We start from the raw sequence: 72089 nt of genomic DNA on the forward strand, positions 1-72089 counted from the left end.
ATAAAATATCTGTACATAGTGGCAACTGTAATTCAACTGATGATCTGAAGGTTGGAAAAGATAGATACTGCGGAGGTTGCAGGGAAGCTCAAGGTTGCCTTCTACAACCAGTGTGTGAATGCTGTCCCACACATACACTCCCCTACACTCCATTCACAAACAGACCTACCTAAAGGAAGAAAAACACATATACCTTGTTTCTGTGTTTTTAAAGGAAACAAAAATATTCACAATACAAAAGGAAATTCCCCAAAAATAAAATTTCAAGTCACTAAGAAAAGTTGCTGCTCTAACACTCCCTATATTACAAGTAAATGTATGTCTTCATTAAAAAATAAAAGTAACTCGCCCTTTTAAAAATAAAGCCAAATCTCTGGGAGTCCCGGGGCAGGAAGCAGGTGACGAGCTGCAGGTGCTCACCTTTCCCTCCTTTCCTCCAAAGCCAATCCCACAGTCTCACTCCAACTGTGTATCAGACCCAAACACACAAATATACCCTCCATCTCTTGTAGATAACACAGATTAGCGTCCCCTCTAGTCCTGCCCCCAATCTCTCTATCCCAGCCCCCAAATCCAAGAGGCCACAGACCACACCCACCAGATAATTTAACTGCAGACCTCACCTATGCCTCTTCTCTAAATTCAATTCCCAAGTCTCATCCCCGGCTCTATACCAGACTCCCAGTTTTGGCCTTTTTTCACCCTCTGTGGTCTTCCCGAAAGACTAAGCAGAGTACATAGTAACGGTTTGCTTTCCTCCCTCTATTGGGCCCTTCTCCTGCTATACCCCCGTCCATTCACATTCTTAAAGTTTCACATTTTTAATAACTGGATTTCATAATTAGCTCATAAAAGGTTCACTTATTAAACTTATATTACTTGCTAAGAATGCCGATTCCATAATTAAAACTAGAAATTCCATGAACTAGAAAACAATAAAATTAAATTAGATATGTTTTAAAATAAGACAGCTGCTTCCACTGCTACCATAGTTAAATTTCAAACCTGACTAAAAAAAAAAATCAATCTTTGGGAAGCCTATACCATGTTTGGAGTTTCTTAGGTTAATTATGTTACCAGAAACATGCTATAATCATTAACTAGGCCAACATTACTTTCATATTTTTGAAGGTTTTAAATATCTGTGATTTCAGAAGTCTCATGAGAATGTTAAAAGAAAAAACCTTTCCTAGATCACAATGTTTTGTTTTTTTTTTTTTCTGTTTTCCAGTCCCCTTCAAAACCAACCCTCCAATCTGAAGCCATTCATTTATACATCATAAATGTGATATGGAAGGAGGTTTGTTTCATTTCTGACACATGAATAACATAAAATTCATATATTCATATTAGTTGTGTAAAATATTTGAATAGTGATCAATCGCTTTCATTTTCTCATTTTAATGGTCCATTTCAAATTGTATACATATATGTGTCCTTTGATTATACTCAAATCTTTTATAAAACCCAACAGGACCCTGGTGATTCCTAGGAACTATTGGATGTACAGCCTTGCACTAGAGCATGATGAACCTACCAAGGGCCACACCCTTTAAAAAAAAAAAAGCTGCCCTTCCCTCTTCTAGCACCTGACAGTTGTCAATTGCTCCTTAGCTAAGGGTGGGACTTCATTGGGCAAGTTCCTACTCCATGCTGAGATTTTTCTTGATTTTGTCTGTAAAGGTATGTGGTTTTCTGCATGCTGTCTAAATGGCTAAGAATTCATACATGCAACTGTCCTGCTTTACCTTTAAGACACTTGTTCTTTGTGCTCATCCATAGCCTCTACTTCTTATACTCCTTCCCTAACTTTCTGCAAATATACTTGAGCCTTAGGAGAAGGAGGTGCAATATAGATGTGTCTTTTAGGCTAAGAGATCTGCAGTCTCTTAGTCTCCCCGTGTCTTGACCACTTCTGGATCATTTTGTTATCAAAATATGCTTCACAATAAAAATTCTGTGTTAAGGGAAAAAATTCATTAGGAGTTGGCTTAATAATATGTCCATTTTGCAAAATAATGACATAGTTTCTCCCCTATGGTTCATGGCCTGTCTAGTCACAGGTTCTTGATCCCAGTATCGATCACTCCAAGGTATGAATTTCAACTACGCAGGCCTTAAATCTTTACAGAAAGCAGTTAATTACTGCCATGGTATTCATTCCATTATTGTACCAGTGAGTATGTTTTGCCAAGCTAGTTGTTCTTATTGCACACAGGAATTGCAGGTAAGGCAGTCTGATGGCTACCTTTCTCCTCTAGTATGGTTCATCTTCAGGCTCTTTGAAAGCTACCAGGAAAAGATGAAGCCTCGCAGTGAGCACCAGCACGATTTCTGTGTTGTATGACTCAAGTGTGTGTTGTCTTCAACAACACATGGGAATTACCATCAAAAATTGATTGCTTTAAAATTAACCCCCCCCCATTTCCAAATATATATACATTTTAATGTATATAACATAGGCCCTTCCCTTCTATCTCCCAAGTGTGATTATAACCTTATGATCACACTACAGGATTGCTTGTCTGTATTTAATTCACTAAATATTTGTGATCCTAGTCTTATTGTTTTTCCTGTTATGGTGTCGTGTCAATGACTACATTCTCTTGGTACCCGAGCTTGTATATTAATACTTCACTGCATGTTCTCAGGTGAAGTGTGCAGCTCTGCAATTTTTGAAGGGATTTATCTACCAATTAGAATTCTCTGTAGAAAGAAAATGAAGTTCACTATATACAGCATATTGCTCTTTTCCCCTAGAGTGTATTTCTGACAGCAATACAACTGGTTCCCATTATATTATGCCATTGCTAGACTTAAACATTACATGACTTTTCTTTTCTTTTCTGAACTAATCTGTTCCCAAAAGTCCCTTAAATTTCTAAATATTTACATCTCAAGCTTTATTCTGATATTGTGAATATCTTCTGTCTTCCTTGTGTATATTGTTCTATGGTTGTCTTTCATAAACCTAAGTTTATTTGGGTAAATTAATGTGATCTATTTTCCATGGGATGGGAGGCAGGATTGAAATCAGGTCATCTGAGAGGAATGAAGCCTTGACTTCATTTTAAAAGTGTAAGTGGCATTTGTTGGAGAAAGCAACAAATTACATATTATGACTTGGAATCTCCCCTTATTGATACATCGTCAGAGCAGATGAACCCCAATATGTAAACATTTTGCTAATAGCTTGAAGGGAAGTGAGTATCAATCAGTCTAGACTGAATTATCTTTTTATAGGAGTTAACAGTAAAGAGTGGGTGACTGTAGATAATCCTGACATGGGATCAGGGCTCTGGTTGTAATAGGAAGGGGTAGAAACATGAAAGAAAAGTTGCTTGATTTTAAGTCCATAATACAAGATGTTTCAGACTTTTTCTGAAATTTCATACATTTTTTTCCTTATGGAGATGATTTTCTTTATTTTAAGTTTTTCTAAACTATAATAGCTCTAAAATAAATATTTTATTGCCACATGCTTCCTTCAAAGGGAGATGTTTTCTTCAATGTTTTAATACCAAACAATGTAATCTTTCTGTTACATTTTCTATTTTTTACTTGTTTACTGACATACAAGTGATGTCAGGCTATGACAACAGGCCTACAGATGGCTGGAGCAGTAGGGGAATGGAAGGTGGAGGTGGAGTGTGTGTCTCACTCAGCGCCATGGCCCAGCGGAATCTACACTGAGACGAAGGCCAATGCCCTCAACCCCTACTCCTACTCTCTGACACCTGACTCCAGGCCAGAGCAGAGAGTTCTACCAGCAACATTTTCTCTAGGAAATAAAAGAGCAAAATACATAGAGTAGTTGCTTTCCTCTTGTGATAAACTCAGGGGGTTTCTAATCCTGCATCCTCTTTCAACCCCTAGCTTTGGTAGTGCCACACAGAGGACCACTGAGCTCTTCTGTTTCAACGGCATCAATTTTCCCTGCTGTCCCAGCCCACCATCCCCACACTATGGGAGAGAGTGACTATAACAAGTGTTGCTGGTCTAAAGGATAGGCTGGGGCTCCAGGGATCCAGGACTGCACAGGTGCTTCAAGCGTGGTGTTAGAGAAGCCAGAGGCAGGTGCCAGCTAATCAGGCCTGGCCAGTATTCATGGCCAAATTCACTAGAGGTCTAAGTCCTCAAGCCAGTCTTCCTGAACTGCATTCTTTTACAGACAGAAAAGATACCATGGTACAGGTTGCCCTGACCCGTTGTCTGAGGGATTATGTGTCACAGCAATGAGAACATGTGAGCAGTATCTGGTCACCTGATGAACACTCCTGCCAGTCATTATGAGCAGGATAATGACTCCAATGCAACACTTGAAGGTGGTTTTCATAGCACCTGGAGTAGAGGCACCTCTGGGGTCTTTGGTAATGGGCACCACATGGTAGAGTTCCTCCAATAATTGCAAGTGGTAGATAGAAGCTTCTGCCTTGCTGGAAATTGGGTGTTCCCTGCAAAGAGTCGCTAGAGGATAGTCAGCTTTAATCTTGCCAGCAAAGTTGCATTTTCTAGCATCGTCTTCTGAGCAAAGAAGACATTTCTGCAGACTTCTCAATGATTACGTCACCACTGACAACCATGATCCCACTGCTTGTCTCAAAAATCTCGTCAAACCTGTGGGCCTCATGGTTCTCAATTGTGCTGATGATCTTGTGGCTCGTGCCCTTTTCTCCCAGGACCTGCCTAACTTCATGCACATTGGTCACCTTGAAGAGGAAAGGCTTTCAAACCCTGTGTCTATATACTCTTCTACTCTGAACTTCATATACAGATGTCTTTATTGGACACAGCAGAGGGGTTCAAGAAGCCCCAAAAGATTCTCATTCTCTTCTCTACCCTATGAGCCAACATTCTTCACCTAGGTCACCAGGAAATCAGCACCTTTCTCCTTCACCTGCAATGAAAAGAGCCCACTGCCATCCACATAGATCTCGATGCCTCTACCACCTAGCAGACAGCAGTTTGTGTAGTCCAGCCTCTGAATGTTCATATCAAACTTTTTCACAAAGATGATATTCACAGTGACCCCCAAAGTATATCTCTTCCTCACACTCTGCTTCCCCAGTGCTGCTGTACTTAATGAATCCAATTTGGATCTCATATCTCTTTGTGTCCAGAGCTACCTTAACTGGCAAGAAGAGAATGGAGTCAGATGTGAACCTTCCTTGTGGATGTGTATATATCCTCAATGGTCTCTTAGTGGTACCCTTGAGTTCATGAAAGAAATTCAGGTAACCTGCATTCATTCCAGACTTAAACATATCATACTGCATATCCACAGATGATATGCAGGACTAATAGCACCAAATGATGTGGGTATTGCAGGTCTCATTTGGTGTGCAGGGTCATATGTTAGAAGAAGGTATGGCTATTTGGAACTTCTGGATCTGAATGAAGGAACTCTTAGCTTCACTGTGTGGTTTTAGTATAGTTCCTGAGGTCCTTGAGTGACACTGGTTCCTGTCACAATGCCCAATTTAGGCTCCTAGAAGGTCAGGACTGTTACGGCTCTGCATTTTTTAAATTATTATTTTTTTTAATTTTTAAAATTTTATTTAATCTTTTTTTTTAACAGTCCAGATTTTATTCCCATCTAGGTCTACCCTCTGACTGTTCCTCATTCCATAACTCACCTACCCCAGGTCTCCATGAGGATATCTTCACCACCACCACCACCCACCCATCCTACCAAACCTCCCCACTCACTGGGGCCTCCAGTTTCTTAAGGGTTATGTACATCTTCTCTAACTGAGTCCAGACCCAGCAGTCATGCTGTATGTGTGTTGGGGCCTAATGTTAGCTGGTGTATGCTACCTCGTTGGTGTCCCAGTGTCTGAGAGATCTTAGGGGTCCAGGTTAGTTGAGACTGCTGGTCCTCCTACAGGGCTGCCCTCCTCCTCAACTTCTTTAAGGCTTTCCTAATTCAATCACAGGGGTCAGCAGCTTCTGTCCATTGGTTGGGTGTAAATATCTGCATCTGACTCTTTCAGTTGCTTATTGGGTCTTTTGGAGGGCAGTCATGATAGGTCCCTTTTTGTAAGTGCTCTATTGCCTCTGTAATAGTGTCAGGCTTTGGGACCTCCCCTTGAATTGAATCCCAATTTGGGCCTATTGCTGGACCTCTTTTTCCTCAGGCCCTTCTCCATTTTTTGTCCCTGCAGTTCTTTCAGTCAGGAACAATTATGGATCAGAGTTTTTTGACTATGTGATGGTAACCCCATCCCTCACCTGATGCCCTGTCTTTATACTGGAGGTGGGCTCTACAATTCCCTCTCTCCACTGTAGTGCATTTCATCTTAGGTCCCTTTCTTTGAGTCCCTCACCTCCCAGGACTCTGGAACACTACTCCATTGCTGGTGGGATTACAATTGGTAAAACAACTCTTGAAATCAATCTGGAGATTCCTCAGAAAGTTGGAAATAGATCTACCTGAAGATCCAGCTATACCACTCTTGGGCATATATCCAAAAGTTACCTCATCATGCCACAGAGGCATGTGTTCCACTATGCTTATAGTAGCTTTGTTTGTGGTAGTCAGAAGCTGGAAACAACTCAAATGTTCCACAACAGAAAAATGGATACAGAAAATGAGGTTCATTTACACAAGGAAATACTACTCAGTTATGAAGAATGATGACATTCTAAGTTTTGCAGGCAAATGAATGGAAGTAGAAAGTACCATCCTGTGTGAGGTAACTTAGACCCAAAAGGACATGCATGGAATGTACTTACTAATACTAATAAATGGATATTAGCCAAAAAAGTACAGAATATCCAGGATACAATCTACATAACTCAAAAGGGTTAACGAGCCAAAGGGCCCAAGTGAGGATGGCTCAGTCCCACTTGGGAGGGAGGAGAAAGCAATCACAGGATTGAGGAAGGAGGGACCTGGGTGGGAAAGGGGACAGGGAGAGAAAGAGGGGAACATAATTGGGTATTGGGTGGGAAGAATGGAACTGAAGCCCCGAGGGCCAGCAGAAAGAATGGAAACAGGCAACCTCTGAGGTAGGAGGTGGGGCTCCAGAATGTTTTAAATTATTATTTCAAGAAAAATCAGTTTTGAAATGTATTAGACTCTTTTTTGTCTTACAAATTTTATATAATGAATTCTTGCACTTAGTGTGTTGTAGGACTGCTACCATGGGTCTCAAGTATTGCATCTGGTCATCATACTATGTCAGCTGCAGATATCACTAATATAAGCTTCAACAAGGATAGATGACTGTTCATCATTACTTCATTAGAGTATAGAATAGACACTTATAATCGTTCAGTCTCTGTAACTCAGTGTTGCACATTAAGAAATTAATATTTTCTACTCCATATTTCTGATTCATAAAATTAAAATCAATGCAGCCACATCATAACATGGCATGCATGTAGAGAAGAGATGTAGAGAAACTGCATTTACCATGTATAAGAACTCATAAAAGCTATGGTATCATTTACACTCCCACACTGCCACACAAGTGTAGATGTGTGCACGTGTGAGTATGTGTTCTAATTGCTTTACTTTTAGGTTCTAGGTTGGGTTCTGACCCACTACAGTAGCTGAGTTGGGTATTAGTATAAAGGCATATTATCATGCAATATTACCGAGGCTGCATTTAATCAGATCCCCCTACCACCACCGTCACCATTTTTAGCTCTTCTAGCTCCATACCACTTATTCAGGCAGTTCCATCACCAAATATATTAATACCCATTTTATGACATAATAAATCCCAGGCTTTCACAGTCTGATCTAACACAGATAGTGGTTCTAAAGTATAAAGTGTTAAAATCATTAGCTTTTCCTTTTGCCATTACAATGCTATTATCAAGATGCCCTTTTGGAATGAGAAGTTATTAAAAGCTGAGGGATTAGAAGGTATGCAATTCTATCTTAAGCTAGGACAGACCACCTGTATAATAATAAAGACACAAGATCCCTCAGAAGCCAGTGTTTATAATCATATTAGCAAACTCAATGGATCTCAGAAGCAGATTGATAAAAGGAGAGAGTAAGGAGATTTAAAGGAAGAAAATTTAGAAGTCACAGAACAGATATTTGTCGACCATGCATTACAATGGCATATCTGCAGTTGTACTGCATGTGTTTGTAGAAACACCACATAAAAGTAGACAGTGATAGCAGCTGAGAAGACGAATAGAGGACTTGAAAATAAGTGCATAAGTGTTGTCCTTTACCTTATGCAGCTAGCTGTGTATAGATATCAATGTCCATGCTCAACAAGAGGAATTACTTTTATAAAATGTCTCAAAAGAAAACTATAGGCTGTCCAAGAAAAGACTCTTGTAAAAACATATACAGTTGTTATCTCTTGTTAAAGGTGAAACAACAAAACTATGGCCCATTTACAATGTCAGCTTTCCAGACAGCTACTGTCCTAACAATATTACAATATTAAATATGATTCTCATCTCAACCCAAGTAAAGCTTTGCTTTCTGAACTGAAAGAAAACACTCAAATATGAGGAAATTCTATTTATTATAACAATATGGTCAGCCTTCCCATCCTTCTTTTTCCCTAGCAGACAGGATAATTCAATTATGCAGGGCTATATTGGCAATGCTTATCATCAGCATGTAAATATTACAGGTGATGAATGTTTCATCTACACTGCACACATAACCAAAATCAATAGTTTCATGCTTTTTCTTTCTAATATACAAGAAACAAAACCCGAAATTATACTCTCCTGTCATTTAAGAACTTAAGAAAAATCATAAAGGCACTGAATATACATACAAGATTTTGGACTGAAAAGATTTTTTTTGTAATCATTTCTGAACCTCCAGTGTTTGTTTAATTAAAAACAGCAACATATCCTGAGAGATACTAATGTAGTTGATTTCTCTAAGTTCTCTTTAAGGTATTTGGGGATACACATCATGTAAAACAATTGTGTAGCAGATGTCCTTTAGACTGGTCATTATGCTTAGGGCCGTACACCGTACTTCAGAACATAGGAAGTCAAGTGTAAACTTTTCCTTTAGCTTATGCTTTAAAAAAATCAATAGTCATTGAAGTGAACATGAAGATTAATGACTTTAGGGAATTTTGGAAATAGAAAAATATAGATCTATTCTAGCTAAATCATGCTTTTAAAAACAACAGAAGTATTGGTCTTATAATATGAAAGCACAACTTTGTAAAGAGCAGATCCTTCTACTTCATTGACACTAGGAGTTCTGATCTTACATGAAAGTCAGGACAACCAACCCCTGACCTTCCCTGCAGTTAAGAATGCCATGTCTTCCTACAGTGCTTTAAGGCCACCTAGGAGATTTTTCTACTTTGTAACAAAGGAGGTCTTCAAGGCCATGGGAGTTTAAAGAACCCATGTGTAAATTTAGTCTATAGTTTCTGAAAAAGGTCCTAGGATAATTCTTGTCCAATATTCTAGCCAAAATCCCTCTCACTCAATCTATGGAAGGAGGTATTCTCTATGCCTCTGGGGTAACAAGGGGGAGGGAATACTAGAAAACCAGGCATTGGTATCCATAGTGACAACTTAATAATTCACTGATTTTTCAGTCCTTTTCCTCCTACAGTTTGTTCTGTTTCATTTGCTAGCTCCTGTTTTTTAAGAATGCCATGGCCCTGCCTCAGAATTCTTTCAAGAAAACCTAGGATTTTAAAAGTACTTTACTTGAAATAAAATTATATCACTTGCTTCCTGCCTTTCCTCACCAGCATCTCCCAGTTACTGAGTCTCAAACCCCTCCCATGCCCACTAAAGTTGATAGGCACTTTCCTGCAGTGCAGAATTCATGATTCTGGAAAAATCCTACTTAAGACACCAAGAGAGAAGAGCAGTTTTAAATGAACCTATTCAGCTGCAACAACTATGAACCAGGGCAATTACCAGAATGTTAAGATACAAATAGAGGAGAGGAGAGGTGTCCGGCCAGCCCGGGAGGCCTTTGCCAGAGCATCTGCCTGAGACATCTTGGTTCCAGGATCCTGCCAAAACTAGTCTGCACAGGCTCCAAACATCCTGGCACCTTCCCTGCAAGAGGAGAGGTGTCCACCCCGCCCAGGAGGGTTTTGCTAGAGCATCCACAGGAGCCACCTTCCTTCCCGGACCCACCAAGACTAGTCTGCACAGGTGAGAGTGTGGACTACAGAAGCTAACAGCTTCTGAGACAGGCCCTTTTTTGGGCCTTCATCTTCTGCCAGGAGGCAAATCCGATCAACAGCTATCTATGAACCTTCAATGCAAGAGGAGAGCTTGCCTGCAGAGATTGGTCTAACCACTGAAACTCAGGAGAGAGCTAGTCTCCCAGATCTGCTGGTAGAGGCTAACAGAATCACCAGAGGAACAAGCTCTAACCAGAGACAACTATAACAACTGACTCCAGAGATTACCAGATGGCAAAAGGCAAAAGTAAGAATCTTAGTAACAGAAACCAAGACCACTCACCATCATCAGAACCCAGCACTCCCACCTCAGACAGTCCTGGGTACCCCAACACACCCAAAAAGTTAGACGCAGATTTAAAGGCATATCTCATGATGATGGTAGAGGACATCAAGAAGGACTTTAATAACTCACTTAAAGAAATACAGGAGAACACTGCTAAAGAGTTACAAGTCCTTAAAGAAAAAGAGGAAAACACATCCAAACAGGTGATGGAAATGAACAAAACCATACTAGACCTAAAAAGGGAAGTAGACACAATGAAGAAAACACGAGGTGAGGCCAGGCTGGAGATAGAAACCCTAGGAAAGAAATCTGGAACCATAGATGCGAGCATCAGCAACAGAATACAAGAGATGGAAGAGAGAATCTCAGGTGCAGAAGATTCCATAGAGAACACGGCACAACAATCAAACAAAATGAAAAATGCAAAAAGATTCTAACTCAAAATATCCAGGAAATCCAGGACACAATGAGAAGACCAAGCCTATGGATAATAGGAGTAGATGAGAATGAAGATTTTCAATTTAAAGGACCAGCAAATATCTTCAACAAAATTATAGAAGAAAACTTCACAAACCTAAAAAAGAGATGCCCATGAACATACAAGAAACCTACAGAACTCCAAATAGACTGGACCAGAAAAGAAATTCCATCCTACACATAATAATCAAAACAGCAAATGCACTAATTAAAAATAGAATATTAAAAGCAGTAAGGGGAAAAGGTCAAGTAACATATAAAGGCAGGCCTATAGGAATTACACAAGATTTTTCACCAGAGACTATGAAAGCCTGAAGATCCTGGACAGATGTTATACAGACACTAAGAGAACACAAATGCCTGCCCAGGCTACTATAGGCAGCCAAACTTTCAATTACCATAGACGGAGAAACCAAAGTATTCCACGACAAAACCAAATTCACACATTATCTTTCCACAAATCCAGCCCATCAAAGGATAATAACAGGAAAAAACCAATACAAAGACAGAAACCATGTCCTAGAAAAAGCAAGAAAGTAATCCCTCAACAAACATTAAAAAAAGGCAGCCACAGGAATAGAATGCCAACTCTAACAACAAAAATCATAGGAAGCAACAATTACTTTTCCTTGATATCTCTTAATATCAATGGACTCAATGCCCCAATAAAAAGACATTGACTAACAGACTGGCTACACAAACAGGACTCAACATTCTGCTGCTTGTAAGGAAACCCATCTCAGGGAAACAGACAGAGACTACCACAGAATGAAAGGCTGAAAAACAATTTTCCAAGCAAATGGTCTGAAGAAACAAGCTGGAGTAGCCATTCTAATATCTAATGAAATTGACCATCAACCCAAAGTATAAAAAAAAAGGAGGGGAACTTCATACTCATCAAAGGTAAAATCTTCCAAGAGGAACTCTCAATTCTGAATATCTATGCTCCAAATACAAGGTCAGCCATATTCATTAAAGAAAACTTAGTAAAGCTCAAAGCACACATTGCACCTCACACAATAATAGTGGGGGACTTCAACACACCACTTTCATCAATGGACAGATCATGGAAACTGAAACTAAACAGGGACACAGTGAAACTAACAGAAGTTATGAAACAAATGGATCTAACAGATATATACAGAACATTTTATCCTAAAACAAAAGGATATACCTTCTTCTCAGCACCTCATGATACCTTCTCCAAAATTGGCCATATAATTGGTCACAAAACAGGCCTCAACAGATACAAAATTATTGAAATTGTCCCATGCATCCTATCAGATCACCATGGACTAAGGCTGATCTTCAAAAACAACATAAATAATAGAAAGCCTACATTCAAGTGGAAACAGAACAACACTCTTCTCAATGATAATTCGGTCTAGGAAGGAATAAAGAAAGAAATTAAGGACTTTTTAGAGTTTAATGAAAATGAAGCCACAACATACCCAATCTTATGGGACACAATGAAAGCATTTCTAAGAGGAAAACTCATAGCTCTGAGTGCCTCCAAAAAGAAACTAGAGAGAACACAGATTAGCAACTTGACAACACACCTAAAAGCTCTAGAACAAAAGAAAGCAAATTCACCCAAGAGGAGTAGATGGCAGGAAATAATCAAACTCAGGAGCGAAATCAACCAAGTGGAAATAAGAAGAACCAGTAAAAGAATTAGTCAAAGAATCAACCAGACTAGGAGCTGGTTCTTTGAGAAAATCTACAAGATAGATAAACCCTTAGCCAGACTCACTAGAGGGCACAGAGACAGCATCCTAATTAACAAAATTAAAAATGAAAAGGGAGACATAACAACAGATCCTGAAGAAATCCAAAACACCATCGGATCCTTCTACAAATGCTATACTAAACAAAACTGGAGAACCTGGATGAAATGGACAAGTTTCTAGACAGATACCAGGTACCAAAGTTAAATCAGGATCAGATTAATGATCTAAACAGTTCTATATCCCCTAATGAAATAGAAGCAGTCATTAATAATCTCCCAACCAAAGAAAAAAGCCCAGGACCAGATGGGTTTTGTGCAGAGTTCTATCACACCTTCAAAGAAGATCTAATTCCAGTTCTTCACCAACTATTCCACAAAATAGTAGCAGAAAGTACCCTACCCAATTCATTCTATGAAGCCACAATTACTGTGATGTCTAAACCACAGAAAGACCCAACAAAGATAGAGAAACTTCAGAACAATTTCCCTTATATAGGTTCAAAAATACTCAATAAAATTCTTGCTAACCAAATCTAAGAACACATCAAAACAATCATCCTTCCTGACCAAGTAGGTTTCATTCCTGGTATGCAGGGATTATTTAATACATGGAAATCCATCAATTTATTCCACTACATAAACAAACTCAAAGACAAAAACCACATGATCATCTTGTTAGATGCGGAGAAAGCATTTGACAAAATTCAACACCCATTCATGATAAAAGACTTGGAAAGGTCAGGAATTCAAGGACCATACCTAAACATGATAAAACCAATCTACAGCAAACCAGTAGCCAACAACAAAGTTAATGGTAAGAAGCTGGAAGCAATCCCACTAAAATCAGGGAGTAGAGGAGGCTGCCCACTTTCTCCCAACCTATTCAACATAGTACTTGAATTCTGAGCCAGAGCAATTCGACAACAAAAGGAGATCAAGGGGAAACAAATTGGAAAGGAAGAAGTCAAAATATCATTTTTTGCAGATGATATGATAGTATATATAAGTGACACTAAAAATACCACCAGAGAACTCCTAAACCTGATAAACAGGTTCAGTGAAATAACTGGATAAAAGTTAACTCAAACAAGTCAATGGCCTTTCTCTACACAAAGGATAAACAGGCTGAGAAAGAAATTAGGGAAACAACACCCTTCTCAATAGTCACAAATAATATAATACACCTTGCCCTGACTCTAACTAAGGAAGTGAAAGATCTGTATGATAAGAACTTCAGGTCTCTAAAGAAAGAAATTAAAGAAGATCTCAGAAGATGAAAAGATCTCCCATGCTCAATGATTGGCAGGATCAATATAGTAAAAATGGCTATCTTGCCAAAAGCAATCTACAGATTCAATGCAATCCCGATCAAAATTCCATTTCAATTCTTCAACGTTTGGAAAGGGCAATCTCCAAATTCATCTGGAATAATAAAAAACCTAGGATAGCAAAAACTCTTCTCAAGGATAAAAGAACCTCTGATGGAATCACCATGCCTGACCTAAAGCTGTACTACAGAGCAATTGTGATAACTGCATGGTACTGGTATAGCAACAGATAAGTAGACCAGTGGAATAGAATTGAAGACCCAGAAATGAACCCACACACCTATGGTCACTTGATCTTTGACAAGGGAGGTAAAACCATCCAGTGGAAAAAAGACAGCATATTCAACAAATGGTGCTGGCACACCTGGCAGTTATCATGTAGAAGAATGTGAATTGATCCATTCCTATCTCCTTGTACTAAGGTCAAATCTAAGTGGATGAAGGAATTCCACATAAAATCAGAGACTCTGAAACTTATAGAGGAGAAAGTGGGGGAAAGCCTCGAAGATATGAGCACAGGGGAAAATTTCCTGAATAGAACAGCAATGGCTTGTGCTGTAAGATCAAGAATCAACAAATGAGACCTCATAAAATTGCAAAGCTTCTGTAAGGCAAAAGACACTGTCAATAAGACAAAAAGGCCACCAACAGATTGGGAAAGTATCTTTACCTATCCTAAATCAGATAGGGGAATAATATCCAATATATATAAAGAACTCAAGAAGGTGGACTCCAGAAAATCAAATAACCCCATTAAAAATGGGGCTCAGAGCTAAACAAAGAATTCTCATGTGAGGAATACCGAATGGCTAAGAAACACCTGAAAATAATGTTCAGCATCCTTAATCATCAGGGAAATGCAAATCAAAACAACCCTGAGATTCCACTCACACCAGGCAGAATGGCTATGATCAAATATTCAGGTGACAGCAGATGCTGGCAAGAATGTGGAGAAAGAGGAACACTCCTCCATTGTTGTGGGATTGCAAGCTTGTACAACCACTCTGGAAATCAGTCTGGCGTTTTCTCAATAAAATTGGACATAGTACTACCGGAGGATCCCACAATACCTCTCCTGGGCATATATCCAGAAGATGTTCCAACAGGTAAGAAGGCCACATGCTCCACTATGTTCATAGCAGCCTTATTTATAATAGCCAGAAGCTGGAAAGAACCCAGATGTCCCTCAACAGAGGAATGGATACAGAAAATGTGGTACATTTACACAATGGAGTACTACTCAGCTATTAAAAAGAATGAATTTATGAAATTTCTAGGCAAATGGATGGACCTGGAGGGCATCATCCTGAGTGAGGTAACTCAATCACAAAAGAACTCATATGATATGTAGTCACTGATAAGTGGATATTAGCCCAGAAACTTAGAATACCCAAGATATAAGATATAATTTGCGAAACACCTGAAGCTCAGGAAGAACGAAGACCAAGGTGTGGATATTTTGCCCCTTCTTGGAATTGGGAGCAAGGCACCCATGGAAGGAGCTACAGAGACAGAGTTTGGAGCTGAGATGAAAGAATGGACCATCTAGAGGCTGCCATACCCGGGGGTCCATCCCATAACCAGCCTCCAAATACTGACACCATTGCATACACTAGCAAGATTTTGCTGAAAGGACCCTGATATAGCTGTCTCTTGTGAGACTATGCCGGGGCCTAGCAAACACAGAAGTGGATGCTCACAGTCAGCTATTGGATGGATCACAGGACCCCCCAATGGAGGAGCTGGAGGAAGTACCCAGGGAGCTAAAGGGCTCTGCAACCGTATAGGTGGAACAACAATATGAACTACCAGTGCCCCCCCCCCCATTCCCCAGAGCTGGTGTCTTTAGCTGCATATGTATCAGAAGACGGCCTAGTCAACCAGCAGTGGAAAGAGAGGCCCATTGGTCGTGCGAACTTTATATGCCTCAGTACAGGGGAACACCAGGGCCAAGAGGTGGGAGTGGGTGGGTGGGGGAGTGGGTGTGGGAGCGTGTGGGAGACTTTTGGGATAATATTGGAAATGTAACTGAAATAAATACCAAATTAAAAAAAAAAGATACAAATAGAGGTGAGAGATATGTCACTCCTCACATGGTAGGAACCAAAAACTCCTCCTTTGAACATAAAGCCCACTATAAAGGAGGGAAATCATGCCTGGTAGTGGAAGCCTCAGAATCCTTGTCCTAGTATTTCATGGACCTGAGAAAATCATCTACTGTCACCACTTTGCTAGACCAACATAATCCCTAACTAAGCTCAAAATACCTTATATCTACAGATAAGTGTAGCTATCACCTCCCATCAAAGAAGCTACTCATTATAGCAAAAGGAGACCATCACAGAAAACCACAACTAGAAACAACAGAGAGATCAATGGATTGTGGAGAACATGTCCGCAATGGTTAAATCTGTATCACAGCTTTTCCATCTGTGGCTTATGGGAACATTACAGAAGATAAGGCAGAATTTTCACTTCTTTGTTTCTTTTTGAAAGAGGGTTACTTTGTGTAACAGCCTTGGCTGTCTCAGAACTCACTCGATAGACAAGGCTGGCTCCAAACCCACAGAGATCTACCTGCCTCTGCCTCTAGTGTGAACCTTTGCACTGCCTTTTGCTTCCTGCTAGCAGAGTATGAAAAGAACATAATCTAGGTGTTCTTGCTACTATACTTCTTAGGTCCAAAAACTGTTTGTAATATTATTGAAATAATTTCCTTGTTGACAAATGTTTTTAATGAAATGTCAGTAGCCATTCCAAAAGAGTAAGATAGCATATATCACTTCTTAGATTTCTCTAGGAACCACGCATCTTTGTGATTTTTCTAATGTCTGTCAGCTAACTTCTCTGACCTTATCAGGAAATAGTGTGCTGATATATCTTAGCATATCTGAAAGCAGACATAGCTTCCAAAGGATAGCATTAATCTTAATGAAAGCCAGACAAGGCTTTAGGTGGACATGCCACAGAATGGCACAGACACTTTCAGTGTGATCTTTGGTACTTGACTCGGATAGCTTTGTCTGTACAAGGTCCTGAGCAAAACAGAAAAGTCAGATTACACAGATCTCTAAGCAACCAGTCTAAAAATACCAATAGAGTTGGTTAAATTCATACCTGGATGCTACCTAGATATACTAACTTCTTTAGATGTCACATGATTCTAGAACCATTTGTGCCACTGAATGTGATTCTAATTATTACTTTAGAATATAGTAATCTAGGATCTGGGGCAGTTATACATATTTTAATACTGCAACGGTAGATTAATATTAAATTAACCTTCATTTACAAAGTAAAACTAAACTTCATTCTCATGTCTGATGAGATTCAAGCAACCACATACATGCCTGTTCATGATAATCTTTATGAACCAGCAATCATATATATATATATATATATATATATATATATATATATATGTGTGTGTGTGTGTGTTTTGTGTGTGTATGCATATGTATATGTATATGTGTATGTGTATGTGTATGTGTATGTGTATGTGTATGTGTATGTGTATGTGTATATATGCATATATATAAATATGTGCATATATATATATATACATATATATATATATATATTTGGTTTGTTTCAGTTTGGGGGAATTTATTTTTGGCTTGTAGGCAGTATATATAGTACTGGATCTCTTAATGACAATGTCTTTCTAATATATCATGTAATTGAGACATATTTAAGCTTGACAGCTTTCCCTTTCTCCTCCATATCCCATTCTCTCCTAATATTTCCCCTTCCTTCACCAAATCGTTGTGGTCTTATGCCGCTACATGTTTCATGTCTCAAATGCAATCTAGGATACATGAATCTAATAAAGTATGCTATATTTGTCTTCTCTGAATCTGGTTTTGTTCAATTAATGTGATGATCTCCAGCTTGCACCATTTTCAGGCAAATAACATCTCATTAATCTTCATAGATGACTAGAAGTACAGTGTGAACAAACAACTCTTACATCTTATTTATCCATTCACCTGTTAATGAACACACGCCTGTGATTTGTGACAGTTCAATGAAGGCTCTGGTACTGTGGCTCTCTAGTAAAACTCAAAATTATTTATTATAGTGCTTTCTGCCTCCTGATTTTGTTCATAATTCTTTTGTACCTCCATATAAATTATAGGCTTATTGTTCTATTTCTGTGAAGAATGTGATTGAATGTTATAAGTTTTCCATTGATTCTCTAGACAATGTATTTTAGCAGTACATCCTTTTGTATCCAACTTTTATTCAGTTGGCAGGATTCATGAAATTCTGGCAATCCATGGAAATCTTGCTACCTCTCATAATCTTTGATTTTTCTTCAGTTTCTTAAAATTTTCCATTAAAGATATCCTTTACTTCCTCAATTTGTTTTATTTCTAGTTATTTTTAACAGTTGTTATGGTGGATGTGGACTGTGTTTCTGATTCCTTTTCCAGCATATTCATTATCAGCATAAAGAAAAGTACTGATTTTTCTGTGTTAACTTTACATATTGCTACATTTCTGAAATTGTTTACTGAATATTTCTAAAGGTTTTCTTGTGGACCCTTGTTGTCTCATTCGTATAGCATTATTACATCCTAAGGATGTTTGACCTTTCCCTTTCCCGTGGATATCTTTGGATATCCCTTCTCCTGGGTCACATTTGTCATGCATCACGTCAGGTGCACACTGAGTAAAATTAAAGAAACTGGAAACCCCTCTCTTATACCTGATTTTATTAAAATATTTTTCAGTTTTGCCCCATTTTGTATTATTTCAGCTATGTTTTTGTGACATGTGGTCTTTATTATGTTAAAATATGCCCCTTCTCCTTTTTTGTTCCTTTGGCATTTTTAATCATGAAGTGATGTTGGACTTTGTTAGAGGACCTTTCTTTATCTATTGAGAAGATTGTGTAATTTCTGTTACAACTGCCAGTGGTAGAATATGCCAAATGAAAACTTTTGAAAAGATCAGTCACCAACAACTCAAAGTTTAATAAGAAATGTATTCAGAATTCTAATGATACTTTTAAGAGTCTCTGGGAAAAAAAAACCTGCATGTAAGTGCTTTTAATTTGATTTATCCAAAGCAAGATGCAGTTTTATTTCATACATGAGTATTACAAGGAGGAAAAGTAGTGCTTTGTAAGAGCATCATTAATCAGTCCTTGTGCTGTGATCTTAGGAAAAGCATCAGAGAACTTGCTGAAAATACAAGTTCACAGCCCTACCCAAGTTGACTTGCCTGTGTCTCTTAGAATAGAGGTCTAATAGTCTACATCTGAAACCTGGTGATTCAAATTGCATGTCAAATGTGAGACCCTTATTTACAGATCACTCCCAAATAATTCTGTACAAATCTTGGAGTAAAAAGCAACCCCAAATAATACTTGGAAGTGGAATAAGAAATTAGCAGTGTAAGCTTCAAAAAGTTTATAGAGCATGAAAAGAGATAATCTTGATCCCGAGGATTCCATCATCCTTGAAGTCTGAAGAGCTCTTTAATGTTATATGATATCAAGCTATAGTCATAAAAGAGAGCAACAGATACCTTGCAATCAGCTGGTGCAAGTTGAAGTATGGTCTCTTGCTCTAATCCTGACCATGTGAGTGCCTTTACTCTCATGTTGTGTATGTGTAACAGGAAGTACCCTGAATTATGCCATTGGTATCAGTCTGAAGTAGTTCTAGCCTCTTGGGAATTCAGGGTAAAGAAGCATAAAGGAAGCAAGAGTTAATGATTGTCTAGGGCCTTACCTGTCACTGGAAAATAGAGAAAATGGCAGTCCCGAGGGAAAAACTCAGCCTTAAGTTAGTTATAGGATGAAAAACTAGAAATACCATTTCAGTTTATAGTTTAAAAGGTATCAGTTAAATATGTAGCATTACACATAAGAGGACGGTCCCCCAGTGCATTCTGGTTCAATATGGATGAGCCACTTAGCTAGCATTACAAGTTGCACAGACTTACACTAGTTACTTAATATGTATTATATGTTATCCATGAGATGAGATTTAAAAAAAATAAATGTTTCACAGAGATAAGAGATCATATCAGTTATACAAAGAGTTTCCATGGACGCTTTAGAATACGTATTATGGGAATATCTATGCAACAAGACTTAGAATGGGGACTATTTAAAAAAAAAAAAAAAAAGCAGAAGGGCAGACCACAGGTGACAGGTGCATGTGGTTTTATCTTGAAGGTTTCATCAGCATTTTGAATAATGGAGTCATTACGTCTCTCTTGAATTCACATGAAATTCTAAATGTATTCTTATAGTATAGGCTGAGCTAAAACTATGTATATAATCAATTAAAAAGCAACTCCTATTCCCAGTGGTAGAAAACTTAAACAAAGGCTAAATTGTGAATCTTAGATTTCATTTGCTATGACTCATTTTGTAGACAGAGGAAGCCATAAGGAAGACTTATGAACACCTGTATAGGTCTGTTTATGTGATAAGTATATACCTGTTGACCACATGTGTATGAAAAGCAGTTATCAACCTTAGGCGCCTTCCTCTATCACTAGGCACCTTTGTTTGTGAAATAGGATCACTCACTAAAGTTGAAAACTTGAATCCTATTGGTTCTCAACACTGTGGCCAGTGAGCTCTGGGGATTCCCCTTCTTTCCTCTTGGCCTTCTCAGTGTGATGGTTGAATGTGTTTGGATGTGTTTCTCCAGGGTTGTTGAATCTGAGCTCAGATCATCTTGCTTATACTGGAGACACTGCATGGACTCAGCCATCTTTCTGGCTCCCTATCAGCAACCTTCCATTGATGAAAGTAACCCCTCTGTCAGATTCAGCTAGGATATAGAACTTGAGTTCTTCAAGTGCAAAGAGCTAAATTATATCAAGAATTTGATTGAGCCTAGAAACAAATTCTTCTCCTGGCCTCTACATCAAAGACTAGCTCAGGTTACATAGCATTCTGGCCTTGTGATACCCAGGGCACAGAAACTAACTGGGCTTACCCATGACCTCCAGAACAGCTAGATAACATATTGGTGCTGTTTTAAGCTGGAGTGTTTGCGGGTATTAGTTTTGCAGCACTAAAAACTAATACAATTCTTTTAGAAGCTGATGGCTATTCATCTTAACTAGGAATGTGTTAAGAAATGTTATCTGAAATCATACCCACTTTTTTTCCACATTCATTCTATAATGAATATGTAAAATGCAACATCCATTAGAATGACTTCAGAAATAATTACACGAACCACAAGCAATGCCACAGCTCTTCTCATACATATCGTATTAAAAGGGAGGGAAGAGAAAAGAGGCATAGAAGAATACATACCATTTCATGGCTGATCACTCCACTGCTCCATTTATAGAATACTAACAAGTATAAAAATGAAATTGTAGTGTTTGTGGGGTGTATATATAGGGACATAGGGCATAGTATGCAAAGAAAAACAAAATTATTACCAATACATTCATGGCAAGGTTGCCTTTGGGAGAGCAGAGATCAAAAGGAAAGAATATGGAGATAGCAGCAGCTTTGTTGCAGAATGATTTATCAAGACCTAGATAGTGATTTCTCTGTGTATAACCTTATGATGTATCGCTAGACGGAACATTCATTTTACACCATTTTTATATATTTAATGCACTGAAGCCAATAATGGACTTTCATATCCTTCAAATTACAACTCAAGACTTACTCTTAAACCCAGATACTTTAGTGGAACATCTGGGAGATGCAGATGGAAGAAGGCTCTCCTTATCTAAAAGCCCAAGTCTTTTCTCTTCTACCCTGGATTGACAAAAGTGGTCTACGTTCACTGCCCTTATCTCTCTGTGTATGCTGAAGGAGAATCACCAAAGTTTGAACATGGTTGTAAATTATTTCTGAAGGAGCTCCCAAGTGCTCTGACTCACCATCTCTGCAATTTTCTTACATCATTTCATTTGCTTCTGTTCTTTGCTTCTACTCTAAAGGCAGCAGAGACGCTGTCAAGGAGGCTGATACTAATGCATCCAGCACTGTTACTTCACTGATGGGCTGTCCCTTTTAGACTAATGTGATGGGGCAGAAGCAGTATTGAAGATGAAATGCTGACAGCTGTCCCTTCCCCAAACCCAGCCAATACAGAATAATCCTGCTCTGTTCTATATGATTGCCAACCCCCTCCCAAAAAAAAAAAGAGGAAAAAAACTAAAATTGGAACATTGAAACTTTGTCCCATGAATAGCATTCAAAATGGCAGGGTCTGTATTGTTTGGCAGGAAGGAGTCTGTCTATTAACTCTGTTATCCAAAGCTGACACTCAGCTTAAATAAAATAAGAATAGCACTATTGTGACCCCCAAAATAATAAAAATATATGCATCCTTACTAAAGAATATGTTGTCATGTCCCCCCTCTCTGTTTGTGTGTGTTGTTATATACTTAGTGTGAATGTGCACATATGTGCTTATCATGCCTGTGGAGGCCAAAGATTGCTGTCAAGCATCTTTCTTTTATTTCACCCCAACCTTATATGTTAAGCTCTCAGTTAACTTGAATCTCACAGATTTACTAGACCATCTGGCCAATAAGGTTTGGAGATCTGCCTGTCACTAGTTACCCTACCATAGCAATGGGGTTATACTCACATGCCATTAGGACCAGCTTATTATGATATATATTTCCAAGAAGATTCCTGAATAATATAGACTGAGCAAGACTACAATCCAAGGAAGCCTTTATATTTGAACTCAGACTTAACACATTCACCAAATCAGCCCATGCCTTTCTGTAAACCCCACTTCATATCAGCTAATCCATTTCTGTGAAAACTTACATGATATTGTCTTATTTTTATTCATCCAAATTCCACTCTATATTGTTTGATCCTTCTCCATACAAGCTTGCATCATATCAGAATCTCTCTTTGATAACTCTGATCTCTGACCTTTGTTGGCTGATACCTCTCCATGCAAACCATACCACTTCCTGTTTCTAAGAGGGCTCTATGAATTTCCAACAACAGTCTCAGAGTACTCAATATCCTGGCCACCTGTTCTATCCATTCTTTTAGATTCTTCCAATTACAGCTCAAGACTTAATTCTTTTTTTTTATTAGATATTTTCTTTATTCACATTTCAAATGCTATCCCAAAAGTTCCCTGTACGCTCCCCCCGACCCTGCTCCCCTACCCACCACCTACCACTTCTTGGTCCTGGTGTCCCCCTGTACTGGGGCATATAAAGTTTGCAAGACCAAGGGGCCTCTCCTCCCAATGATGGCCGACTAGGCCATCTTCTACTACATATGCAGCTAGAGACATGAGCTCTGGGGGTACTTGTTAGTTCATATTGTTATTCTACCTATAGGGTTGCAGACCCCTTTAGCTCCTTGGGTACTTTCTCTAGCTCTTCCATTGGGCCCTGTGTTCCATCCAATAGCTGACTGTGAGCATTCACTTCTGTATTTACCAGGCACTGGCATAGCCTCACACGAGACAGCTATATCAAGACTTAATTCTTAAAATAAGATATTGATTAGTTACTCTCACAAGCTTTCTGCCACCATTTTAATTTCAGGAAGAATACAATTGCAGATCAAAGAGTTTGTTGCTGGCTTGATTTTTATGTTTCTCCTTTGATAGTATACCATCTTTCTGAACCAAAGATGCTAGAACATAGGTGTGGAGCCTCTGTGTAATTTGCAGGCTTAACATCTCCACCTTCAATGATTTACACAGGTATTGTCTTTAGCAATGGAGCCTTGCTGTCAGTTTCTATAGAACCACCTATAGTCTTGGCAACACACTAGGTTGTTCAGGGATTCCAATGGAACTACTTTGAGCAACCAGTCATTAAGAAAAAAGACCTATGACACTCTTCTAAATTTTTAGCAATCCATGGTCTACAGAGATCGGTTTAGCTTCCTAAATCTGTTGTAATATATAAACACAGTGGTAAAGGCCAAAGGTAAAACAATATAACTTGATTTTTTTTTATTTATAAATGTCAGAACGCTTGTTTTACTTGAGCCCAAATCAAGATGTGATGAGAACTGTGTTCTGTAGATTTTTTTATATCTAATTTTTTATTAAGTATTTTCTTCATTACATTTCAAATGCTATCCCAAAAGTCCCCCAGACCCTCCCCTCCCACTCCCCTAACCACCCACTCATACTTCTTGGACCTGGCGTTCCCCTGTACAGAGGCATATAAAGTTTGTAGGACAAAGGGGCCTCTCTTACCAATGATAGACAACTAGGCCATCTTCTGATACATTTGCAGCTAGAGACATGAGCTCTGGGGGGTACTGGTTAGTTCATATTGTTGTTACACCTATAGGGTTGCAGACCCCTTTAGCTACTTGGTGCTTTCTCTAGATCCTCCATTGGGGGCCCTGTGTTCCATCCAATAGCTGACTATGAGCATCCATTTCTGTGTTTCCTAGGCCCCAGCATAGCCTCACAAGAGACTTCTTTATCAGGGTCCTTTCAGCAAAATCTTGCTGATATATGCAATGGTGTCAGCGTTTGGAGGCTGATTATGGGATGGATCCCCCGGGTATGGCAGGCTCTAGATGGTCCATCCTTTCCTTTCAGCTCCAAACTTTGTCTCTGTAACTCCTTCCATGGGTGTTTTGTTCCCAATTCTAAGAAAGGGGCACTTTGGTCTTAGTTCTTGAGTTTCATGTGTTTTGCAAATTGTATCTTGTATCCTGGGTATTCTAAGTTTCTGGGCTAATATCCACTTATCAGTGAGGACATATCATGTGAGTTCTTCTGTGATTGGGTTACCTCACTCAGGATGATGCCCTCCAGGTCCATCCATTTGCCTAGGAATTTCATAAATTCATTCTTTTTAATAGCTGAGTAGTACTCCACTGTGTAAATGTACCACATTTTCTGTATCCATTCCTCTGTTGAGGGACTTATGGGTTCTTTCCAGCTTCAGGCTATTATAAATAAGGCTGCTATGAATATAGTGGAGCATGTGTCCTTCTTACCTGTTGGAACATCTTCTGGATATATGCCCAGGAGAGGTATTGCAGGATCCTCTATTAGTACTATGTCCAATTTTCTGAGGAACCGACAGACTGATTTCCAGAGTGGTTGTACAAGCTTGCAATCCCACCAACAATGGAGGAGTGTTCCTCTTTATCCACATCCTTGCCAGCATCTGCTGTCACCTGAACTTTTGATCTTAGCCATTCTGACTGGTGTGAGTGGAATCTCAGAGTCGTTTTGAGTTGCATTTCCCTGATGATTAAGGATGTTGAACCTTTTTATATCTAATTTTTTATTAAGTATTTTCTTCATTTACATTTCAAATGCTATTCCAAAAGTCCCCCAGCCATTGGGTATTCCTCAGGTGAGAATTCTTTGTTTAGCTCTAAGCCTCATTTTTTAGAGGCTTAGATTATTTGATTTTCTGGAGTCCACCTTCTTGAGTTCTTTATATATATTGGATATTTGACCACTATCTGATTTCGGATTGGTAAAGATCATTTCCCAATATGTTGGTGGACTTTTTGTCTTATTGACAGTGTCTTTTTGCCTTACAGAAGATTTGCAATTTTATGAGGTCCCATTTGTAGATTCTCGATCTTACAGCACAAGCTGTTCTATTCAGGAATTTTTCCCCTGTGCCCATATCTTCGAGGCTTTTCCTCACTTTCTCCTCTATAAGTTTCCCTGTCTCTGGTTTTATGTGGAGTTCCTTGATCCACTTAAATTTGACCTTAGTACAAGGAGATAGGAATGGATTAATTCACATTCTTCTACATGATAACTGCTACTTGTGCCAGCACGATTTGTTGAAAATGCTGTCTATTTTTCCACTGGATGGTTTTACCTACATTTTCAAAGATCAAATAACCATATGTGTGTGGGTTCATTTTTGGGTCTTCAATTCTATTCCATTGGTCTACTTGTCTGTTTGTATACCAGTACCATGCAGTTTTTATCACAATTGCTCTGTAGTAGAGCTTTAGTTCAGGCAGGGTGATTCCACCAGAGATTGTTTCATCATTGAGAAGAGTTTTTGCTATCCTAGGTTTTTTGTTATTTCAGATGAATTTGCAAATTGCCCTTTCTAACTCATTGTAAAATGGAGTTGGAATTTTGATGGGGATTGCATTGAATCTGTACATTCCTTTTGGCAAGATAGCCATGTTTACTATATTGATCCTGCCAATTCATGAGCATTGGAGATCTTTCCATGTTCTGAGATCTTCTTTTATTTCTTTTTTCAGAGACTTGAAGTTCTTATCATATAGATCTTTCACTTCCTTGGTTAGAGTAATGCCAAGGTATTTTATATTATTTGTGACTATTGTAAAGGGAATTGTTTCCCTAATTTCTTTCTCAGCCAGATTATCCTTTGTGTAGAGAAAGGCCATTGACTTATTTGAGTTAATTTTATATCCAGCTACTTCACTGAAGCTGTTTATCAGGCTTAGGAGTTCTCTGGTGGTATGTTTCGGGTCACTTATACATACTATCAAATCATCTGCAAAAAGTGATATTTTGACTTCATCTTTTCCAATTTGTATCCCCTTGATCTCCTTTTGTTGTCGAATTGCTGTGACTGGGACTTCAAGTACTATGTTGAATAGGTTGGGAGAAAGTGGGCAGCCTCCTCTACTCCCTGATTTTAGTGGGATTAATTCCAGCTTCTCACGATTTACTTTGATGTTGGCTACTGGTTTGCTGTAGATTACTTTTATCATGTTTAGGTATGGGCCTTGAATTCCTGATCTTTCCAAGACTTCTATCAGGAATGGGTGTTGGATTTTGTCAAATGCTTTCTCAACATCTAATGAGATGATCATGTGGTTTTTGTCTTTGAGTTTGTTTATATAATGGAATACATTGATGGATTTGCATATATTAAATCATCCCTGGAATGAAACCTACTTGGTCAGGAAGGATGATTGTTTTGATGTGTTTTTGGATTTGGTTAGCTAGAATTTCATTGAGTAATTTTGCATTGATATTCATAAGGGAAATTGGTGTGAAATTCTCTATCTTTGTTGGGTCCTTCTGTGGTTTAGGTATCAGAGTAATTGTGGCTTCATACAATGAGTTGGGTAGAGTACCTTCTGCTTCTATTTTGTGGAATAGTTTGTGAAAAACTAGAATTGGATCTTCTTTGAAGGTCTGATAGAACACTGCACTAAACCCATTTGGTCCTGGGCTTTTTTTTTTTTTTTTTTTTTTTTTTTTTTTAGTTGGGAGACTATTAATGACTGCTTCTATTTCCTTAGGAGATATAGGACTGTTTAGATCATTAATCTGATCCTGATTTAACTTTGGTACCTGGTATGTGTCTAGAAATTTGTCCATGTCATCCCGGTTCTCCAATTTTGTTGAGTATAGCCTTTTGTAGAAGGATCTGATGGTGTTTTGGATTTCTTCAGGATCTGTTGTTATGTCTCCCTTTTCATTTCTGATTTTGTTAATTAGGATGCTGTCCCTATGCCCACTAGTAAGTCTGGATAAGGGTTTATCTATCTTGTTGATTTTCTCAAAGAACGAGCTCCTAGTTTGGTTAATTCTTTGAATAGTTCTTCTTGTTTCCACTTGGTTGATTTCCCCCTGTGTTTATTTTCTGACATCTACTCCTCTTGGGAAAATTTGCTTCTTGTTGTTCTATAGCTTTTAGGTGTGTTGTCAAACTGCTAGTGTGTGCTCTCTCTAGTTTCTTTTTAGAGGCACTCAGAGCTATGAGTTTTCCTCTTAGAAATGCTTTCATTGTGTCCCATAAATTTGGGTGTGTTGTGGCTTCATTTTTATTAAACTCTAAAAAGTCTTTAATTCCTGTCTTTATTCCTTCCTTGACCAAGGTATCATTGGGTAGAGTGTTGTTTAGTTTCCACATGAATATAGACTTTCTATTATTTATGTTGTTATTGAAGATCAGCCTTAGTCCATGGTGATTTGATAGGATGCATGGGACAATTTCAATATTTTTGTATCTGTTGAGGCCTGTTTTGTGACCAATTATATGGTCAATTTTCAACAAGGTACCATGAGGTGCTGAGAAAAATATATATCCTTTTGTTATAGGATAAAATGTTCTGTAGATAACTGTTAAGTCCATTTGTTTAATAACTTCTGTTTGTTTCACTGTGTCCCTGTTTAGTTTATGTTTCTACTATCTGTCCTTTGATGAAAGTGGTGTGTTGAAGTTTCCCTCTATTATTGTGTGACGTGCAATATGAGCTTTGAGCTTTACTAAGGTTTCTTTAATAAATGTGGCTGACCTTTTATTTGGAGCATAGAATTCACAATTGAGATTTCCTCTCAGAAGATTTTACCTTTGATGAATATGAAGTGCCCCAACTTGTGTTTTTGATAACTTTCAGTTGGAATTCAGTTTTATTCGATATTAGAATGGCTACTCCAGCTTGTTTCTTCAGACCATTTGCTTGGAAAATTGTTTGCAAGCCTTTCACTCTGAGGTAGTGTCTGTCTTTTTCCCTGAGATGGGTTTTCTCTAAGCAGCAAAATGTTGGGTCCTGTTTGTGTAGTCAATCTGTTAGTCTATGTCTTTTTATTGGGGATTTGAGTCCATTGATATTAAGAGATATTAAGGAAAAGTAATTTTTGCTTCCAATTTTTTTTGTTGTTAGAGTTGGCATTCTCTTCTTGTGGCTGTCTTCTTTTAGGTTTGTTGAAGGATTACTTTCTTGCTTTTTCTAGGACATAGTTTCCGTCCTTGTATTGGTTTTTTTTTTTTTTCTGTTATTATCCTTTGAAGGGCTGAATTTGTGGAAAGATATTGTTTGAATTTGGTTTTGTCATGGAATACTTTGGTTTCTCCATCTATAGTAGTTGAAAGTTTGGCTGGGTATAGTAGCCTGGGCTGGCATTTGTGTTCTCTTAGTGTCTGTATAACATCTGTCCAGGATCTTCAGGCTTTCATAGTCTCTGGTGAAAAGTCTGGTGTAATTCTGATAGGCCTGCCTTTATATGTTACTTGACCTTTTTCCCTTACTGCTTTTAATATTCTATCTTTATTTAGTACATTTGTTGTTCTGATTATTATGTGTTAGCAGGAATTTCTTTTCTGGTCTAGTCTATTTGGAGTTCTGTAGGCTTCTTGTATGTTCATGGGCATCTTTTTCTTTAGGTTTGGGAAGTTTTCTTCTATAATTTTGTTGAAGATATTTGCTGGCCCTTTAAGTTGAACATCTTCATTCTCATCTACTCCTATTATCCATAGGTTTGGTCTTCTCATTATGTCCTGGATTTCCTGGATGTTCTGACTTAGGATCTTTTTTGCATTTTGTATTTTCTTTGATTGTTTTGCTGATGTTCTCTATGGAATCTTCTGCACCTGAGATTCTCTCTTCCATCTCTTGTATTCTGCTGCTGATGCTATGGTTCCAGATTTCTTTCCTAGGGTTTTTATTTCTAGCATTGCCTCACTTTGGGTTTTCTTTATTGTATCTACTTCCCCTTTTAGGTCTTGTATGGTTTTGTTCAATTCCAGCATCTCTTTGGTTGTGTTTTCCTGTTTTTCTTAAAGACTTGTACCTCCTAAGTGAGTTATTAAAGTCCTTCTAAATGTCCTCTACCATCATCATGAGATATACTTTTAATTCTGGGTCTAGCTTTTCGGGTGTGTTGGGGTATCCAGGACTGGGTGAGGTGGGAGTGCTGGGTTATGATGATGGTGAGTGGTCTTGGTTTCTGTTAGTAAGATTCTTACATTTGCCTTTAGTCATTTGGTAATCTCTGGAGTTAGTTGTTATAGTTGTCTCTGTTTAGAGTTTGTTCCTCCCATTGTTCTGTTAGGTGCTCTCAGCAGACCTGGGAGACTAGCTCTCTCCTGAGTTTCAGTGGTCAGAGTACTCTCTGCTGTCAAGGTTTCCTCTTGCAGGGAATTTGCACAGCTATCTGGCGTTCTGACCTGCCTCCTGGCAGAAGATGAAGGCCAAAACAGGGCCTGTCCCACAAGCTGTGTAGGTTCTGTAGTCAGCATTCTCACCTACACAGACTAGTCTCTGAGGGATCTGGGAACCAAGATGGCTCCCCCAGGAGCTCTGGCAAAGCCCTCCCAGGCGGGTGTTCTGTGGATTTTAAGCAGGGGTTTACTTGCTTCTCTTTTTCCATTTTTTGTTTGTTTGTTTGTTTGTTTGTTTGTTTGTTTGTTTTTCAAGATAGGGTTTCTCTGTATAGCCCTGGCTGTCCTGGAACTCACTTTGTAGACCAGTCTGGCTTTGAACTCAGAAATCTGGCTACCTCTGCCTCCCAAGTGCTGGGATTAAAGGCGTGTGCCACCACACTCGGCTCTCCTTTTCAACTTTCAAGGCTCCCTACACATCTTAGCTCAGGTTCTGTTATTGCCTATGTCAGCTGCAGTGTGGTTCCCTTTTTCCCTTAATACCTCATTCTCTGTGCCTATCCCTCCTTTGCCTTCTTCAGTATTCTCTCCCCATCTTCCTTCTTTCCCACCTTTCTTATTCCTAACTACTTTTGTGTCTTGACATCTCTTTATGTATCACATTATATTGGGCCCATCTATCGTCCAAGAAAATTCTGTAACCTCAAGGATCTTTATACAATCATACCTACAAAGCCCCTTTTGCTGTGCACAATAACATAAGCATATGTTCTGGAAATCAAAAGTCATCAGAAGACCATTATTATACACACCACAGAAATAAGATAATTTGTTCAAAATTCATCTAATTTGGAGGTCATAGAGATGGTATTTTTAAATTCTGGCTTTCAAATCTGTAATTGTCAAAGCTATAGTAGACTGATCCCACTTGTTTTCTACATTGTTTAACATGGTATTTATTTGTTACAGGAATCTGCAACAAATAAAGAAAAAAAATCAAAGTAAAACCTAACAAGCACAAAGATACCCTAATGCCACACTTAAACAATATGCCATTCAAAACAGCAGGATGAATATTTCCCATTGACCCATTCACAAAACCTGAAAAGCGATATTGGCTTTGATACCATCAGACCAACAATGAGGCTCACTTAGCTTTGTAAAGAGGACTGCACAGTTGGGATGATAATGCTATTCAACACTAACAGAGAACCTGAATCTGTAAAGGACATTGTTCAACTCATGTTTCTAAAACAAAAGTGGAAATGGGAGCATCTAGGGTCCTGGTCATTTAAAGAGCATGTTAGGAAAAAGAAAATGGAAGATGGCAGGCAGGCAAATTATACCAGTAAAAGTCTCCGATGGCACCATTTTGTAGCATGCATACAATTCTTTGCAAAAAAAAAAAACACTGAGTATAAGTTGTAAGAAGGAAGCTATTGGACAGGCTGCAGAATACATACCCATAAAGGATGAAAGAAGCTTGCTTGGTGCTCCAAAAGGCACAATAATCTGTATCAAGATATTGAACATATGAAGGTCAAAATACTCAGATTTCAACAAGAATAATTACACTAGTATTTTTAATACAGTTGTGGTCAGTGCAATTCTTAAGAACCTTTTAACAAACTAAGCCAAAAGTTCATTTTAACAAGTATCTGAGATGCTTCTTATTCACGTTTGTATAAGTGCTACAAAGAAAATAAGATCAATAGAGCATAAAGAAATAAACACAGATATCACCAGGCCAAAACAAGTTTTAGAGCTATTAATATTCAAATAATAATATGTAAATTAAGCAATACCATCACTATAGCCTGACCCTTAAGTACAAATTCCTACAGACTCTTGACATTGAATGGAGTGAAAAGGAACCCAAGTAGTACCTATCTTTTAGTCAATACTTTTGTGTCTATCATGAGGCCTTCCCAGTAGAGATGTTCATGAAGCAGCACAACTACACAAACCTTGTGAGAGATACTATTCCCTGGCTCTGCAGATATAAAACTCTTTCTGGTTATGAGCATATTGATAAATGATTTAAAATCACATATTTTATCATGTGCCTTTCCTCAAACAAAGAAATAAACATATTGATACTGCTTATTGAGTTTCTCTCCTTTTAATTTCAAAGATTTACCAGTGGAAGTCAAGGTTTATAAAATTCCCTGAAATATTTCTATTACTAACAAATATCCTATGTTCATAGAAATGTTGGCAAAAATAATTTTGCTCAATAACTAAGAATGACAAGAAACCATCAAGATCTGAGAGTTGTTTTCCTCTGTCAGGTTATGTACAACCTGAGTTTATCATAGGGAGAGTTCAAACTCATCTACCCACCTTCATAGAAGAATACAAATAAAATCAGTATTTCCAGTTTAGTATGTTCATCCAGCTAACTCTAAGTATTCTGTGTCCATAACGATATTTGTTCTTTCCCATGTTGTCATAGATCACAGTTTTCCCTTTAAATTTAAATTTTACATTTTTCAGGTTCTAACAAGCAAGGTCCCAAAACAAAGGCAAGTTCTCAAAATTAGATGGATTTTTTTTAATCAAGCTTTTCTCTGTCTTTCTTTCTCCCTCCTTTTCTAGTGGCTAAACAAAACTTCCATTTAAAGTCACAGCATGGTTTGGAAAGGCCAAAGAATACTTAGACATTTCTCTCCAAGCACTGTGTCTTTCAGTATGAACAACAGCCAAAGGTTATTACAAACCAAGCAGAAGAAAAGGCACTGCAACCACTGGGGGAGGCCATGCCACTGTGGTGAGTGACTCTGAAAATCATCAGTTTTGGGTATTTTCTCTCTTCATTAGTGCTGATAAATAGTTGCAGGAACAGACACCACAAGAAAAGAAGAGATAGCAGTGAAGAAAGAACCATGGGCATTTTTCATATTATTGTGCCTTTAGTGCCCATTTTTAGTTATAATGATTTCTTAAGGAATGAAAATGTTCACAAAAGCATGAATGAGCATGGTGATGTTCATATTATCACTTGATAATGTGGGAATATCATAAACTAACTAATGTGGGCTCTCATGCTGCTGATCTTGGCAGGTATCATTTCGGACAGCAGTTTGAATGAACACTCCATACCTGACAGAGTGTCTCACTAGGGAAGAAGAACTCATATCTTAAATTCTGATAACATTGTGTCCATTGTCTCTTAGATGTCTGGGTAGCACAATGCAGAGAGTCAAATTAGAAAGCAGCTAAGATCCATGAACTAATTACAAAAAGCCATGCCAAAATCACTGAAGAGAGCAGTCACTGAGAGACCATGGTCCAAGACCATTGCTTCTCAACCTGCCTAATCCTATGACCCTTTAATATATTTCCTTTCATTGTTGTGACCCCCAGCCATAAAATTATTTTTATTGCTATTTCATTCTTGCAATTTTGCTACTGTTATGAAGTATAATATAAATATCTGTATTTTCTGATGGTCTCAGGTGACCCCTGTGGGAGTTTCATTCAGCCCTGAAAGGAGCTGTGGCCCACACATTGAAACCATTGGTCTAGGGACAGAAAACAAAGGCTATAAGACCTGCCCTTTCAACTGGAGCTCACAATTGCATACCTGCATATATAGCTAAGAGGATTAAATGACCATTAACTCATGTGATCCCTGGGTTCAGAACAACAACAACAAAAAAACCCAACAACAACAACAAAAAAAAAACACTCCACTTACTGAGTTTCCCTATTCAGGAGGCATTGGCTCATTCATTTATACATCACCAGTGGCCCACTATATGCAGATTCCTCTTTTAGACACTTAGGACACCATAATGAACATAACAGGCACATTTGCAATCTTTGAATTCTTGGTTTTGAAAACCTCTAAATTACAGGAAGGAGTAATTTCTCAATTTCATCTAACTAAGATAACAAAACCTCAGGAACAAAAACATTTGAAAGAGACACAAACGAGCAAGAATCTGGAAGGATAATGAGCCGGATTTGCAATGAGCCGGATTTACAATGAGCCAGCCCATCAACACGTTATGCATATTACCTGTGCCGAGGTTCAAGTGCACATGTGCATGCATATGCACACATGCATCATTCTTTTTAAGCTTCTGTTAAGGTAGCCTGACAGTTAAAAATAATTTTTCCAGAGGTACATATGAGAAATGAAAGTAATTTTCTTGGTAATGCCATGAGTAAGCCCCAATCCAGCTAAGTCTTTCCAAGTGACTTGCACGTGGCACTAAGCAGTCATCAGTTCACCTACCTCTTGAGAGCAGGCTTAAGTAAAAAGCTTATTCATGGTTACAAATATAACAAAAATATCACTAAATCATCTATTTGTCATTCAAGGTTACCAATTTCATTTTATAAAGAATGCAGCTGCTAGTTCAGGAGTTACCAGTGAGCAAATGATTGTATTGTACAACCTACAATGCCCATAATCAGCTTATACCACATCAACTTATATCACTCAGTCTGTAAGGAACTACTTCTGGGTGGCCTTAGAGGACTAACATGGAGGCCTGCTTAGAAATCACTTCAAGTATTCCCTCTCTAAACATTGCAGTCTAAACAAAGTGTCTATCTCATACTCTATATTCTTTGTTGTATGGGCCACAAAATCATCCAGTCTCTACTAAAGGTGTTATGGACACCATCACAATGTGTGTGTGTGTGTGTGTGTTTTCAGAAATATCAAAAGAAAACTACAGTGCAGAGAGAGAGAGAGAGTAACATGCTGTCTTAAAATGTTATCCATTGGAATAAAGGATTTCAATCATGCAAATATAGACATTCATGTTTTCAAGTTAAAATTCATCCATATAGATGTTTATATTATTCACATAACTTCAGAGAAATTGCTCTACAAAGAGGAAATAAGATTAAAGCAATCCAAAACCACCACAGTTAAACTTGTCATAACAAACAATAGCTAAGCAGAGTTTTAATTAATTTTCATTGTCCAGCATAACATATGAGAGAGCATTATCAGCTTTCACACCTTGGTTATTTCCCATCGGTATTGGTTTCATGACCTTCTAATGAAGATAGTCTGTCTGATAAGAATGTAGCTTTGATTTTACCCATTCTGACCAGTGTAAGATGGAATCATAAAGTTGTTTTGATTTGCATTCCCCTAATAGCTAAGGTTGTTGAACATTTCTTTAAGAGTTTCTTAGTCATTTGAGACTCCTCTGTTGAGAATTTTCTGTTTAGATCTATATATCATTTTTAATTGGATTATTTAGTTTGGTAATATCTAGTTTCTTGAATTCTTTATATATTTTGAATATTAGCACTCTGTCAGATGTGGGGATGGGGAAAACCTTTTACCTTTTACCAGTGTCTTCTACTTTATAGAGGTTTATCAATTTCATGAGGTTTCATTTATTAATTGTTGATTTTTGGTGCCTGCACTATTGGTGCTCTGTCCAGAAAGTTGTCCCCTGCCTAGCATAATCACCATCTGAAAGACCAGAGAGAGTTCATCCAGACCTAGGGTCTGACTTGGGTCTTCTGCATATATATTATAGTTGTATAGCTCAGTGTTCCTGTGAGATCCATAACAGTGGGAGGAATGTCTGTCTTTGATTTTTCTGCTTGCCTTTGGGGCCCTTTTCTGACTACTGGGTTGCCTCTTTCAGCCTTATTATGAGGACATATGCCTGGTCTTATAGAAGGAAAGAAGAGAGATGGAGGGAGGGGTAGAGGAAGAGAAAGAAAGAAGGAAGGGAAGGGAAGGGAAGGGAAGGGAAGGGAAGGGAAGGGAAGGGAAGGGAAGGGAAGGGAAGGGAAGGGAAGGAAGGAAAGAATGGAGGAAAGAAGGAAGGGAGGGAGGGAGGGAGGAAGGAAGGAAGGAAGGAAGGAAGGAAGGAAGGAAGGAAGGAAGGAAGATCGTAATTATTAAGCACACACATACACATTAGTTCCTTATTTCCTTGAATAAAAGAAAACAATGGAGATGAATTTCTGGGTGAAGGTCACTGATGACTCTACTTTGAGAAAAAAAAGTTATGATAAGTAAGGAGAAAGAAGCACAGATGTGGTTCAGAGCCAGTGGGTGAGTCAAAGATTAAAAGATCTTTGTCTGAACTTTCCCAACTAAAAGCCAATGTTAAATCTTATCTAGAGAAAACCCTATGTGAAAGGGGTGCTTTAGTTTGGGTATGATTTGCATGTAGATAAAGGACCCATTGCAGTTGAGAGATTGATCTATGTTTGTTTGGTTGGTTGGTTTGGTTTTTTTAAGTACCATATTTTTTATTAGAAATTTTCTTCATTTACATTTCAAATGCTATGCCCAAAGCCCCCTATACCCTACCATGGCCCTGCTCCCCAGCCCACCCACTCCCACTTCGTGGCCTTGGTATTCCCCTATACTGGGGCATATGATCTTTGCAATACCAAGGGCCTCTCCTCCCATTGATGGCCAACTAGGCCATCCTCTGCTACATATGCAACTAGAGACACAGCTAATGGGAGTACTGGTTAGTTCATATTGTTGTTCATATTCATTGTAGTTCCATTGTGTGCTAGTGATCCTGTGAGAGTGTGGTCCTTAAGCTACTGGGTGCCCAACACTCCAACCATTGTTACTTACTATGATTAAATGCAGATCCAATCCAAGCCAGTGCAGTTGCCACACCCTTAAAGTAGCCTGGGTCAGGAGTTTTGAAAGACTCCTGCACACCTGACTAGTGCATTATAGAAAAGAATATAATAAGGTTTGAGATAAAGGAAATCACAGGCAGTTAGCAAAATATTGTCACGTTATTTAAGAGAAAAATACAAAAGGAATTTGAGATCATACTCCAACTTTTACTGCTATTTTTTGCCCCCCCTTGGGATGAAATTCAGTAAAAATAACATTACAATAAGGGGCACTAAAGACTTTAATCTACATTCTAGATGTTTCTTCTCTTCCTCTTCTAAAGCCAGAAAGAAAATTAAAGGTTTAGAATGTTAAGGGCAAAATAAAAAGCCTCTCCTCCTCTGCAGGTGGCCTGGGGAAAACCCCATGTGGGTTTTCAGCAGGAGATCAGCATACATTAATCTGGCAAGAGCCAGCAGGAGCCCCAGCAATGGTGTGCAGGATGGTACCATGTGACCCCAGGAGCCTCACTCCTGCAGAAAAGAGTGTGGCAATTATTACAAATAATTACTTACAGAAACAAAGCTGCCTCTGGCAAGTCAGAGTTAATTTTTAGTTTGGAAGTTTCTACTCCCACTGTGAAAAAAAAAACTACACAGAGAGAGAGAGAGAGAGAGAGAGAGAGAGAGAGAGAGAGAGAGAGAGAGAGAGAGAGAGAGTTAGAGTTGAAGTAAAATGAAAAGAAAGACTTACAGGGAAGCAGTTGGGTATAAAGCTACTATTCTAATGAAATACAGTTCTTCAATTCTCTCAAACTGATGCCAAGCAAAGAAGCAACATAAAGACTAACAGGAGATTTACAGTCAAAACAGAAAAACCATGAGGCATAAATTATTAGCTTTTAGTCTGCAGTGTGTTACCAAGCATTTGCTCATCAGTCTGGTGTCCCACCTTGCTCATGGATGACATTCTCATTGTCCTTGGATTCTGAGCAACCGGATTGTAGCTATGGTGAGAAGTTCCTTCTATGATGGAGATAGAGAATTGCATTGAGTAAAATGTTTCTCCCTGTTTCTGGGTGTACATTCAGCTCACCTCCAATGAAGCCATACCTCATTGCTGAAAACGGCTGGACAAAGATTTAGCATTACAAAAATACTCATCCTGTAGCCATAATGGAGCATATGATAGATGTTTTCTGAAATGGCTCCAGTGTGTTTACATTTGTGATGCCCCGAAATGACTGCATGATTAATCAGGGAATATAAGGATCTTTCAGGAAGTTATTTGTACAGAAAATGTCTTCCAAGATACAGGGCAATTTACTTACAAATGATTTTTGGAATGCTACCCACTCATCACTTGAAAAGTCTATTTAAATAATAATAGCATGTCATGAAACAAAGGAAATTATTCAGGATGGTTCTATACTAGCAAAGATTATATTAATATATCTTCATATTTTATCTTTGTTGGAATGTCCTAATTTCCACTAGGGAAATTTAGCTGTTTTACTTTCCCTTTAAATTTTAAGTACATACAAATTTATTTAAAATTTTTTTTAAAAAATAAATAATAAATAAACCAAGGTAGCCAGGTAGTGGTGGCGCATGCCTTTAATCCCATAGCTTGGGAGGCAGAGGCAGGCAGATTTCTGAGTTCGAGGCCAGCCTGGCCTACAGATGGACAGAGTGGGTTCCAGGACAGCTAGTGCTACACAAAGAAACCCTGTCTCAAAAAAAAATCAAACAAACAAACAAACAAATAAAAGAAGCCAAGGTAAACAAAGTGAGTTAACAGAAAGCAGTATCATTGAGGTAACTGGGATGATGCCACATGGTATAGATGCCCAGCTAAGAACACAACCAGATAGAGAGATAAAGGAGTGTTTCTGATGATGAGCTATTTAAACCACAGATTAGTTACATTTTAAAATCCAAAGTGATTGAATATGATGTAGTGCACTCCCCAATGTTTTAAGAAATAAGATGAGCCGGGCATGGTGGCACATGCCTTTAATCCCAGCACTCAGGAGACAGAGGCAGGCAGATTTCTGAGTTCCAGGCCAGCCTGGTTTTCAAAGTGAGTTCCAGGACAGCCAGGGCTATACAGAGAAACCCTGTCTTGGAAAAAAAAGAAAGAAAGAAAGAAAGAAAGAGAGAGAGAGAGAGAGAGAGAGAGGGAGGGAGGGAGGGAGGGAGGGAGGGAGGGAGGGAGGGAAGGAAGGAAGGAAGGAAGGAAGGAAGGAAGGAAGGAAGGAAGGAAGGAAGGAAGGAAGGAAAGAAAGAAAGAAAGAAAGAAAGAAAGAAAGAAAGAAAGAAAGAAAGAAAGAAAGGAGGGAGGGAGGGAGGGAGGGAGGGAGGGAGGGAGGGAGGGAGGGAGGGAAGGAAGGAAGGAATGAAGGAATGAAGGAATGAAGGAATGAAGGAAAGAAGGAAAGAAAGAAAGAAAGAAAGAAAGAAAGAAAGAAAGAAAGAAAGAAAGAAAGGAAGGAAGGAAGGAAGGAAGGAAGGAAGAAAGGAAGAAAGGAAGAAAGGAAGAAAGGAAGAAAGGAAGAAAGGAAGAAAGGAAGAAAGGAAGAAAGGAAGAAAGGAAGAAAGGAAGAAAGGAAGAAAGAAAGAAAGAAAGAAAGAAAGAAAGAAAGAAAGAAAGAAAGAAAGAAAGAAAGAAAGAAAGAAAGAAAGAAAGAAAGAAAGAAGCTGTTATATGTATGGTAAGGTCCCTCAAAACCTAATAGGCTATAAGGCTATATTACTAATGCCACTGTTGGGAAAGTTCCAATCAGAGTAATAGTAACGTGCTTACTGGAGAACAAACTGTGCAAAGCACCATTTTTAGTGATTTCAAATGATCTATATTTATGGTTCTCCATTTGGAAAATGAAATGGACCACAGAACAAAAACGCCCTCAGGTTTTCGGTTCACATAACACTGGGTTGTGCACCCCGATAGATAAACTTGCTATTTAAAGATAGAGAAAGCCATGCCAGTTTCAGTAAAATGTTGGTGTTTCAGTAAACACCAAATCACACTTTCCAGTGTTGGGAATGGGTAATTTCCACTGCATTCATGTACCCTAGCATGAGACAATGGATCATTTCCAGTGCAACAACCTTAAGTCATATTACTGGTTAGATTACAGTAAGCATTAAAGCAATAAAATTATAACTTGGTATTCAACTTGAATAATTTATCATTAAGTCAGAGAATATAGAAAAAGAAAAAATAAATGAGCAGTGCTTATGAAAAATAAATATCTGTCATTTCATTGAGAAAATATACTCAAAAACATTACTCAAACAGATATCTATCTGCCTTAGAGGCAAGAAAGAAGCAAGGAAGGAAGCACACAGAACAAGTTTGCTCGCGGTGAGTGAAAATTTAGCAGTTGTTCATATAATAGCTCTAAAATGAATGCTCAAGTGGAATTCTTGCACTGCCAAATACCAAGAAGGGAAATAAAACCAAAAACAAACAAACAAAAACCCAGCCAAGTGAGAAGCACAGAGCAAGCAGGGTTCATCCAAATGAATATCAGAGTCAAGAGTTAAATGAAGACAAAGGGGAAACTGGAAAAGAGAGACAAACTGACATCAGCGAGAAAGTGCCTTTGCACTTCTTATGGATCAAGACAACTCTGGCTTATAAAGGGCTGGAGTGAGTGGCTGCAGTAAGAGCCAAGAGGAAGATATGTGTCATACACTATGGACCTGTTGGAGGAACTAGTTGAAGTAAAGGCCCTAAGCAAACTCATTTGAGCACCAAACTTGTTCTACTTATTCAGGACTTATTCAAGCCTGAGTAACTGAACCATGAATAAATGGGTAATGTGAAATTTATTTAATATAGAAAATTCAGACCCATCCTTCAAAGACTGATGTTTGTGTTGAGCTAATAGATGGACCTTAATAAATACAAACCATTAGAAACATTGAGCAAACTGAAAATGAATGAATAACAGAAAAACCTTTTAAAAAAAAAAGAATTTCGATAATGTGAAGAAAAATTATATTTCAACAATCACTTAGCATTGACGTGCTTCAGAAGGACAAAAATTAAATATTATTTCAGAATGCAAACATAGTATTATGGAAACATATTAGTAAATAGTACCAATAAATTGTTTCCAGAGAAAAGAAAGCAGAAGCTTGTATAATTGAGCACAGGATGGCGAATGAATCTATAATATTTCATTAACGAAGCAGACGCATATATGATCAAATAAAAAGATGCAGTGAACTTGAGTGTCGGTAGAGAGTTATAAGGATTTCACTATGTTATGCTTTAAACACTTCATAATAAGCAGTGTGTTGTATCTGAGAAGTTCTCCAGTCAGAGGATATTATTATTGACAGACAAAGCAGCTTCATTAAGCTGTTAAAGACTCTCTCAATAAAACTGACATATTTTCTACTCAGGCTGCTTCTCCTCCTGATGCAGGCATAGCCATTGTTTGCTCAGCGATACTCAAACATGTCAGAATTTTCTGAGAGAATTTGAAGATGTATAGGGAGCTTAAAACCAAGCAGTGGAGAAAATATGTTCCAGGCTGCTGCAGATATCCTCAGTTCAAATAATACTTTAATGAAAAATGCGTGAAGGCTAAAGCCGGGAGCAAGAAAAAATGGTTGAACTGATTTGCATTATGACTTTTAAATAAATAAATAAGTCCAGCCTTGTCTAAACATGTTTTGTGTGTGTGTGTGTGTGTTATTTTAAATGTAACCATAAACGAAAAAAAAAAATGTTTCGGATGAAGTAACTTGCTATAATATATCTGTGCCACTTGGTATAAATATTGAGAAAATACAGTGACCACCAGGCTAATGGAAAAAAATGTGATTATTTTCTTAATACTTGGTTTTGAGCAAATAAGCTATTAAAGCTCGTTTTAATATAAAATCCTTCCTCTGTATCTTCTGTTACTGCCTTTGCAGATCCAACTAACCTGAGGTTGACAATATTTTAGGAATAAATGCATCTTTAGTTAACATGTGCATAGTCTTACTCTTCTAATTATTCCGTAAACAACTCAACTATTTATAGAGCATGTACATGGTGCTTGTTATTATAATTCATCCAGGAGTGGTTTACTATATATGGGAAGCTGTGTATAGACTTTATGGAAATCACATACAATTTTACATAAAATGTGAATGCCCAAAGGCTTTGAAATTCACAGATGTTCTAGAACCCTCAGTGATATCTAGAGACAACTCTATTGGGGGTGGTATGAGGGAGCAGAGATGAGTATCTGATAGCTTCCTATGTAACTCTCTACTTTAACACTTGGGGTAGGGTCTCACAGTGGACACAGAAGGCGCCAACTTGGGCTTTCAGGCTAGGGAGCGCCAAAGAAATTCCTGTCTGTCTGTACTATGATTACAGGCAGGTGCTAACAAATGAAAGTTTTTATGTGTGTTTTCAGGTCCAAATGTAGATCTTCCTCTTTATGCAGTAAGTACTTGACAAACAGCCATCTTCTTTGCTACAAGACAATTGAATTCTTTCTTACAATGAGAAACTTAAACTAAGAATGTTTCACTAATTATTACAAATGTGTGATTTATGTGTGTGTATGTGTCTAAAATTAACCTTAAACATGAGAGACATGCCATGAACATGTGGGCTAGCATGACTAAATGTGACCTAGAACGCTTAGTTCCCTTATCCTTGCCCTAAAAATCCCCTCCAGCTATAAGCATCATAGGAAATGTGTATGGTAAAGAGGGAACATCTCTCTGCAGAAATCAAAAGCAAGTAAGAAAAGGAACTTAGGAATAGGAGAAGGGCATTCCTAGACATCTGAGAACACACAGATCAGAGAAGATAGCCATTAGGGTCACTCTCATCACAGCCAAAGAAAAAGTGAACATTCTATATATTGCTTATACTCCAAAGGAAGACAATCAATTGATTCTTTCAAGGGTGAATGATCTTATATATATAGCAGAACAAACTATTTTACTTAGGAAACTGATAGGCTTTAGCTCAAGATATGAATTTTGTAAACATTTCCCCATAATAAATTCATTAAAACCAAACTTTCTGAACCTGTCATTGTATTTCCCAGTTGTCAGTATAGTTGCTTCTGGGTAGACATCTGTTTCCAAGTTTATTAAACCACTATAAACACTAATAAAACCACTATAAACAGAACATGTTTCCCACTGGTTTGTTATATTACAAGAGTTCTGCATTATTAAAATTTGTAGGCTTATATTATAACTGAATTTAATAAATGTACTTAAATGCTTTAAACTCCCTTCAAGACCACCACCCACCAAAGGTAGTAAAAAGGAAAGGAGAGTGTGGACCTGTTTAGAAATAGTTCTTTGGGGCAAATCTAACCTATGTTATCAGGATATCAGCAGTTTAGATCATATGAATCAGCAATGGTAGCTCAATCCAGTTGCAAACACCATTCATGCATCATCAATGGCAGTTTGATCCAGAAGATGCAGCAAGGCTCTGCCAATCTGTCTGAGTCTGCAGACGCAACAAGAAGCCTCTGGAATACCACAAGAAATTCTTAGGTGCATTAATCTCTCTACAAAGAAGTTACCTGCACCAAAGAAAAAACAAGATACTAAGCATCTCACAACAAAGTCAAAAGCAGAGAGCCACAAACATATAAAGCCACCTACAGAAACAAACATAGCAGGAAATAACAGTCATCTCTCTTTAATACCTCTCAATATTAATGGACTCAACTCATCTATAAAAAGACATAAGCTAACAGACTGGAAAAGCAAACAAGTTCCAGCATTTTGCTGCATACAAGAAACAATATTGCCTCAATAACAAAGGCAAGCACAATATCAGAGTAAAAGGATGGAAAAATGGTCTTCCAGGAAACAAGCAGGAGTTGCCATCTTAATATCCAATAAAATAGACTTTCTATCAAAAGTTATTAAGGGTGATGGAGAAGGACACTTCATATTTATCAGGGGGAAAATCCACCAAGAGAAAGTCACAATTCTGAACATCTATGCCTCAAATGCAAGAGCATCCAAATTCATGAAAGAAACTTAACTAAAACTCAAAACACACATTAAACCCCATAAAATAGTAGTGGGAGAATTCAACAGCCCACTCTCACCAAGGGACAGGTCATTGAAACAGAAACTAAATAGAGACACATTGCAACTAACAGAAGTTATGAAACAAATGGATTTAATAGATAGCTACAGAACATTTCAACCTTAAACAAAAGAATACACCTTCTTCTCAGCACTTCATGGTACTGTCTCCAAAACTGACTGTATTGGTCACAAAAGAACCCTCAACAGATATAAGAAGATTGAAATAATACCATGCATCCCATCAGATCACCATGACCTAAAGCTGGTCTTCAATAACAACAAAAACTAGAGCAAACCCACATACACATGGAAACTGAACAATTCTCTACTCAATGACAACTTGGTCAAAGAAGAAATAAAGAAAGAAATTAAAGGCACATCATACCAAATGTATGGGACACAATGAAAGCAATGCTAAGAAGAAAGTTCATAGCTCTAAGTGCCCTGGTAAAGAAACTGGTGAGATCTTACACTAACCACTTAATAGCACACCTAAGAGCTATAGAACAAAAAGCAGCAAACTCACCCAAGAGGAGTAGAAGGCAGGAAATAGTCAAACTCAGGGCTGAAATCCACCAAATAGAAACAAAGAAAACATACAAAGAATCAGCAAAACCAAAAGACGGTTCTTTGAGAGAATAAACAAGATAGATAAACCCCTAGTCAAACTAACTAAAGGGCCAAGAGACAGTATCCAAATTAATAAAATCAGAAATGAAAAGGGAGACATAACAACAGAAATGGGGGAAATCAAAAAAGTCATCAGATCCTACTATAATAGTCTATATTCAACAAAACTGGAAACTCTGGATTAAATGGATGGTTTTCAAGACAGATGCCACATACCAAAGCTAGATCAAGAGCAGGTAAACTATCTAAACAAGCCCATATCACACAAGGAAATAGAAGAAGTCATTAAAACCTCCTAACTAAAAAAGACCAGACCCAGAAGAATTTAGTGCAGACTTCTACCAGACCTTCAAAGAAGACCTGATCCCGATTTTCCTCAAACTTTTCCATAAAATATAAAGAATAGGAACACTACCTAATTCTTTCTATGAATGCTCAATTACTCTGATACCTAAACCACACAAGGACCCAATCAAAAAAGAGAACTTTAGAAAAATCTTGCATATGAATATCGATGCAAAAATACTCAATAAAATTCTTGTAAACCAAAGCCAAGAACACATTAAAATGACCATTCACCAAGATCAAGTAGGCTTCATCCCAGAGATGCAAGGTTGGTTTAATATGCTAACATCCATTAACGTAATCCACTATATAAAAAACTCAAAGAAAATATCACATGATCATCAAAGACAAGGATGCCCACTCTCCCCATATCTACTCAATATAGTACTTCAAGTGTTAGCTAGAGCAATAAGACAACAAAAAGATATCAAGGGGATACAGATTGGTAAAGAAGAAATAAAGGTATCTCTATTTGCAGATGATATGATAGTTTATATAAGCGACCCTAAAAATTCTACCAGAGAACTTCTCCAGCTGATAAACAACTTCAGCAAAGTGGCCGGATATAAAATTAACTCAAATCAGTCAGTAGCCTTCCACTACTCAAAGGATAAACAGGCTGAGAAAGAAATTAGGGAAACAACTCCCTTCACAATAGCCACAAATAATATAAAATATCTTGGAGTAATGCTAACTAAACAAGTGAAAGACCTGTCTGTCAATAATTCATGAGTCTCAAGAAAGAAATGAAGATGTCAAAAAATGGATAGCTCTCCCATGCTCATGCATTGGCAGAATTAACATAATAAATATGGCCATCCTACCAAAGGCAGTCTGTAGATGTAATGCAATCACCATCAAAATCCCAACACACAATTCTTCAATGATATGGAAAGAGCAATTCTCAAATACTTCTGGAAAGGCAAAAAACCCAGAATAGCAAAAACAATTCTTAACAATAAAATAAAAGCTGGGGAAATCACCATCCCTGACCTCAAGCTTTACTACAGAGCAGTAGTGATAAAAGCTGCATGATATTGATACATAGACAGACATGTTGATCAATGGAATAGAATTGAAGACCCAGAAATAAAACCACACACTTACTATCACTTGATCTATGACAAAGACGCCAAAAATATACAATGGAGAAAAAAAAAAGCATCTTCAAAAAATGGTGGCGGTCTAACTGACTAACTGTATGTAGAAGAATGAAAATAGACACATATTTGTCACCTTGTACAAAGCTCAAATCCAGGTGGATCAAGGACCTCTACATAAAACCAGATACACCGAATGTAATAGAAGAGAAAGTGGAAAAGAGCCTTTCCTTGGCACAGGGGGAAATTTCCTAAACAGAACTCCAATGGCTCATACTCTATGGTCAAGATTTGATAAATGGGTCCTCATGAAACTAGAAAACTTCTGCAAGGCAAAGGACATAATCAATAAAACAAATTGGCAACCTACAGATTGGGAAATGTAGAGGAGCCTGAGGAAAAGAAGGTCCAACAAGAGACCCAAAGTGGAATCCAGCTCAAGGGGAGGTCCCAAGGCTTGACACTATTCCTGGGGATATGGAGCGCTCACAAAAAGGGTCCTATCATGACTGCCCTCCATTTTCAATACCCAGGCAGCTGAAAGTGTCAGATGCAGATATTTGCACCCAACCAATGGGCAGAAGCAGCTGACCCCTGTTGTTGAATTAGGGAATGCTGAAAGAAGCTGAGGAGAAGGGTGATCCTGTAGGAGGACAAGCAATTTCAATTAATCTGGACTCCGAGATCTCTCAAATACTGAATCATCAAACACCAGCTAATATGACTTCCTCAACAAACATATAGTAGAGCACTGCTGGGTCTGGGTTGAATCAGAGAAGATTCACCTAACCCTCAAGAGATTAGAGGCCCTAGGGAGTTTAGAGGTCAGGTGGGATGGGAGAAAGGAGCATCCATATGGAAATAGGGACATGGGGAGGAGGTGTGGGATGTAGAGCAGTTGGAGGGTTGATGGGGGGATGGTGAGGAATAGAATATGGAGTGTAAAAAATAAATTAATTATAAAAACAGAACTTTAAGATAGGCTTCCCTAATATTTAGTGGGGTGTGATAAGTTATTTCTGCACATTTTCTAAGGCCTGCTCCTCTCTCTCTAAATTTAGTACAAACTACCACATTTAGAAATTCATTCTCTGAATGATACATGGGAGAGCTTGAACATGAGCATTGTTCTTTTTCTGGATAAATTATGGTGGCAGCAGCCAGAAGAAATGACAGAAAGACATATGTAATCCAAAGTAAGCCAGAAACTGGAATTAGAAGTAACTATAAGAAGTGTACTCCCTTGAGAACTCACAGAAATGTGAGGAAGGATTCCTTTCTGAACTTAAAAGATGCATACCAACTTCACATGAATCCCACAAGAGATAGGAACTTCTAATGATATCATTATTGTATCAGGAACAGGGAAATATTTATCCTTCCCAGAGTAGACTTAACAGACTCCAAAAGTAAAAGTGAAATAATAACCCTATTTTGTAAATGTTTCTTATAGCATAGCTACATCAGGAAAGAAAATTTCAGATTCCTCTATATAGCTAACTTTACAGGTCCCAAATGGAAAACATCATAAATATGTAAGAGTTCTACATATTCTGAAATAATTGAAACTCTACCAATAAAACAAAAGTCCATGGGAGGACCATAAATAAGCAGACTGGCTACATAATTTTCTTGAAAAGAGCTAAACCCTAGAATATTTTACCAAGTTGCTACCAGAAAGTGTCATGCAAGCTTCTGAACAAAGAAAAAAGCCAACAGGCCTACCCAGCTACTAGGAAGAAGGAGAAAGAGAGAGAGATGGAGAGAGAGAGAGAGATGGAGAGAGAGAGAGAGATGGAGAGAGAGAGAGAGATGGAGAGAGAGAGAGATGGAGAGAGAGAGAGAGAGAGAGAGAGAGAGAGAGAAACAGAGGGAAACACAGACAGAGAGAGACACAGACAGACAGGGACAAAGAGAGACAGGGAGAGATAGAGAGACTAGAGGCAGAGAGGCAGAGACAGACAAAGTGAGGATGTTAATCTTAACCTTCTGTTGCAGGTTACAGAGATTGAATTGTAGAATGAAGGAACATTAGTATTTCTTTTTTATTACTTTTTTCCTTTTTTATTAGCTATTTTCTTCATTTACATTTCAAATGCTATCCCCAAAGCCCCTTATTCCCTCCCCTGTCCTGCTCCCCAACCCATCTAATCCTGCTTCCTGGCCCTGGTATTCCCCTGTACTGGGGCATATGATCTTCCCAAGACCAAGGGCCTCTCCTCCCATTGATGGCCGACTAGGCCATCCTCTGCTACCTATGCAACTAGAGACACAGCTCTGGGGGGTACTGGTTAGTTCATATTGTTGTTCCTCCTATAGGGTTGTAGACCCTTTAGCTCCTTCACTGGGTGCCCTGTGTTCCATCCAATAGATGACTGTGAGCATCCTCTTCTGTATTTGCCAGGCACTGGCATAGCCTCACAAGAGAAAGCTAAGGCACAAAACCTAACCATGTGAAGATGTTTAGTATCTTAGTAAGGGTTTTACTGCTGTGAACAGGCACCATGACCAAGGGAAATCTTATACAGGACAACATTTAATTGGGGCTGACTTACAGGTTCAGAGGTTCAGTCCATTATAATCAATGCAGAAACATGGTAGCATCCAGGCAGACATAATACAGGCAAAGCTGAAAGTTCTACATCTTCATCTGAAGGAGGCTAGCAGAATAATAGCTTCCAGAGAAGTTAGAATGTGCTAGCAGAATACTGGCTTCCAGGCAGTTAGGATGAGGGTCTTAAAGCCCAGACCCACAGTGACACACCTACTCCAACAAGGCTACCCCTACTCTAACAGGGCTATACCTTCTGATAGTACCACTCCCTGGGCCAATCATATACAACTATCACATGTAGGAACTGCAATGTACAAATTAGAATGAGGTTAGCCACATCCCACACCCAACAACACTTAGATGCTAAGAGGTGAGGAGATATGTACTATAGATGTAAGCATGTCAATTATTGTAAGTAATTGTACAACCTTTTCATGTATTGTCTAGTTCAGTTTTGTTAATCTAAGGAGAGATCCTGCCTTGCTCTCACTTTTGTTGTAGATATAGACAGTGTGAAAAGAGGAGTGAAGAAGGGAAGGTCAACTAGCCCAGAAGACCAAATAAAAAGGAACAGGAAAAATGTACAAACACTGTGGCCTCATATTGTACAGAGCATCATACAGGAAAAGTTACTGGTATGATAGCTTTGGCAACTCAAAAGCAGTGGTTAGCAGTAGCTATGTTATCATACAAGATACATAATCAAATCATAGAAATCAAAGGGTGTTTTCCAATGACTGCTTCTTTAGGAAACTAAAGAACATGAAAACCACAGAAATAATTTCAAGGGGCAGAAAGCATCCTCTCACTGACAGCCATAAATGAATCACTTTAAGTGTTAATTTTCTTCATTACTTGGACTGTTGCAAATACTCTTGGAAGAACTCTCTATGAATTCCCAACTGACCCCTCAAATGAATACTCATGATGACATTCTCACTTCCTTGGAAGTTCATTTCTTATTTACATATTTACACTACATTTTGGAGCCATAGAAAGATAACTGACAATATCTTTTTAAATGGTTTTGTTTTGAAATTTCCTTTATTTAGTCCAGGTGCCTCACTTCCCTCATTATTTTGTCTATGTACTTTGGATTTCCAGTTACCTTGTCTCTCTTCTACTGTCCTCAAAGATATCAAGGCACTTCTCTAAGTGTATTATTCATACTTTACACATTACTTTCTGTTAAACCACTGGTAAGCAATATATTTGAGACCTGTGATTTACATCACCAAATGCAATCTAAATTTAGACTGATTTCTAGTTTTTTTGCTTTGCTGGTTGCTTTTGATAATTATTTTAATTCTTTAAAATTGTGTATAGTAAGAGTATACAGTATTGAGTTTTGTTATGACATTTCCAAAAATTCCTGTAAGTGTTTTTATTTTCTTTTAAAGTACTGAACGATAATATAAAAGAAATGTTTCTGGAGAATAGCATCAAATATCGAAGCTTTTAGATTTGGCCTTTTCTTTCATTAGAAAATCCATGTTGCTTGACTGTTCAGTGCTGATAATCTAGGATTTCATGTTCTGTGAAGACTGAATTAAATGAGAGAAGATATTCTCCTAAAGTTTATTAAGCAATTTATGAACAATATTTGGTTGAGTCACTTACAAGTTATACAAACGGAATTTTAGAGACAAACTTAACAATTTATGAACAATGTTTGGTTGAGTCACTTACAAGAGTTATAGAAATGGAATTTTAGAGACAAACTTAACAATTTATGAACAATGTTTGGTTGAGTCACTTACAAGAGTTATACAAATGGAATTTTAAGACAAACTTAACACAGGTGTAGGAATATGATGATATTCCCCAAAGAAAAATATAGAACTCAAATTTAAACTTGATTCTATCAAGACAATATAAAGGAGAAAAAGGGGCTACAGTTACAATCACTTCTAAAATGATGTGATCGTATTTGAAGTCCCAGGTTCCTAAGTCACTTCGCTGAAATAATGATAGGGAAAAGAAATGGGGTCTATTTCCTATGTGTCAGCCTCGGAGTTAACTACTTCCACTAACTGATACATTATCTAGTGTTTAAGTGAAGGATGTGCCAAGGATGTTACCTTTCACTTTGTGATGGCTGCTCTTGTTTGGCAACTGAACTATGCCTGGAATTAACTAAAACCCAAAATTAGAGGCCACACCCATGAGGGATTTCTGCTAATTTGAAATGGGAAGATCTTCTAATGTGGTTCTTTGTGGTGGGAAACACAATTTAAATAAATGCACATTGATAGTCCACATCTATTCTGGGCAACACCTTTTGCTCAAAGCCTGGGTAAGGACATGGAAAAAATAAGACATTGCTCTTTGTCTGCTTGTTCTTACTTTGCTAGCTAGTCCAATCCTTCATGGGCATTAAAGACTACTTCTTCCAAATTCTAGCATATATACTGAAGATCAGCTGAGACATCCAACCTCATAAACTAAGCAACTACTGGATTGTTTGACTTTTTGTTCATGATCAGTCATTTTTAGATTGGCTGGACCATAGCCTATAAGTAACTCCAAAATATAGGTAGATAGATAGATAGATAGATAGATAGATAGATAGATAGATAGATAGATAGATATAAACTGTTTATCATCTATTATATATGTCATATTTTCATATGTATTTGAATATATATATGTATATATATATATGGAGAGAGAGGGATTCATTCTATAACGTTTGTTACTTTCAGAGTTCTGACTAATACATCATTTCAATATAAGTCTAAGAGGCTAAAAGTACAAAACTCATAACTGAACTAAATTCTAATGGTTAATTTCATGTTATTGCTATATTTAATTTTGAAAATAAATAAAACTCACATGTCCAAACTTGACATAATTAAATTATGATGAATGCATACAATAGACAACAGATATATTGCCTTCTTTTTTTTAATGTTCAACTTTATTTTATTTTATTTTTTCCCTCCAATTTTTATTAGGTATTTACTTCATTAACATTTCAAATGCTATCCCGAAAGTCCCCTATACCCTCCCCCCTTCCCCTACCCACCCCTTCCTACTTCTTGGCCCTGGTGTTTCCCCTATACTGGGGCATATAAAGTTTGCAAGATCAAGGGGCCTCTCTTCCCAGTGATGGACGACTAGGCCATCTTCTGCTAAAAATGCAGCTAGAGACACGAGCTCGGGGGGTACTGGTTAGTTCATACTGTTGTTCTACCTATAGGGTTGCATTGCCTTCTTTTAAATAATCATACCTCTCTGATATCCATAGATACTACAGAGGCTAAGTGAGAAGCATTGTGGACTCTCAGGAAATCACCTATTTTAATGAATGCCTCCGTTAATTAAAGGGACCTGTTTTGTAAATTGGAAATGTTAAGGTTATTTGACAGTTATTTCTGTTTCATATTTTAAAAAGAGAATATAGCACCTTAAATTTTTCTCATTAAACTCCTGTGTGGCTGTATACCACAGTATATCCAAAAGCAAACCACCATTATAGGTTAGGTTGTCTGTATAAGACAGCTTAATTTCAGAGAGAAATTTATGTTGGCAATTTAATTAATTGATGTATCACAGACACTGTAGAGTTCATCATACTTCTAGGGTATTCATAGTGAAAAACATTTATAATAAAAAGATTACTAAGATGGCTCAGAAGGTAATGAATATTTCTATTTGAGTGTCTTCACAAATTTCTTCATAGCATTAGGAAAAATGACCTGCACTGACATTCTTTATTGAGAAAACACTTAAATAATATCCTATATTAGCTTTCAAGAGTTTTCATTAGATTTTTTCCTAAGTTCATATTACTTCCTAGCTTAATGAATTATAAAAACTTTTGAGCATAGTTTATAAAAATTTCAGTAGCCTCTTCTGTGAATTCTGCTGCTTCTTTTTCTATTTATGTTTATTAGTTTCTATTGCTTTCATATCCAATTTCATCTACAAAAATCCAGTTCACCTTTATCAATGCCATTCATCTTAGATTGTGCTCCAATGCCCTTCATATTCTCTTTACTCACTTTGTTGGCTGTAGAGGATACCAGCTATGCATAAATTATATCCCTAATCTTTAATCTTCTATCATTATCATTCAATTTAATTGTATACATTTCTCAATATGTCTAATTTTTATTGATTTCTGATAATTTCAGGGTAAATTCCTATTGGAGTTTTCTATTACTTTATGGACAGAAATATAATCTGTTCTGCTTTAGGTACAATGTCCTTTAAAATACTCATGAATTTTAATATTTCCTCTCAGTTGAAACACAATAACTCGATCATTTTATTCCTGCAAATTTGATTTATTGGAAGCTAATGGCATTGGAATACTGTTGTATGTGATCTTATTATTTAATATTTGAAATTTTAATATTTTGTAAGCTGTAAGTGCAAAGCTTGCTTGATTATAACAAACACACGATGCTTTAGAGGTAATTTATCTCCATTCTTGCTTGGGAAAGACAATAATAATTCCATACTGAACAAGCAAAATCTACTTTCATTCTCTAAACTGCATTCAAATTATAACTGGCTCGTTTTAAATCATTGTATGTGCTATTGAATTATTTAGAAGTTGACACGGTGGTTCCTAAAAGTTGTTTTCTTTTTATAACATCAAAATATCAAACTAATTCAAATAGTTACCCTGTTAGATCAGTATCCATATTCTGAATAGAAAATGGTGTTAAATGATATGTACTCACTGATAAGTTGATATTAGCCCAGAAACTTAGAATCCCCAAGATACAATTTGCAAAACACATGAAACTCAGGAAGAATGAAGACCAAAGTGTGGACACTTTGCCCCTTCTTAGAACTGGGAACAAAACACCCATGGAAGGAGTTACAAAGTCTGGAGCTGAGACGAAAGGATGGACCATCTAGAGACTGCCATACCCATGGATCCCTCCCATAATCAGCCTCCAAACACTGATACCATTTCATACACTTGCAAGATTTTGCTGAAAGGACCCTGATATAGCTGTCTCTTGTGAGACTATGCCGGTGCCTGGCAAACACAGAAGAGGATGCTCACAGTCAGCTATTGGATGGATCACAGGGCCCCCAATGGAGGAGCTAGAGAAAGTACCCAAGGAGTTAAAGGGGTCTGTAATCCTATAGGTGGAACAACAATATGAACTAACCAGTACCCCCAGAGCTCGTGTCTCTAGCTGCATATGTATCAGAAGATGGCCTAGTCGGCCATCATTGGGAAGAGAGACCCCTTGGTATTGCAAACTTTATATGCCTCAGTATGGGGGAATACCAAGGCCAAGAAGTGGGAGTGGGTGGGTAGGGAAGTTGGGGGGGAAGGGTCTGGTGTACTTTTGGGATAGCATTTTAAATGTAAATGAAGAAAATACCTAATTAAAAAAATTAAAAATTAAGAAAAAAGAAAATGATGTTATGTGGCTTTTCATTTATATCTAATCATGTGTATCTCCTATGTAAATTTCTAATTTTATTTACTATATCTTTGAAATCCTTCTGAGTGTGAAGTCTTTCTGTGAAACATCATCATTTAGAAAGGGTAAAATACAATTCCCAATTCTAATGGGCAGGATTTTCCTTTTGTTTAGATAATTCCAGAAAATAGAAAATACATCAAGAAGCTAATAAGTGTAGACCATTTGTATTTGTGTGTCTAAGAAGTTTTAGTAACATTTTATTAACTCTTAGGAAATTTCATACAAATATTATAAGCACCTTCAATCTCTTTCCCCAATTCCTCCCATAACCACCCTCTGCATTCTCCGGAACTTCCTTTCCTACCCAACTTCATGATTTTTTTTTTCTTTTTGTGCTGCCACATAGTACTGAGAGTATGGCCTGGCATAGTGTAGGGGTCAATCTATATGTGTCAGACACATCACAAAAGCCAAAACAAATAGCAACAAAAACCTGACTTTCCCTTTACCTAAAGGTATCCAATGAAAACAGCTCCTCAGCTAATAGTGAGATTCCATGACCACCCTTCCCATTCTGTGCTCACTATAGCTATGAGTTTATGTGTGTAACTGCCTGCTGGGTCTGGCAAACACTCTCCCCTTGGTGGTATTAACAACCTCCAGCTCATACAATGTTTTTAATCCCTCTTCTGTGAGGTGCAGAACCTTAGGTGGGGGGTTGTAAGTCCCCTTTAGGGTTGAACACAGCATAGTCTATTATTATCTGTATGTTGATCAATTGTGTATCTCTGAAAATGTCTACCCACTGCAACAAGAAGCATTGATGAGTGTCAAGAGATCCTTCATTTATGGGTATAGAAACAAGTTGTTAGAAGACATTTTAATACTGTGTCCATTTAGCAGAATAAAATATTGAGTGCCCCTCTAAGGCCTATCTAGTCACATGTTCTTGACTGCATTAACAGTGCCAGATATGGACTTCTCTATTAGAGTGGGCTTTAGATCCAACCAGAAAGTAGTAAGTTATTTTCATAGCATTTGTGCTTCTATCACCCCAATGTAATAGTAATTTCTTATCAAGTCATTCACTTTTCTATCTTGCCTTATTAACAACTGGGTGAAATTAGGAATTTCTTTTTCTCTCTGGCAGACTATGTAGCATTTTCTATCATCATGAAAGCCTTCAGGTGAGTACCATCTTGGTTTTTCTATGCTAAGTGATTCAAATATGTTATATCTTCAGCATTAGAGTCTTATCTTCAAGTTCTAGAGGGTAATCAAGAGAATTGACAATAGCCATAATGACTAGAGGTGGTTGTGACATCTTGTCCAAAATTGCAAAAACAGTAGCCTATGTATTCTGGTCCTGGGGTTTTTCATTGCTAGTATGTGAAGTCTAATTTGGCTTCACTTTTGTGTAACTCCGTTAAATTAAATTCTTAAAATTGTGCATATGCATAATTTAAGTATGCTTCTATAATAGTAGGATTCCATAAAACTTCTGCAGTTCATTATACCTTCTGTATCCTGTCTCGCTGTCTCCAAACTCAATTAGACAATTCCTTTTCCAGTATTCTCCTTCATCCAAGTAAATACGAAGAATATAGGTCCTTGGAGTTCTGATCAAAGGAATAGAATAATGCCATGCGTAGGGTATTTTTAGTTATATTTCATGTATGTGAGTGCTTTACTACATGGATAAATGTAAAACAAGTGCATTATTGGTTCTCTATGAGACTAAAAGAGGCTGTTGATATCCTAGGATAGGGGTAAGAGTTATTTAGGAGCTGTCATCTGGGTACTGGGTGCCTCATCTTTGTCCTCTGAAGGGCAGTAAGTGTCAAAAGTGCTGAGGCATCATTTCACAAACAAGTTTATTGTGAATGTTACAAAATAGGTCATGTTATCATTTCTTAGTATATATCTGTACTCAAGCCACAGATTTGTATTTCCTCAGTTAATATTCATAGTGACTATGTAATAACCATAGCTTAATAATTTAGAAAACAGACATATGTTAAAAATAAATAATTTTCTCAAGATTGGGTACATAGGTACATATGTAAAGTCCAAGAGTGCTTTGACGATGTTTAAGATAGCGAATTGAATAGTTGTATATTGAACAGACAGACTAAATTATTATTTTGTATTCAACACAATTTTAAATGATTTTTGTTTTACTATTGAGCATCATCGCAACCTATTTAATAGATTGAGAAAGTACCATGCACAAAGCATTAGATCATAACAAATATTTAAAGATTTTGATGTTCTTAGTAAATTATAACAAACATACCCCTATCTGTAAACTTGGTATAATAAATTTAAATCAGAACCTGAGTCTACCTACAAGTAGAACACTTTTTCTAGAATTTTCACTATAAGTTATCTCAGTAACAAAATTCTCTCTAAATTTAGAAACGCAATTGATTGTTGTAGTAATGGATGCAGAGTTCTACCAATATCCAGCCCTCTTGGCTCTTGGAAGTCCTAGCAAATTGTCACTACTTAAGCACTACTGTGCTTAAGATTTAAAGGACTACAAAGTCAGAAACTATCTGGTGATAGAGTTGATTTATATATCTGTCTAAACTGTGACTAAGGGCATAATTATGAATTTTGAGTGGAGAATAGAGAGAATTCAAATCACCTTTAAGACTGTGGGGGAGGGAGTGAGAAGGGAAGATCAGTCAGCTTGAGTGCAGCCAAGTTCTAGCATGTAGCTAAACCATGAGAAGATTGCAGATGGTAAGAGTAGTCAAACTCAAAAGTTAAGAGAGCATAAAGTTAGTATGTCTCCCTAGAGCTCTTTAAGTCATCTTTCATGTTATTTATCCCTCCTTCCTCCCTGTTCCTCCTTAATACTCTCCTAACTCCTGCAGATAAAACCCTCCCAGTCCCACTGTTCTTCATCTCTTTCCTGTTATTGTATCTCTGTGCTATTAACCCCTCTCGAGAGCTCCTTCACTCCCACCTCTTTCATGGTCCCTTTTTTTACTTCCTGGTTTCTGAGTTTAGTCCAGGATATATATTCTCATCTGAGGATTTGGAGCAAGGAACTACTAATATGAGAACATGCTGCATTTGTCTTTCTGAGTCTAAGTCACCTCAGTACAATATTTTCCAATTCCTCCCATTTCATATATGATGCCATTTCATTCTGATGTTTCTCTGTTTAGATTTGTATGGGTTACTTATCTATTGAAGAAACTGGAATATTATTTTATATTTACTTAGAATACACATTGTGTGTATATGTGTGTACATATGTAAATAATTAAAATGAAATTTTGCAATGTTAGATGATAATGCTTCTCCTAAGAGCCATAGAGTATCAAAAAAAAAAAAAAAGTAAAAGGCATAGAAAACCTCCCTTTTAGTTATTCTTGGAAGAGTACAAAACCTCCCAACATAATGTAGGTTATTGTCTCTGCTCTCATGTTATGGTGAACTCCAGCCAAAACACTATCTTGCTACCACTCCATAACTATAATTTTGGTACTATTATGAGTTGTAATGGTTATATCTGATATGTGGGATATTTGAGATGTGACCAACAAGGTGGTCATTATCCACTTGTTGCGAAACTTAGAAGAATCCAGGTAGAACTGACCTAGAAACTCCTCCCTGGTGACTATCATTTTAAAGGGGGCCACTAATTTGAGAACAAGGTAGGGGACATGGAGGAATTAGAAGGGTGATAGTACAGGGTAGAAATGATATAAATACAGTACTCATGTATACAATTCTTTAAAATGTAAAATAAAAGGACATGCCAAGGCTGTTTCCCTACATCTTTTACCTACCTCTTCTAGGTAACGACTTCATAGTAACATGACATCTTTGTGTGGTAGGTTCTCAATAAACTGCCATTTAGGATACATAATATATCACCCTTGACTTCCTGGTGTAAACATAATTCCTCTTGGTTTTCACAATTGTTCATGTAGTCACAATTACAAGAGCTCACTATTTCTTCTTGAGACTTTGGTTTACTATGAAGTGTCATTTCATCTCACTTGAAATCTCTTAAAGGGACTAGTTAGAGGGGAAAAAATCCTCAATATTAGTATTTAAGAGGCCTTAGATTTCTATGATAGGCCCAAGGTGGACATATAGACCTTGGGTGTCATCAAATTTCATGTCATAGAAAGTTTCCACTTAATGTAGATTTCATGTAGTCACCTTATTGTTGCTTCAGAAGTGAGGTGTAGAGGGAGGTATGGCATCCCCTACCAGCACTCAAAAATGCTCAAAAAAAAACTCAAAGTTTTTTTTTTCTAATTGAAGCTTAGGGGAAATTGCACATACCTAGAAAAAGGCATTGGGAGTTTTTCAAATCAGTAATTACAAAATTACAAAATGGTTCCCAGCTACTGAGAACTTCAAATGTAGAGACCACAGAAGATATTGGGTCCCAAACAGAAGATATTCTAATTTCTGAATCCAGAAGGAATTTGACCCACCCATAGCATTTTACTGTCTACTGCAAAGCCAGGCTCACCAGTAGCTCTCTCTCTCTCTCTCTCTCTCTCTCTATATATATATATATATATATATATATATATATATATATATATATATATGTATCCACTCTCGGCTGACATATCCAAAGGTGACACATTTCCTTTTCTTTGAAGATTCTGCTTGTCTCCCTATGGCTTTACATTTCTCTTATCATACTTCAATGGTCAACTGACTTTGGCCATCAGGAAAGGCACAGTCAAGGCGGAAGTACCCTGGGCTGACCATTCCCACTGAACAGGATGCTCATGCCAGGCAAAGCCAGAGGACATGCTGAGCATCCTGCATCTCATCAATGTGCAGTAGTGAGGACAACAGAAAGGACATCACATTCTCCTATCACTCTTCACAAAGACAAGGCCCTCCCCAGCAGGACAGACCACCATTGAACCAAAGCCCCTACCTGAAGCCAGTGTAGAGACTTGAAGGAATGGGCAAGGAGATAAATTTTAGCATAGGAATCCAGTCACTGGAAAGATTTTCATAGCAAGCTGGCAGTCCAAAGGGAAATTCATCTAGAGGCAAAAATATAGGTCACCAGTTTCTGTGTTGCATTAAATCTGCCTTAGTCAACAACTAACATAATTGCATATATACCTTATATATGTGACTATATTTGTAAATATATATAAAACCCTTTTTAAATGTTAGAAAAATGTATCGATTTTATGATAAAAATGATAAATGAGGAACAGATATGTTAATATTGCAAAATGTGCAGAAGTATTTATCAAAACTTTGCCTGCTACATTATTAGTATATAGCATATCAGTTAAAAATAAATTTTATTAAAATTTAAAAAAACATAGAAGTGAGGCTGTGAGGAAAGGCTGAACATAGCTAGATGTTCTCCTCCAGGTAAATTTTCTCTAAGTAGACAGATTCAACATAGACTGAACTTACTTGTGCCAAGGGAGTTTGGAGTTGAAAAGCCTGGCTTACCGATTCTGCTCTTTATTGGTAGAAAAGCAGACAGTCATTGAAGTGTACGTGACCCTGTGACCATATAATAAGCTTCACCTGATTCTTTGGGAATTAACATGGATTCCACTGACCAAAAGACCTCCCCATAATCAGTGGCAGAGTCGGGAAAGGAAAGTGGAACAATAGCCAATGTTGAATGAGAGCCAGATTCAATTCACTTTAAGCTGGGTAGGAATCATTTTCCAGTACATCTGGGAAAAGAGGTTAAAAAAAAAACTCACTTCTTTAGCACAAATTGAACTCTTTCTAATGATGTAACTCAATGGAATGAAAATAAGAATTTGGGTAATGGATTCTAGCTTTTATTTCTGGTCTAAAAGAGAGGCTATTGGGAGATGACTAGCTTTCCTGACCTGTACTGGGTGGGTAATTTGTAGCATTATTTTTTTTCATATATGATTTTTCTAGTAGGAAAAAATTCTATGTCACAGAGAGTGGTCTACATTTTTGTCAGTAAATAATAAAATATTAAACTAGTTAAATATTCAATTATAGAAATAGTCCCACAAAATGAACATAACTATATGCAATAGACACATAAATATTTCTGGTTACCTCATTAGCTCAGTTTTATTTGTTTTATTGACTCTGACATGTTCAAAGAGGACTGTACCTTCCAATCACAGAGACTTATGTGATTCCATGGCATGTCCAATGGAATGAGAAAAAGCTGAAATCCTATGGACATGCTCACACACATTAAGATGTTTCTTGTGATATCATCTGTGGAAATTCTCTCAAATTCAAGATATTCAAATCTTATTTTCTTAAACTAAGATATATTCTACTAAATATTTTAAATTGTATAATTACTACTTATTTGAATGATTGAGAGGTGGTGGATTAAAATCAGAAATGCTTCTTAATTATTTTTGTTTGGTTTTGTTTACATTATTAACTGTTTATAGACAGTAAGCTCTGAGACAAATAGAATCATCATATGCTAAATTTTAGCATACTTTTCAGCATTATTACATGCCCTGCAGAAACTCTCTAATCCACTCCATACATTTTATTTTGGGCCTAAAATTCAAGGTTTCCTGCTTTGAGAAGTCAAAGCACATTTATGAAATAGTATATACATGGGACTAGAAGGCTAGCTAAGTGTTGAAGAGTGTTTGCTGTTTTCAGAGGACCTGGATTCAGTGTCCACTCATGTCATATGGTTCAGAGCCACCTGTAATTCCAGATCCTAGAGATCACACACCTATTTCTGGTCTTCTCAGACATATGCTCCTATTCACACATGCAGATAAATTAAAGCATAAATCTTCAAAATCATACTTTAGTTTATAAAGTATATTAGAGTTCCCGTAGCTCAGAACAATGAGCAACTCAATAAATGGAATTTCCTACTAGCACCTGAATTGGTATTCGCTTTGGGGAGATTATTTCCCATCTTTAGTAGTGCAGAGTTGAGAAACTAAGATAATAGAAATGAAATTGCTCTGAGGATAATAAAAATATTTGTAAACTAAAAAAAGAATCATTTGACTGCAGAAAAGACATTTAAATAATTTAACTGCTGTGAGTAAATTAGAATGGGCTGTAATTACTCAGATTTTAAGTATCTTTTGCTTTGTGAGAAAAAAAAAAAAAAACCACAAACCTGCCATTGTTTTCACTATCACAGATCCTTCTCTCCTGCCAAATAAAAGGATTAGAGGTGTGTATGCCAGCTGCAGAGAGAGGGAGACCACAGCAAAGTAACAAAACACTCCTTCTTAATATGTTTTGTGACTATATATTTCACTAACTCTGCAAAATACATACATGCCAAACACATCAACTTTGGGGGAAGGCTGGAAAACAACTATTAATTTTCCAATTTTGAAAAATCTTCATCAGCTTTTAGGAAGTGCTGAAGTAACACTTTCAAATTAAGATCACAAACAACATGCTCCCATGAATATGCAGATTATTTTCCTGTTCTTCACTTAAATACTGCACTGTATTTTGGGAAGATGTGAGCCAGATACTCTGTATTCCATATAGGAAAACAAAAGTGAACAGATTTCTATATTCTTGTAGTGTTTTGTCCTCGGGGTTTATTAACGATCATTTAGTTTAGAATGAAGACATTACTCAAGGAATTATTTTTTCTATTATTCTTTACTCTCCTTTGTCCCCAACAGAATTGTTCTCCTTAGACTTCGAGATCTTTATATCATTTATATAATCATATCTATATATCACTAAAGTGTAGAGGAATTTTAACCCAGCAACATGCCTGCTCTGAAAAGAAATCATGTCCAAGGATATGGTCCAACTGGAATGCAGACACAGCAAACACCTTTAAACCCTCTGGCTGGAATACAGACATGTCTTTACTGCACACCTTTAATCCCAAACAATGGAGTCTAATTAAGGTGCAGATGAATCAATGAATCAAAAATGATTTGACAGAATGAGTTAGAGATAGGATAATCCCTATTCTCCCCAGTACAAACAGGAATGAGAATCTATTTAAAGAACAGTGAGGGTCAAAAATTCAGATGACAGCAGATGCTGGGGAGGATGTGGAGAAAGAGGAACACTCCTCCATTATTGGTGGGATGGCAAGCTTGTACAACCACTCTGGAAATCAGAAAATTGGACATATTACTACCAGAGGATCCCACAATACCTCTCCTGGGCATATATCCAGAAGATGTTCCAACTGGTAAGAAGGACACATACTCCACTATTTTCATAGCAGCCTTATTATAATAGCCAGAAGCTGGAAAGAACCCAGATGCCCCTCAACAGAGGAATGGATACAGATAATGTGGTACATTTACACAATGAAGTACAACTCATCTATTAAAAAGAATGAATTTATGAAATTCCTAGGCAAATGGATGGACCTGGAGGGTATCATCCTGAGTGAGGTAACCCAATCACAAAGGAACTCACACAATATGTACTCACTGATAAGTGGATATTAGCCCAGATACTTAGAATATCCAAGATATAAGATACAATTTGCTAAACGCATGAAACTCAAGAAGAACGAAGACAAAAGTGTGGACACTTTGCTCCCTCTTAGAATTGGGAACAAAACACCCATGGAAGGAGTTACAGAGACAAAGTTTGGAGCTGAGTCGAAAGGATGGACCATCTAAAGACTGCCATATCCAGGGATCCATCCCATAATCAGCCTCCAAACGCTGACCCCATTGCATACACTAGCAAGATTTTACTGATAGGACCCTGATATAGCTGTTTCTAGTGAGACTATGCCGGGGCCTAGCAAACACATAAGTGAATGCTCAGTCAGCTATTGGATGGATCACAGGGCCCCCAATGGAGAAGCTTGAGAAAGTACCCAAGGAGCTAAAGGGATCTGCAACCCTATAGGTGGAACAACATTATGAACTAACCAGTACCCCTGAACTCTTGACTCTAGCTGCATATGTATCAAAAGATGACCTAGTGGGCCATCACTGGAAAGAGAGGCCCATTGGACTTGCAAACTTTATATGCCCCATTACAGGGGAACACCAGGGCCAAAAAGTAGAAGTGGGTGGGTAGGGGGTTTGGGAGGGGAGAGTACTGGGGACTTTTGGGATAGCATTGGAAATGTAAATGAGGAAAATACCTAATTAAAAAATGCTTATGTTAAAAAAGAATATATATTACCCAGTTCTCTATGGGTGGATATGCTTAATAAAAGGGATCTTCTAGAATTGACATGAATCAGGAAAATAATAATCAGCATTGTCCACAAAATAGTGAGGTCAAAATATACATCATCAGAATGTCAAATATTGGAGAATTTGGAGATCTTAAATTGTTATACTGTCTACCAGAAAGTCCTAACTTAGAACCGCTGATATGAATGACTGTCTTAGTCAGGGCCATGATTAGATGACTTTTCCAATTCTCCATCGCTAGGGTCCAGCTCTGACAGTGAGTTCAGCAATCCACGGAGAAGATGTGGAGTTAAGGACTAATGTAAAGCAGGCACACACACACACACACACACACACACACACACATACACACACACACACACACACACACTTAGACAATGAAGTAAGGCTCTAAGAGCTTTAATTTTCTTTCTCCTATAGTTTATATCCTCAGCAACATCTTTTAAGAAGCATAAAAATTACTATGTGGTTACATTCTCTTTTTCAAGTAAATCATTAGTATGAGTATAAATTTTAAAACAGCAAGTTTCCAATGCTCTTACATGATTAAATGTTTTACATATTGCAGGTGAAAAACAAGTTATTTCCAAGGACTTGCATGAATTCAGATCTAAGCAACTTGCTGCAGATTAACAGAGTATACACCAGCAAGGTATTTTCTTAATCTATTCTATTACTAAAAGCTGTATTTTGCAGTTACAAATAAAGTACCAATCATTTTATTATTTATATAGTTATATATATATATATATACATACATATATATCAGCCATTTCTACTTTAATCCTCAAATTGCATTATCTACTCACCATTTTTTATCATATCAGGAAGCTAATGGCAAAGATGGGTACAAGAAATTAATCTTCAACTTTGATCACCAATTCAACTCTAGCAATAAAATAAACTTTAGCTAGCAATAGCCAGGTTATCATTGCTGATAGACCTCAGCGAGCCCCTTGCTAAACTTGCCTTTCTGAACTTCATTTTTTTTTCTATGAGATTTTCTACTTCAAAAACACTAACAATAACTTCTTAACCTAACTTTACTAACAATCTCCATCTCTAAATTCATTCTAAGGGTCGTAATTGAATCAGTAATCTGCTCCAGCAGCAATACTTGGAAAAGATCAATTACTATTATTACTATAAGTGCCAATGGCACTGCCAAGTGAAGGGCTTGAACTGCCATTAGAGTTTTCATTCAACTCATAGATTATGAGGGACTTTGTGACCATGAGGAGAATAAGCAGAGTGATACTCCATAAAAGTATGAAATTGTTAGGGTATGCAGTCCTCACAGCATACCCATTGTGGCTATGCTAATGTATTTGCATCCTCCATGAATTCCAACATGTTTTGCTGTTTCTCTTGCATATCCCCCAATACTCTGGCTCATCAAAGAATAGAAGACTGATTTTTATCTTTTTGTTTTATTTCCTCATGATTTTTCATCTGATGTGATCTCTCAATCTCCTTTCCTGAACCAAACACTGATCTTTGAAAAAAAAGGTATTTTAATGCCCTAGACCCTTTGCTTGTAATAATAGAGAAAAACTGTCTTGCATTAAGTACTATTATTTTGGGAAAAATAAACACCGTTCCTTGACGAGTGATTCTTTTCTTCTAGTATAATCGTGTGGCTTTAGTAGTAGCTCTATGTAACTACCTTTATCTATCACACATACACAGAGTCTCTTCATAGCATATGCTGACCATCACATAACTGTCCTGTCTTCAAACCTGCACCATTAGTTCAATAAGCAACTACTTCTGAAAGAAGGCCCACGTACCTCTTTTCTAAGTGTTTAGATTGTTCTGAATTTACACTGCTGTGGTTTTTATTTGTACTGTGTTCTTATTGAAAAAAAAAAGTAGCCCTTAAACATAAGTCCATCATAAAACTATGAAGAATAAACTCAGAAAATGGAAGGCAGCATAGTTTTATTTTGTATAGTTTACTAGCTAACAATATCAAAGCCACCATGGAAAGAGGTGGTCAAGAAAGAAGATACTGATTTTATGCCCTGATATCCTTGTATATGTTTGGAGGGCTAATTTATTAGGGCTTGATTCATGACCTCACAATCTAGTGAAGTAAAATTTTGTTTTTACCTGATTTAAGTTTAACTACACTGGATTTTTTCCCAAACATATGCCTGGAATATTTTGAATAATGTAAATATGTATAATATGTATTCCTTGAGCAGGTATGCCTACATGTTGTTCAATGTGAGATAAAGATAGTAAACCATTTCCAGTGTTCAATAGAGCTAACATTGAATAACATTTCAAATATCAAAATCATTATTGCTGTTTCCACCACGACTGTGTAAGTGGAGGTGTGACATACTTCCTGTCCCTAGAGCATCGCCAGGCCATTGATTCCCATGATCCCCACGTGTGCTGTTGCTGTTGACCTGAAGTTGATCTGCTATCTTTACTATTTTACTTTCTTTTTTTTAAATATTTTTTATTACATATCATCCTCAATTACATTTCCAATGCTATCCCAAAAGTCCCCCATACCCTCCCCCCCCCCCACTTCCCTACCCACCCATTCCCATTTTTTTTGGCCCTGGCATTCCCCTGTACTGGGGCATATAAAGTTTGCAAGTCCAATGGGCCCCTCTTTCCAGTGATGGCCCACTAGGCCATCTTTTGATACATATGCAACTAGAGTCAAGAGCTCTGGGGTACTGGTTAGTTCATAATGTTGTTCCAACAATAGGGTGCTAGGCCCCGGCATAGTCTCACTAGAGACAGCTATATCAGGGTCCTATCAGCAAAATCTTGATAGTGTGTGAAATTGTGTCAGCGTTTGGAAGCTGATTATGGGATGGATACCCAGACATGGCAGTCTCTAGATGGTCCATCCTTTCGTCTTAGCTCCAAACTTTGTCTCTGTAACTCCTTCCATGGGTGTTTTGTTCCCAATTCTAAGAAGGGGTAAAGTGTCCTTTATTTTCAATCTTTCTTTCTGGAGAATATATTTCTCCCCATTACTCAGAGCTCCATAATATTATTATTACTCCATAATAATTGAAAAAAGAATGGAGATGATCATGAGTGTGTGGAGGACAAGGAACAGGCCCGCCAGTTGGCCTTTAGAACCATGGGAAAGGATCTAGACAGCATAACTTCAGACACCATGAAAGCCTATATGGTCATATGTAGAAACAGTTCATTGCCAGACATGTCCTTGAATTTGGAATCATGAAGAGACACATGTGCCTTTCAGTCCCACGACTGCTGCATTAATTAACCAGGGTGAACTTGGAGACATCAAGGACAGAGAGTTAAAGTGGCCTCAAGAAGAAAAGGCATGGATAGAACAAATAGGAATTTACACATGATTTAGGAATTAATAGCATTAGAAGGAGAGTGCATGAGGCTATGGAATTGCTAGGATGAGGACAGAAAGATGAGCGAATTAGAAGAAAATGTAGAAGCATATAAAAATGTTAGTACTTTTTTCTCCTAGCTATTTGAAGAATTGGAGATGATGGTGCCTGGAAAGATGTTAGAGAGTGCTAACCACTTTACTTATGTAAAATTCAAAGTGTTGTGAGGAATCATTTTAATTTTAGTAGTGTGTCATCTTTCTGTTCTTACATGAAAGTAGTTACTAATGACTATTTTCTGCCGTAGCAGGAAACTGTAAGAGCTGTGCCCAACTACCAGTGAAGATCAGGCTGTGTAAACCTATCATGAATGTGCTTTGGCTTTGTGTTTAGTTTCTGTTCTAAGGAAACACGGGTTGGGAATATTGATCCAGGATTCATAGAATTTATGTAAATATAAGAATTTTGGAGGATTATTAGCAATGATCAAACCCTGATGATGTAACTTTAGTAAATAAAAGACTGGGTTCAGTCTGTCTGGTCAGAAAGATGTATAAAGAAGAATGAGAATCAGAAGGAAGCAGAGAGAGTACCTGAACTGACAGCTTGTATCAACTACTGACTGTGAGTCATTATTGAATCAGCACTACACCCATGCCTGCCTTTCTCAGGATGCTCCTCAACTGAGGCTGGCCCTCAGCACATTATAGTTCAAGTAATTTGTAACAGTTTAGATGTTTAAATCTAAAATTATACTGCAAAATTGTTATTTCACGCTTCATCTAGAAATCCTTTCTGTAAACTAGATTAAAAAGTCCATATTTATACATTCCTAAAATAGCCCTATGTTGAACATTTAAATAACAAATTTATTTATTTATTCAATGATATCTAAAATTAAACATATCTATGGAGTTGCACATGGTGTGTTTACACCAGTATGCATAGTGTAATATTCAGAGTAAGCATATCTATTTACTTATACATTTGCCATTCTTGGAGGTTAAAAAATCAAAATCCTTTTCCCGATATTTTTGAAATATTTTGCCAATATTTTATAGGCATTTTTCTGTGCAGTGGTACAGCAGAATTGTGTTTCTTACCTAACTTGATTCACAAGTTGATCAGCTACATCAATACCTAAAACAATATCTATTTTCTACTTACTGTTCTTAGCCTTTGACAACTCCAAGTACATCCTTAACTTTCAAAACAACATTTTTAGAGTTCATTTGAGATCAGGTAACATTTGTCCTGTTTTCCAGTTTATCCACTTTTAGGAAACTAAAGAGGCAGAAGATTCCTACAATGAGCATAATGCATTGATTAAAGAAACTGAAGATAAAATAAATAGGAAGACATCCATGTTCATTTGTTGGAAGCAGTCATATTGTTTCTAAGTTCATACTACTCACATACTCTATTCTTTTGATTCCTATCAAAATTCAACAGTCTTCACAAAATTAGTGACTTATCTCCCTCCCATTCCTGTGACAAAAACCCCTGTTCCTCAGTCATTTCCTGGATTCTTAATTTTCAGTTTTGCTTTGTGAACCACTTAGTTTAACCAGGGCCATATGACTACCAGGTTGGAACTATCCATCAGAATCGGGTGGAGTCACAAGTGAGTATACAACTAAAGGCAATGACCCCTTCCCATCTGTCTTATTCCACCAGTAGCAAATAATTTATCAGTGAAGTAGTGCACCCAAGTCTCTTCTCCATTCTTTCCCAGCTGTTGATAGGCTTATTTCTATGCAGACACAGTGCAAGCATCCACAGATGCTCTGAGTTCTTGACAGCAATGATTGTGTCTTGCATAAAAGATCCATTTCAAAGCCTTTCTATCTTACAATTTTTACATTCTTTTCAGTTCCTCTTCCATAATGTTCCGTGATCCTAGAAAGATATGGTAAAAATGTCTACTTGGAGTGCTCATCTATCACTTAATCTCAGTAACTTGCACAACAATGATTCTCTGTATTATCTACTGGTCAATAGAAATAAAAGATGCTCTGATAAATCTGACAGTAGCATTTGTCCATAAGTATAACAATAAATATTTATAAGGAAGTGTGGTATGTGTCAATTTACATAAGCTGCAAAACTCAGTTTCCCACTAGGATTTATAACCTCCCCGGACATGGGTTATTGACATGGCTTATAATAGGAGGCATGCATTCCCGCCTGTGATGTATTCCCGCCTGTGATGCATTCCCGCCTGTGAGGCATGCCTCAATCCAATCGGAAAGTGATTAGTTATTCCTCATCCATAATAGTGCCATTTCACGAGTGGACCAATCTTGCATAGAACCAAGTATTCCAACCTATAAGATCCATAAATTGGTAAGACTATTAATGCCTTTCTCATCTCAGCGACCTACATAACACCTTCCAGGACAATGACAACTAATGATAGGAAGGATACTTCAAATTTAGTTCGAACTGAGTTTTGCTATATTATGCAGCCAGCCATGATGTATGGTATCTTCAGCAATAGGGCCTTATCATTTAGTTCCGATAGACAACTAAAACAGGTTTTGTTTTTATAAGGTCTTCTGGGTCCTCCCTGACAACACTTCATAAGGATGTATCCATCCCTGTCACTGGTTTGTTGGGTTTTTCTTTTGTTTTTTTTGTTTGTTTGTTTTTGTTTTTCTTATTAATAAACTATAGCTTAGCTAAAAAAATAGCCAAGTAATTTTATACATGGAAGTTCATAATGATTTTTCTTTCCTTTGTTAATACTACATGTAAAACTCTTTAACTTTTCTCAACAAATTATCACAGCAATATTCTTAAATGAGGATATAGCCAGGTTTTTGTAGTTTTAGTGGCTATTATTTAAAGATTCCCATACTCATAAAGCTTTGAAAATTTGTATAATATTTATAATATAATATTATTGCCAAACAATTATAAGAAAAAGCTTTTATAGATAATCAGTATTTCTTTCTATGAGATAAATAATAGATATATAGATGAAATATTAATTTTATTATATTATATATCATTATATATCACATATATATCACTATAATATTATTTGTTAAAAATGAATAATATAATATTATTGCCAAATAACTGTAAGAAAGGGATTTTATAGGTAATATTTCTTCCTATGAAGATAGATGATAGATTGATAGAATGAAAAAAGTCACATTTTAATATTGTTGTTTATATTGTCTAAAAAGTAGCTTTAACAACCAAAACCAAAAAAAAAAAAAAAAACCTTACTAAGTATTCCATATATGTAAAGAGAAGACAATGAAAATAATGTAATTAAAACACTTTGGTAGAGTTTTTTTTGTTTTGTTTTGTTTTTAGCTGTGCTTTAGCAAAAGCAAAGATTGAAATTTCAGAAAAGGTGTTTGAAGAATTATGAGCAGGAAAGCTTGGTTGGGATAAATCAGTTTCTTCTGTGTGCTGACATAAATGAAAGGATGGTGTCTTAGTCAGGGCTTCTATTCCTGCACAAACATCATGACCAAGAAGCAAGTTGGGGAGGAAAGGGTTTATTCCCCTTACACTTCAATACTGCTGTTCATCACTAAGAAAGTCAGGACTGGAACTCAAGCAGGTCAGGAAGCAGGAGCTGATGCAGAGGCCATGGAGGGATGTTCTCTACTGGCTTGCTTCCCCTGGCTTGCTCAGCATTACTCTCTTATAGAACCCAAGACTACCAGCCCAGAGATGGTCCCACCCACAAGGGGCCTTTTCCTCTTGATCGCTAATTGAGAAAATGCCTTACAGTTGGATCTCATGGAGGCATTTCCTCAACTGAAGCTCCTTTCTCTGTGATAACTCCAGCTGTGTCAAGTTGACACAAAACTAGCCAGTACAGATGGCAAGAATCCAAATTATAGAGGAATCTCATATTAGATGTGAGTCAATTTAAGTCAACTCAACCTTCAGAATGTTTCTAACAAGAGTGTATTAAGTACCTGGCTTATGCTTAGCACTGGTAATGCAGATTCATTTGGTTGCTCACAGATATTAGAAGAATGACTAATCATTATGTTGGTGAAGTACACCAAGGACTGGGAGTGTTTCCTGGAAAAACTGATATTAGAGATGAATGTTGAATAATGGTTTAACAAAATAAAAAATAGAAAAGGAGGAAAAAAAAAGCCATATCAACTGAGTGCCAGGAATCACAAAAAGGGACAGAATCAGGAAGGCCATGCCATTAAAAAAAAATTGTAAGTATTTCAGTAACTTTGAAGTCTAGCAACTGACCTCAAGAGTAGCATTCTGAAATGGAGTTTATAAGTCAATATAAATGTAAGTAGCAGCTAAATATCAGACAGATTCCCACTCTTAGAATAGGAATCCTCCCCGCGAATCTTCTTTAGACATATCATTCATGAGACTCTTCAGTCTACTTCATATCCATGTTGTCACATATCATCCATCAGCATGGAAATTACCATCAGACCCAGGGTGTTTTCCTGCTTAGTTTTTGAACGTCAAGATCCTAGAGAAGTAACTGACACAGAAGGAGTATTCAGAATGTACTGGCTGCATGAAATTAATGATAGAATAATATATTTTTTAAGAAAATTTAACTCTCTGCCATTTGAACAAAAGTGGAACAGGACAGCCTATCGTGGCTCTTCTAAGTGCAGAGGTAAATGCTGTTGAATACGTGGGAGAATGGTGGGACTTATTGCTCTCCTGAAAGTACCCTTCGCAAAACCATCTCATGGAATATAGCTCCTTCCCCCTCTGATCATTGCTAATTGTCTGGAAAACAGAAACAAAATCAATAAAAAAGATGGGTTGTGTAGGATCTCAGTCATCACTCAGCTTTAAGGATATTTAAATCCTCAAAAATCTCCTTGGAAGAGGACTGATGTGGGATGCTCAACTTCTAATTCATTGCAGTTGAATACTAATCAGCCAGTAGCCTCCCGTTACTAGTTATCCTTTGGTTTTCACAAGTTCAAGCATAACATTCAAAGGTTACAGGGACAATTTCTACCTCATTTGGACAGTTTTCAGCTCAACCTTTTTTGAACTTTGGAGTAGATGAAATAAAAGAGCAATCTTATCGTATTTTGTCTTGAAAGAAATTTAAACTATAAGACTTACAAAGGCTAGGAAGGTAGCGTGGGTGCAATTACCAAACAACCTGAATCTTGTGGTCCATGTAGCAAACTTCTCTGAGGAATGGTGACGTTTAGAAGATCACATGATCAAAAGAAGAACCATGATGCAGAAAGTGACCTCACTCCACATGATTAAAGTTCACGTTACACAAAAAACCCTCCTATGCTTTCTGTCCTCATTTCTTTTGGTCTCAAGATTAATTGAGTACTTCTTCCAGACAGACAAACAAACAAACAAACAAACAAAAAAACAAAAAAACCTTTCTAATTCTCTTTCTCAAATATTATGATAGAATTAATGTAGTATGATTGTGGAAAGTAAATGAATTATGAGGGCCTGAACAGAATGTTGTAAGCTGAATGACTCCCAAAATTAATATTATAATTTTTCTCCACTGTAGTAGGAAACACAAACTGCAATCCAGTTCTAAAATCTAGTCTCCATTTACATCAAATATTAGTGAGACTCAAGATTTATTTTTTGGGGGATGTGATTTCTCTACTATATTTGAGTCTATAAAAATCAAACATGCTATATAATTCCAGAATACATTATTGGGACAAAAAATAAACATTTCCACTATAAGAAAAAAAGATAAGAGTAAGAAGAAATGAGCAAGATATTATTACTCTAAAACCCCACCTGCCACTCTCACAGGCCAAATTGCTTACCCACATTCAGTGATTTTATTTTAGAATAGTCAAGAATTAAGCATTCCCCTTAATTCAGTTCAACCACAGTAACTAAGTAGGAATTCTGCAGCAGCCCTGTCCCCACAAAGATTCACATCACAGAACCTGAGGTTTGGATTACTCTGAAATCCGGATGGAGGTGGTGATGTCTTTACAGCTCTACACACTTACAGATATAGAACTATTTGAATGTTAACAACAGTCTTTGAACCTCTATAGCAGTGATTGCACCTGTGTCCATTGAACCCACAGCTGGACCCGCCATGAAACACTACCCAAGAATACAAGGAGAACAGACTTGAGATGAGACTTTGCAGAACACTATGGGATGCACATGTGACCTGGATGTCT

The sequence above is a fragment of the Mus caroli genome, unplaced genomic scaffold, assembly GCF_978045245.1.
Source record: "Mus caroli unplaced genomic scaffold, Mus_caroli_1 scaffold_17, whole genome shotgun sequence".
NCBI lineage: Eukaryota > Metazoa > Chordata > Mammalia > Rodentia > Muridae > Mus > Mus caroli.